This window comes from Durio zibethinus, chromosome 17 (genome assembly GCF_047325235.1).
Source record: "Durio zibethinus cultivar Kanyao isolate XHJ-2024 chromosome 17, ASM4732523v1, whole genome shotgun sequence".
Classification (NCBI taxonomy): Eukaryota; Viridiplantae; Streptophyta; class Magnoliopsida; order Malvales; family Malvaceae; genus Durio; species Durio zibethinus.
In genome coordinates, this window is record NC_143178.1 from 9,936,648 (window position 1) to 10,007,500 (window position 70,853).

A 70,853-nucleotide genomic window follows, 5' to 3' on the forward strand; every position below is an offset into this window, starting at 1 on the left:
TTAAAAATAAAATAAAATAAAATAATATTTCTTGTAAAAAAAATGAAATAAAAAAATGAATTGAAAAAGCCAAAATTATTAAAAAAAAAAGGAGTTAAGAAAATTATTTTTAAATATCACAATTACGACTATTTTTTACAAGATTAAAGGATAACATGTAAATATTTACAAAGTCTACATTGAAAAATGCAAGAAAAACTTCATATTCTGCAAACCATTTCAACATTTTAGTATAAAACATACTTCCAAAGAGATTAGCAGTTTTCAATTCTAGAGCAAATAATAGTGCATCATAGTTTTCTATTATAACTTCTTGACTTTTTTGTAAATATGAACAATTAATAATGATGAGTATAAAGTGAAATATATGTACAAATTTAGTGCCAAATCACAAAGGTGAAAAATGAATTCATTTACAATAAACTGTCAATTACACCAAATGCATTCTCATGCTCTCTACATTTATTATTGATTGAATATCTCAATTACACTATTATAAAAAAAAAAATATCATGCATGACTTTCACTTATAGTGCCTTGATCTATTCAAAATAGTTTTATTTAACCTTGAGAGTCTATTATTTCTTACTCCATTAATACTAACACCATTATCATATGCATGGTTAACAATTTAGCATTGTTCAAAAGATAATCTCTATTTCAGACAGTATTTAAGCATGCCCTTGACGTATTTATCATTAAGTCTTTCAAGTCTCCTAATCATATTTTTCCTTAATTAACAAATAAGATTTATCATACACAAAAGTTATATCTAAAAACTTAATAAAAAAGAGCTAACATAATGATCTATATAAAATCTTTGGAAAACTTCAATTATTAAAAAATCCTCACTACATTTTTAAGTAACAACAATGTAATAACATTTTCATGGACAAATGGAAAGTATAAGTAATAATATGCTAAAAATAAAAAAATTTAAAACAAAAACAAATCCAAGCATTTATTGATAATTCTATTAAATGAATTCAACATTACGCTTCATGTTTTAGTGCAACAATCATTCAAGATGATAATATATGAATGCAATGTTATTGACAATATGGAATTCTCAACTAAATAGATCACCAATATTTGAAGAACCATGAAGATAGTAACATTAACTAAGCTTTTAATATTAATTTTGTAAATAAACATCATTTGTCATACAATAAACTTATAGTCATAAATATATCATAAATATATGTCAGAGCAATCTTATATAAATATATAAAAACCAAAACTTTTGGCAAAAAATGAAAATTTCCTATGCAGATGGATTAAAAGTTTGATATGTGGACAGTCTTAAAAATCATCACGTGACATCTAACAAATGCATTTTATTTTATTTAATACATTTTTAATTTAAAAATAGTTTAAAAAACTAAATTGATTATATTTATGGTTTTATTATTAACTTTAAATTGCTTTCAATTAAATTCATATTAAAAGTATTAAAATTTTGATTGTCATTATTAATAATTTCAAAATCTTTATCTTTTCATTTTTCCAAAACACATTAAATACATATTATATTTGACCATTCTAATTGTCAATCATAACTTACTCTCAATTTAAAATACTATTATACTTAGTTTGATTCTCATTTGATTCTAATTAATTATCAATTATTAATATTTCATTATCAACCAACCAGTAAATCTTTTTTTAATTTGACAAATTAAATCAATCAATATATGGTGCGATGCAGATATGTATAAAAGTTTAATTATACCCATGCTATGCATACAAACTAAAAAATTAATTGAATAGTATGGGACAATGCATATGTTGTTATTAATTTGATTCTATACATGGTCACAGCTACTATTCCCAATACATGGTGTAACACACATTATATAATATAATAAAATTTGACAAATTTTAATAACTATACACATAAATATATATAATTATACATATAAATATATAGTATTTATATTTCAATCCCATTTAAGATCAATTATCAATTAGTATTTAATTCAAATATAAAAATACAAATATTTTTAATTTGATAAAAAGTTTATTAATAACTCCATTATTAATATTTCAGTCTCAACAAAAAATTTAAAATAAATCTTTTCTCAATTTGACAAATTAAATCAATCAATATATAGATGTCATAGCTAAATTAAATTTTTACTTAATTTTATAACTGATTCAAAGAATTAATAAACACTATAATTATGGTCATAAAAGATTTTGTTTAATGATTTAATAATTTCTAAAGAAATATAATTAATAAATTAATAAATACTACAATTACAATTATAAAAGAGTTAATATCAAATCCATTATTTGATACATTTACATTTGATTAAATATAGTATCCATTTGAATGCTTGATGTATTTCATATGTAAATATAGAAATCAAATATATTAAATTAATTCTCTATAATTAAATTAATGGAATAAAATATTTTATTAATTTATATTTGATTGATACGTTTATATTTGATTAAATATAGTATTCATTTGAGTAATTGATTTATAGAAAGCAAATACATCAAATTAATTCTCCATAATTAAATTAATGAAATAAAATATTTTAATCACAATCAACCAGCCATTATTTATGTCTTGTAGGTTCATTTTATGTTTCGTATAATAATTATGGTCATAAAATATTATTATGGTCATAGAATATGGTTTCCATTACTTTATGTTTTGTAGATTCTTGGTATTAACATCTAAAAGATTTGTCTATTTCGAAAAAGTTTTATAATTTTTTATACTTAATAATTGTAATTTATTGTTTAAATTCTTATTTCATTTATTTTCATTTGTAATAATTAAAATTTAATTTGTTTTATTACTTGTTAGAATTATTCAATCAATACTTATGTATTTTTTTTATTAAATTAATACTTTTTTTTCCTTTTTAATTTTTTTAAAGACAATAAAATTTAAATTTTTATTCTTCAAAAAATTTAAAATCTTTAATATAAATTTCTTTTAAGATCAATCTAAATATAATGTGTCAAATCACATGTGACACGTGATACAAAGTCTAATGCATGTAAATAGGTAAAATGGGATTGGAGAAAAGTTGTGAATAGGAAATAAGAGGATATAATCACATTCCAAATTAAGGGATCTCTAAATGTTAATAAAAAAATAAAATATTTCAATATCAATCAATTTGTCATTGTTAGACCATCATTCACTTATAATTTTTCTTATTTCAATATTAACTTTCATAATTTAAAATTATTTTATTAAGTAACCTACAACACACCTTTTGTATAGTAGCTCTAGGTTAAGTAATGCGTCTTTGATAACTTTTCACTAATTTTATATCTTTTAATCACAACTCAACCCCACTTCAATTTTTTCTCTAATTTTCACTTTGCATGGTTTATTGGTTTGTGTTGCTCAAAGGTTATTTTATTTTTATACTTATATTTTATATTTCTTTAACTATGATATTAGCTTTCTTTTTTTAATTTTTTTGTTGTTTCTTAAATATCATTTTGCCTTTATTGCAAAATTATAATTGGTTTTATTTGATCTATTTCATATATATATATATATATATATGTTACATAAAAATTTTTTTTGCTGGATTTATATGGTTTGTTTAATAAAGTATTTGTAGTTTATTGGTACTAAATAAGGTTTATATATGTAGTATTGACACAAGATTAAATAGACAAAGGAAAAGAGCAATTTTAACACAAAAGCAACATTCACAACATATTACGCTATGTACACATATTGACAAGAGATTTTCAAGGTCAAATTCTACCATGGATGTTGGAAGTTACTCTAAATATCAATCAAGAAATACTCAAGCAACACAAAACATCAAAAACATTTTAGGCAACAATTCTATTCTCATGATAGAGAACATTCACCCAATTTATAATCCTTACCCGCAAAGCAATATAATCAATACAAGTGGCCATTCTCAAAATCGAACCCAACTCAGCAAATTTCTATTTACTCTTATTTGAAACGGTTCTATTAGCATAGGGACAAATTCTGACAAGGTTCTTCCGTAATATGCATCAAACCTTGCAAATAATATAACTTTACATTCATTGTTGTCCCCTCAAGAGATGAGAAGTCAAACAATTGATAATAATTCTATGAGTAGGCATTTATTCGACAGTCATACTTTTGAAGGTACATTTTCATGAGTAGGCATTTATTCGATAGTCATACTTTTGAAGGTACATTTTATATTATTAGTGTATTATTATTCTTTTATTACATATATATTAACCATATTAACCTTCAAATTTTCAATTAAATAGATTGAAGATACCAAATAATCATATGGGACAAAAACTATTGAATCAATTGTTAGAAAAAATGCCTACAAAAGTAAGTTATATTTTTTGAATTACTATTTAATCAAAAGATATGTTAATACATTAATTTTGATGCCAATCTTATTTTATTTTTGAAGTATGGGATTTTGCAAATCCAACTGAAGTGTACACTTAGTGTGGTGCAATATTTTGGTATGAAGAATGTACAGTAAAATAAAAAAAAAAAGCCATGACAACCTAAATTCTCACTATGCTGTTCTCAAGAAAAGGTTAAATTGCTACTTTTAGAAGAGACTCCTCCCTTTTTAAACGAATTGTTGGACTATAAAGGAGGTCGACATTCAAAGCAATTTAGAGAGAATATTCCGGCATATAAATCTATATTTGTTGTCACTTCAATTGGAGGCATTGTAGACAATGAAGTTAATGATGGAAATGGACCTTATGTCTATCACATCAATGGTCAAAACCACCATAAAATTGGATCTTTGATGCAATTATTTATTTATCTTTCTTACACAATTATGAAATCTAATAAAATCATCATACTCGCACAGTTAAATGGTTTAGTGCCCGAAAAAGTTATAGTTTCATAGAATGCATTTAGTAGCGAGCTAGCAAAAAATTTGTTTGTATTTATACACCCAACCATATAAATATATATTATCTTATTTAATCCATATATATTAGTTAAATTAATTTTTTGCCCTCTATTTTTACAAGAATTTATAAAATTGAGTTTTAGAAGAGAGGTTTGCCACATGCACATATACTTTTGTTTCTCAAACCTGAGGATAAGCGGCATGAACCATCAGCAATAGATCAAATCATTTCTGCAGAACTTCCAGATAAATATATTGATCTTGTTGGATATAATGCAGTTGTCCAGCACATGATCCATGGTCTATGCGGTGCTTACAACAAGAATGCTTCATGAATGGACAAAGACAAATGTACTAAGCATTATCCCTAGAGTTTTTTTATCACAAACAATTGTAAATAAAGATGGATTTCCTATATATAAGAGAAGAGCTGACGGGCAAACTGCTTTGAAAAATGGTGTAAAGGTAGACAATAGATGGGTAGTGCCGTACAATGTTGACTTGGTAGTTAAATATGATGCCCATATTAATGTTGAGCATTGCAACCAAGGCCGTTCAATCAAGTATTTATTCAAGTATATTAACAAGGGTCATGATAGAGCGACATTCAAAATTGAGGAAAGTGCATCAACCAATAATGAAACCGGTGTGCCATCATTGACAGAAGTTGACGAGATGAAAAAAGATATTTGGATTGTCTCTATGTTTCAGCATTAGAAGCTTGTTGGAGGATATTTAAATTTGATATCCAATATCATGATCCTATTGTGGAAAGATAGTCTTTCCATCTTCCTGGTGAGCATAATGTTTTTTTTTTGGTGATAATGATTCATTGGTTGATGCTGTTAATTGAGCAGGTGTAGAGAAAACTATATTCACTGAATGGATGCGAGCTAACCAATTATTTCAAGATGCAAGGCTTTTAACATATGCAGAGTTCCTGACAAAATGGACATGTAAGAAAGATTTGAAAAAATGGAAAAGAAGAGGAAATGGTATATGCATTGGAAGGATTTACTTTGCATATCTCGCTTCAGGAGAAAGGTATTATCTTCAACTAATACTTAACATTGTTAGAGGACCAACATGCTTCAAAGATATAAGAACCATTGATGGGATTCTGTACCCAACTTTCAAAGAAGCATGTGCTGCAATGGGGTTACTAGATAATGATGATGAATGGTATGAAGCTATAAAAGAAGCATCACAGTGGGCTTCTGGACATCAACTTAGACAGTTGTTTGTCACACTAATACTATTTTGTGAGGTTACAGACCAATTCACTTTGTGGATTAGAAATTGGGAAATTCTATCATAAGACATTTTACATTGATAGAAGTGTTCTCTTGGTAACTCAGCTTTTTCTTTTATCTTCATACTAGTTCCAAAATCATGCCCTGCATGAGATAGAAAAGTTATGAATAAGAATGGTCGACCGCTGCGACAGTTCAAGTCACTTCCTTTTCGTGATATAAGCTTGATCAATGTATGTAGAAATATATTAATTATGGATGAGTTGAGATATGATCGAGATTTTCTAAAAAATGAACATGCTTCTTTGTATTCGGGTCTTAATATAGAGCAAAAGGTTGTATACAATGCAATATTGGAAGCAGTTTATTCTGATAATGGCAGGTTCTTTTTTGTTTATGGTAGTGGGGGTACAAGAAAGACTTATTTGTGGAGAACCATTATTGCTCGATTGCGTTCTGAAGGTAAAATTGTATTAGATGTGGCATCTTCTGGAATTACAGTACTTTTATTGCTTTGAGGTAGAACTGCCCATTCTAGATTTAATCTTCCGCTTAGGCTTCATGAAAGCTCATTTTGTGATATTAACCAAGGGACTCAGTTGGTAGAACTAATACGCAAATCAAGTTTTATTATATAGGATGAAGCTCCTATGGCTCTTCGTAATGCTTTTACAGCACTTGATCATAGCATGCAAGATATTTTACACTTCAATGTGCCAAATTCCACAAACCATTTGGAGGTAAGACAGTGGTATTGGGTGGTGACAGATATTACCAGTTGTACCTTGAGGTGGTAGGGAAGAAACAGTTGCTGCTTCGATTAGTGAGTCAACTTTATGGCATCAATTTAAGGTTTACAAACTCACAATTAACATGCGACTTTGAGACCCTTGAATGGACTTTAATGCTATTCAATCAATGTTTGAATTTAGTAAATGGGTTTTGGACCTTGGAGATGTGAAATTACACTGCCAGACATTTAACTGTGATGCAGAGTCGAGTTGGATAAAAATCCCAGAAGATCTTTTTGTACTCCCAAGCAAAGAAGCAATTAGCCAGATTGTTTCATGGACATATCCAGACTTTATGGTAAACTACAGTGATCTGACTTATTTGAAAGATAGAGCCATTTTGTCTCCCACCAATGAAGATGTTGATAAGGTCAATGATTATATTCTATCAAAACTTCATGGAGAGTCCAAAAAGTACTTGAGTTTTGATAAATTATATCCTGATTCAAATTCCGTTGATGAACAGTCTATTCTATTTCCAACTGAATTTTTGAACATCTTAAAATTTCTTGGAATTCTTAATCATGAGTTAGAGTTGAAAGTGGGTGTTCCTGTTATTCTGTTGCGAAATATAAACCAGTGTGAAGGCCGATGCAATGGCACGAGATTGATAATTACAAAGTTGGGAACAATGATCATTGAAGCTGAAGTTATGACTGAAAGCAATAATAGTAAACTATTTTTTATCCACCAATAGTCATGTCCCCCAACTGACACAAAATGACCTTTTACTCTGATGCGTAGGAAATTCCCGTAGAAATTGTGCTTTGCAATGACTATCAATAAAAGTCAAGGTCAGACGTTTAAACATGTTGGTCTTTATCTACCAAAACTAGTGTTCAGTCATGGGCAGTTGTATGTGGCTGTCTAGGGTTACTTCTCACTTAGGCTTAAAAGATATTAGTCCAAGAATCTAAAAATGAACATCAAGGATACACAAAAAAATATAGTATATCATGAAATTTTTAGCAAATTATTAAAAGGTAAGAATAGCATAAATTTAAATACTTTAAAAAATTAATTTAAATAACCTTATATGTTTGTTATATTGTCTTATGTTTTTTATACATGTTTTAATTTTTTATTCATTTTATACATATACATGTAATATTTTTACATTAGATAACTTAAAAACTTCAAAAATCTAATTTTTTATATAAAATTGTATTCTAGATTAATGATGCAGGGACACCATTACTTAAGACAAATATCTCCAACCAGAGATCAATGGAGATTGAAGGTTAGAATTACAAGGATATGAGATGCTATCAACTCCAAGATTGGAACCTTGATCGGTTTAGGAATAAATGAACAGGTTTTGTCTCTAACTTTGACTATTACTTTTATACTTTCATATATCAATATTACAAAGTTCATTACTATTTCTTTCTATTCTATTTTAAATTAATGTCAACATGTTTATCTATATTATATATTTTAGAATCTTGCTTGACATGATTTTTCAAGTTTCCAATTTCATAGATAGGTTTTTGAGCTTTAGGTATTTGTATTAGCATTTTTCTATTTATAATAAATACAATGCCTATCAAAAGTAATGCTTTTTTTTAGTTTTAATTTTTTCCTTGAAGTATATTATAAATAAAACTTTGTATAATATGTTTCTATTTAGTTTACTAAAGGTAGGGTGATCACATGCATGCTATGGTGTTAAGAAATTTGGTATCCAAATTCAAACCTCTTTTGAAGGAAGGATCAATTTATTCTATTAGAAATGTGCAAGTTTGTTCTTACACAGAAACATATAAGGTTGTTCGAGAAGATTTCATGTTTGTTTTTTCATTCTCAACTGTTGTTGAAGAGATCACTCAAGAAGATCATGTCATTGGGAAACACCAATTCGAGTTTGTTAAGTTCAATGACATTTCAAAACAACCTAGACATAACAAATATCTATTAGGTAATTAAAATTTATTATTTGACATCATTTATATTTATTTTAATTATTTATGCATCCTATACAAGGGAATAATAATTTGATATAAATAAATAAAAATTATATATTTCCTTTTTAGATGTTGTTGGAAGATTAAAAAGCATAACTCCAATTAATGATCAAGCTTTTAATAAGTCTAGGCAAAAGAAAAGAATAATAGAGCTTCAAGATGAAATGTTTGTTTTTTTTAAATCTTTAATTTCATTATATTATCAATTTCTTATGTTCATATTAGTATTTAATATTACTTTATCCTTTTAATTTAAATAAGATATTAATATTATTATTTTTTTAGTGGTCAAACATTAGAGATAGCTCTTTGGGGTGACCTTATTAATCAAATTATTGATAATGTCTTGAACTTAATACAATTTTCCATAGTGTTGGGTATTATTTCTAATTCAATCAAAAAGTTCAAAGGTACTTTCAAAATTGTTTTAAAATTATTTTATAGTTTTTATTAAATTCCATAAATATTTCTATTTTTTTTTTCAAATTTGTAGACAATTACAATTTATGTTCAACGAATGGAACAAAGATTTATATCAATCTAGATATTCTTGAAGTCTCAATAAGTTTACAAAGGTATAATAGCTTAGACAACTTCTTTTTAAATTAATGCTTTTCTGACAAATTAATATTTTATTTTACTTATTCTGGTATTTAGTTTGCGTAAGAAAGATTCTAGCATAGAACTTTATCACACATCACATAAAAGACTACCTTCAAATGAGGTTTTAATGTTTAGAAATAGAAAGCCTTTGTCAAAGATTAAAGCAATAATCACAAAGCCAATGTGCAAGGTACTTAAGTAACTTTTTGTTTTTTTGTTTTTTTTTTTTGGAGCAACATAACTTTTAAGATGATTGATTTTAGATGTATGTATATTTTTATTGATTATTTTAGAATTAGGTATATATGGGGGAAGTTTTTCACTAGTAGAGTCACTATCATGTAAGTTGATACCACTTTTGGTTGGTACTTTATGTCATGTAGGTGTAAAAAGAAACTATTTGAAGTTGATGGAAAATTTTAATGTTATTCCTACAATGTTGATGTCCCTAATCTAACTCTAAGGTAATTAGTATTTATATTTTTTGATATTTAATACATAAAAAAACTATTATTCATGATGATAATAAAAATATTTTAAATTATTATATTATATTCATAATTGTAGAATTTTGCATATCTTGTATGTACAAGTTGAATTATAATATGAGGACACCTAGGATGTGGATTAGAGTGTTGAGGAATTTTATCCAACAATGCTTTAACTTTTGCCATCATGGTTAGATCGCCTTGAATTATATAAACTTGCTTTATTAAATTGAAAAAGAACATATCGGATATTATCTAGGTTTTTATTGATAGTAGATAAATTCAGTCCATACAACATTTTTTTTAATCTCCCAGATTTGATATGGTTGAACAAATTTTTCTCTATGAAAATGTCCAAGTAAACTTGTTAAAGTTGCATGGATATATGACAAATAGTCATCATTTTTAACAAATTCAAAAATTTTTTATTTGTTAAAGGCAAGAAAATTTTGTATCAAATGAAAAGATAAATTTTGTATTGTAATCATTCCAACAAATCCCTTTTTGATACTAGTTATATCATGAGGATCATGATCAAGTCTAAACTTGATTTTAGGAAAGGTTTTTGAGATACATTATTTTCTAAATATATAGAATGAACATATTCAAAAAAAATTTCATGAAGTGATTTTACTATTTCATCACTGATTGAGTATATAATTCTATGAAAAATATCATCTAGTAAAACTATTTTGGCCTTTTCATATAAAAGAACTCTTCAAGTTTTGCCAAGATAAAGGAATTGGTTTGTTCCTCTTTAAGAAAATCACAAAGTTCTAAGAGATTGTTTATCTCTTTAAGAAAGTATTCTTTTTCATCTAGCACAAAAATTTATGGTTCCTCCCAATCTCTTAAAAATAAACTATTTAAAATAAGATTTTGAAAGTTTTGAAAATGTTTAACCTCGTTGGTTAATCTTTTTGCTAATTTGGTCATGCTTCTTCTAAAGGATGCTTTTTCCCCTTAAAGCTAAGATTTCCAGACTTCATTTACAATATTATATAACTTAAGATGTAATTTTGGGTTATAAAAATCTTTTATGTCTAGAGTGTTCTATTATGGTTTAAGCAAATTCTTAGTTTGCTAGATGATTTGAGAAAAAGACATATCAGTCCATTGGTTTGGATCCTATGAGAATTGAGAAAATTGATAGGGTTTTATTACTTGTTGTGGTGGAATCCCTGGCATTTCCATAAATGGATAAGGATAAAAGAAATATCTTGAATTAGAATATAGGATTAATGGTTGTGCGGGAGATTAAAATTTTAATCCTTGGTTAAAATTAACTAATTTGTTAGAAGAACCTTATTTAGGTTGCTTCTTTTTTATATTAGTCTATTCTCCTATTTGCTCTAGAGGTTTTTTACTTGATCCATTAAGCCTGTTCAAGAAATCAACAAGAACATTGTTAGTTTCTTTAATAAACACAATAAAAAAATTATATTGACTTAAGAAATTATACCATCTGATTCTTCTAGGGTTAGTTTCTAATTTCTTATTGTTAAGAAATCTTTGACTGTCTGATTATCAGTTCTAACGATAAAATTTTTTGGTGCTAAATAAATATGAAACCTAGTTACTGTAATTTTTAAGGCAAATACTTCTTTTTCAAATATAATATATTTTAATTTGTTTGATTTAAATTTTTCTAAGTTATATCCATAAATTAATTCTTAATTATTTATCTTTGATTTAAGTGCACATATCCAGTGTTGATCTAAGATGTCTATTTCAAGAATAAGTAATTCTCTTAGTTTAGCAAGATATACCTTAGGTATAAATTTAAGATAATGATTTTATTTGTTTAATAATGTCATAATCATCTTTTGTCCAAGAAAAAGGTATATCCCTTTTTTAGTTTTTCTTATAAAATTTTCTCTTTTTAAGAGAGATTTTTAATGAATTGTTTTCCATAATTGACGAGACCTAGAAAATTTTGAAGTTGTTTTTTTATCTTCTAATTGTTTTGGAAATTCATTAATGTTTACTATAATATGGTCTTGTAAAGTAAAACCTTCTGGGGATAAATTTAAGCCTAAGAATTCTATATTGGCTTTTTCAAGTTCTATCTTTTTGGGGCTTAATGTTATACCATGTTTAATAAACTCTTGAACTATTAGATTTACGTGTTTTTTTATACTCATTTAATATTTTAGAAAATATAAGTATATTAAGTATATCATCATATATACAACACAAAAGTCTTTATATTTTTCAAAGATTGTGTCCATTCATCTTTGAAAGATCTATTACGCATTGCAAAATCCAAAGGGCATGACTTTCCATTGATAATGGCCATTTCGTGCACTAAAAGCTATCAATGGTTTTGACTTTTCAGTTAGTATTATTTGCCAAAGCCTAATTTGCAATTAAATTTACTAAAATATTTAGCATTTTTTGCTAAATTTATTAATATATCTTTTCTACGAATAAAATAAACATCAAATACTAAATTTTGGTTAACCTGTTTATAGTTTATTACCATTCTGGCTTTTTCTCTTTTTCTCTTTTTTGCTCAACATGATTTCTTAGAATAAATGCTAGTTTTAAATGTGGACTTGTAGTTGGTTCTATAAGTCTTTTTTGTAAAAGCTCATTAAGTTGTATATCAAATTCATGTATATCTTGTTCTGTACCTTGTTTAATATATATATATATATATAATTAGTTTGACTCTAATTATTTACTTAGAATCTAGAATTTTTAAACTACAAAATCGAGGACTTCTAAACCATAATTAGAATAGTTCTTTGCTAAAGTTTTCTTTTAATATTTTATATAACCAATGTGATTCATTGATTAATTTTATTTTGATTCACTTGGCTTTAGGTTAGAAACTAAAATTACATATATGTTTATAAGTTTTTAATAATGGTATTTCTATAGATTCTTTATTCATAGTAAAAACTATATCAGTTGGATTTAAGTAAAAAGGTAAATAATTATATATAAAATTATTTCCTAATAACATATCTCCATGTATAAAAGGAAAACATAAAATTTTTGGAATTTTGAATTTTTTATTCATAAAATAAATAGAAACATTCTTTGCTTTATATCCTATTATAGTTTATTTACCTATAATTGCTATTGGATGTTTCATTGGTTCCCACTTTTCTAATGGTAATACATTACTTCTACAACTATATATGGTCGCTCTAGTATCTACTAAAACATTTTAAAAGTATACTTTATACTTATTAAAAAATCTAATAACTTCATCATTACCAATTTTGTATTAGGTGTCATAACGTCCAGATCCCCGGATCTGTCATTAGACATTGACTTAAAGGAGTCGCCACCAATCTTTTTTATCTAAGTGCGATTGGTCACCTAAGGAATCTATCTTTTCAAGGAACACCTAAGCTTAAGGGTCCCTAAAAGAATAGGTTCAGGTCTACTAACCAAAACAGGATTCGAGAATTCGGTTACATGTGAGGAAGGTTATAGCACCCTCACAACGCCCATCGAAAGATTGTACCAGTTTAATTTTGTGTTATCCAATAAGCCTTAAAAATTTTTCAAGTAATTAATTATTGGAAATTATTCTCAATTGGCTCTAATACTTTTAGCAAAAAATTGAAAAAATTCTCTCGCCTCAAGAGATGCAAGAAAATTACTGTTTCACTTACAGAAGCTCCATCGTCGAATTTTTTAACATTAAAGAAAATTCAAGAAAATAAAAAGGAAAAAAATTATTGCTTTTGTACAGGAAAAATTGATACTTTCAACTTTTTCCCAAAATATTTTTTAGAAACTTTAATTTCAAGGAGAATTGATACTTTCAACTTTTCCTCGAAAATATTTTTTAGAAACTTTAATTTCGAGAAAAATTGATACTTTTAACTTTTCCTCAAAAAAACATTTTTTGAAAACTTATTTTTAAGGAAAATTGATACTTTCAACTTTTCCTTAAACATTTGAAAAAAATTTTCAAGGGAAATTGATACTTTTAACTTTCCCTAAACTGTTTGTTTTTTTTCTTTCTTGTTTACTTCTCTCTTTCTTAGACTTGCAGTTAGGGCACTTTTTTCCTTGCTTTTACCCACCAGCTGGTGACTCTACACGATGGTTTACTGCATGTTGCTGCTCTAAACACAAGCTATGCCAATTTTTCTATTTCACTACGAATTTTCTTACATGTTTCTGATATTTAGATTTTTTTTTTTTTGCGATTCCTTTTTGATCTCTCTGTTCTGTTATCATTCCCATGTTGCTGTTGCTCACGTATTTGCAGTCAGGAGAGACAGTTCCTATAAAATGTTGACAGATATACTGATACAATCTTCAAGCATCGCTTCCAAGAATATCCTCGGTTGTTGGTCGTATTAGAGTTATAGGAGGATGATCACCAGCATCTGTCCCTAAGTGTGGTTTATGATAACCTTCAGCAAGCAATCTTTGGACATAGTCACTCCACAATGGATTGTTTACTAATACCTTAAGTGTGCTTTTGAAATCAAACGATGAAAGATATGCTGTACTTTCGATTCGTGGATAGCTTATGAAACCTTGTGTATATAAGCGTTTAGCAATTTGCATGGCCATCCGAGGTCCAAAGCCTAATGCACTTGAAGCAACCTTCAAAAGATTCACTGTGTTGAGAGCAGAAGGTCAACCTTAGCTTTCTCATTTTTCTGATACGCCAATTACTCCAAGAATTTCATCTTCTGTCACTAACTTTTGAAACATTGTTGCAACATCTAAGTCAAACAACTTTTGACATTTTCATTCTAGATGAAGCTCATAACCATTCTGAATAATGTAGGGACGTAATGCCCAAAACTTTTCAGGCCTAAAAGTATTAATTTGCAAATATTGTTGCATACAAAACCCAAGTGTAGGGGTTTGACATGGTCTACAAGAGATAACCCTGGAGTTAAGATTCCCATTTTTTCCTTGAAAATAACTAGTTTAAAATCAGGTAAATACAACACCAGCTTTCAAATCTATCTCTTACCGAGCATCCAAAGCCAGTGCTTCATGTCTGTTTGGTTCCACTAGATTGTCCATAGCCTTCAAGATGTCTTTCTCGATCACAGAAGAAAACCTAGCACGATAAACCATTTTCTTTGCCTTATTCACATGAAATCTCGTAAACTCAATGACTTCAAAACAAATGTTTTCTCCTTCACGATCACATTCCAACCATAATACCAAATGACCACAACCACGAGCCTTTTGACTTAAACGTCTAGAAATATGGGCCTTTGGGTTTGATTCTATCTTAATAATTGATGCTTGAAATAGGTCTAGAGGATTAGTGGCATTCCATTCTTGATAAGAAGCTGGAAAATCTACACTGAATACATGTCCAATAACTGAAGTCACTTTGAAATGAGCATGAAAGCCAAGAAAAAGCCCGTTAAACTCATGGACATCTGTACTGCCCTTCATTATCGTCATTTGGCCATGAGAGAGTACAAAAGCAATGGAGAGAGCGATGCTAGGCTTCGTCACAACCATGAGAACTTTGGAAGGATGAGACATTTTTCCAATTTCAAGTTCCACTTTTCTTTCTTAGGTTTTGGCTTATTGCTTCTGTTTTTTGTGTTTATTCCCTTTTTCGTTTCGGTTGCTTTGTTGCTGTTTATAGGACCAGATCATAAGAATTTTTGATTAGATCAAAGTCCTCATTCGACTGGGTTATCCAAAACTTAAGACTCATCCTACCTCATATTAAAACCTATAAGAACTCTACAACCTCCAATTTAGGACCAAAGATATAATTTTTTTATTTTTTATCACTAAATCTTGTTAAACTATTATAAATCTAATAAAACAGATAAATCAACTAAAAAAATCAAAGAAAAATAATAAAATAAAATAAAAAGTCAATTGGGCCTACTAGTTGGATCTAAACCGGGTCCAATGGGCTTAGACTCAAACCCTATTGGACCAGACCCAATGGGCTTGGGTCCAGACTAAATAGAGTGCCTACAGCTGCCCCTCTTTGCACATTTTCTATGAAGTAAGAATTGTGCAAAGACGTAGACACACATTCAAGACTCAACCTGACACTTTTTTTGTTTTTATTTTTATTTTTTTTATTTTTTGTTTGTTAAAATTTTGATCAAAACTCCTCTAAGCAGAGGCTTAACGACTTTGAGAAACATAAATAAAGCTCCTTTAATCGGAGGCTCAACGATTTTTGAAAAATAAATGGCTCCTCTAATCAGAGGCACAACGACTTTAGAAAAATAAATTACTCCTCTAAACAGATATAACTATGACTTTGAAAAAATAAATGGCTCTTCAAATCAGAGGCACCACAACTTTCTCCTCTAAATAGAGGCACCACAACTTTGAAAAGTAAATTGCTTCTTTGAAAAGTAGATTTTATTTATAGTTTTATTTATATTAATTTGCATTTTAATAAAAAATTTTAAGTTAATATAAAATATTTACCTTCACTAACCATAAATTCTAGATTTGTCCCTGTATATAGAGATACCATTTCTTACAAGGGCATTGAATCTTAAATTCGTTTCTTTCCTTCTTTTCCTCTCTAATTTCTCTCACATTCCATCACTACTATAATTTTGGAAAGGCATATGATAATTCTAAAATGGTGATGTTCGTACTATTCAATATAAAAACTAAGGATTTAATTAATAATTATATTGACGATCTTTATGAAATATTTGTTAAGATATTGAGTAAAAAATTATTTTAATATTATTTAATATTCAAGTTAATTGAATGATATATTTATAATTATGATTTAAGAATATGGAGATTATAAAATCTAAGAGATATTTGAAGATCTCAAAAGTAAAATTTATGTGTTCAAGATGAGGATAACCAAGTATAATATTAAAACAAGTAGTACCAAACTTACAGTGAATAAGTTGTATAATTTTGATCATAAGCTTAAATGTCAAAAATTATTGACAGAAATATGTATAAGCTTATTATAATGATTATGCTTGTTATAAAGTTATATAATCTAGATTATAACTGAAACTTTAATCAAGTTTCAATTACTATTTTATTTATTTATTAACTTCCATCAATAAAATTTATTGATTCATCAAGTAAAATAACACATACTTCAAAGATAGAAAGAAATACTGAAGAATCAATTATTGCATCTTTGCTTTAACAATGATTTATGGAAGAATTTCTTATGAAAAAAGTTTGTATATGTGATTGATTTTAAAATGGTGAAATTTTTAATTTCTTGAAATAAAAAATATTATTATCTTTTGTTTAGAAATTATTTTGATCAATAAATTACATTTGAGTTTTCTTTAGATGTAATGAGAATTGCATAAATATATTCAATATGTAATTAATTTATTTTGTTATATTAAAAAATATATATAAATTTAAATAAAAAATAATTATATAAGTTATGAGTTTTTCATAAACTTTATAACTTATATTATCATTAAAAAAAAAACTTATATTTATATAAGATTTATTGATATATAAATATTTTTAGTGCGATGCACAAATTTAAAACTAATTTGAATTTATAAAGTCCAAAATAAATTTTAGAAAGCTTAGCAAACAGAATATCTAGCTACAATTTATTTCTTGTAGTTGCTTGCATTTATCTATAAAAGTTAAAAAAGACTAAAAGTTGAATTAATTAGTTATTATCAAAAAGGGTCTTCAACTTTGTTTACTTAGCTTTAACAATAAAAACGGAAGAAATAAAAGAAATTTACAAATAAAACTAAATCAGAGTACCACAAACGATGAGAGATCGTACCGAAATTACGACTTACTAAAACAAGCCCTCAAAATAATAATGCTGCAAATATTAAAAAAATTGAAGAATCAAAAGACAAAATTACATAACAAAAAAAAAAAAAAAAGAAAGGAAAGAACCCACCTAATTAGCACCAGATTTTTTTTTTTCAAATTTTTTCTTTTTCTTCGTTCCTTTCTAACTTCTTTTTTCTAGTGGAATCTCTCTAGCCAACACAATTGATTTCCGCTCTTTACCTTCTTCGTCTTTCCGCCTTTCCCTTCTCTCTTTTTAATCTCTAGTCTCTAGATCCTTTTATATTCCTTTCTTTGGGTCTTTATCTTCTTCCTTTCTCTATATTTTTTCTTTCATTTCTTTTTCTTATTACCTTTTTTCCTTTCTAGTCTTCCAATCCCCAAAACTCTGGATTCTTCCTCTGCTTTTTTAACTCTTTTATTTTTTTTACTTTTTCAAACCCTTTTATTTTTTGTTTTTTCCGTTTGTCTTATTAAGTTTTCTTTAACTATTTTAATCAATTAAAAATTGCCGAACCGTCAAATAAACAATCCATTAGGGGATTGCTTTCAATATATAGTATAGATTTTCTATTGTGATTTTAAAGTGTATCTCTGGTGGACGATATGTGTAACGTTAGTATCTTGCTGCTAGTTTTGCTTGTCCACGCTAGGTTGGTTAAATGGAGAATGGGCAGTGTTTTTGCTTTTGGAGAAGGTTGTTGGATGAGGAGGTTTTTGGCTGTATCCTACGAGAAGGGACCGAAGGCCGGTGTTTTGCTTGCTGGAATTGTTAATGAATTGTATTAGATGCGACCTTTTTTGCATGGAAGTAATCGGCTTTGATCTATAAGTGTTGATCATCGGATCAATAGCAATAAATTCTGTTTGAAAAAGCTCATAAACGAAACGTCTCAAAAAAATAATTAGGACAAAAAATTCAATTAATCGAGATTTAAAAGTTGAAATGTCATCCCGACCCCTCTTGTATTTGTCGTTATGGTGATTTATGACTAATGTTGGTAGCTAGAAATATGTTAGGTCTTAGGATCCTTTCCATAGGGATTCAATTTTTTGTAATCCTTTATGCTTTTTAATGAATTTTAAATATTGGTTAGAAAAAAATTTTATTGAGTTAAAGTTTCCTGTGCCTAGATAAGACTGTTTGAACAAGTTCATTGAATGCATATTTATGGCCCTGACAAGAAGTAGAGGAGCGATGTAATCAAAGACTAAAGAGACAGAAAAGGATATTTTCAGAAGTGGCAGAAGGGATAAGGGAAAGGACGGGTTTTGGATTTGGTTGACGAGGAAAAAGGCTCTCATAATACAAAATGCAATTATTTTGCTTGCATTCCAGTGCCGTTTGATTGGTCTGAATAATCACTCGCGCTTTTGGGATTGTTCTCCACTACTAAAATTGCTCCAACCACTCAACGACAAATATTTCCCCCATATCCCTAGCTTTTGCCACACAGAATTTTAGCGTTTCTTTTCCTCCATTGATGATGGAACTTCAAGCTTCTACTGCCCCCACTTCAATTTCAAATACTGTTTCTTTTTTCTCTCTCTTAGGGTTTTGCGAGAAGTGGGGTGATGAATCAGACTTCCTCTCTCTCATTGGCATATTCGAAGTTTCTTTCTCTGTCTAGTTAGGGTTTGCTTGGATGATGATTCTTGGATTTATCACTTTCACAAACCCAGAAGTTGGAGATTTCGGGAATTCCATTTTTGTTTCATTTACGTTGATTTTGAATTTAGTAGGATCTTTATGCTTGATTTTTGTGTCTTCTTTTTACAATGAGCACCTAGAAACACTGGAAGCATATGAATTTATAAATGCACAAAACCCAATCTTTAAAAAAATGGCATCTAAAAAATCGGTGCTCAGCCTTATGCCTTAGCTAGAAAGGGAAAAACAGCATACCTAGGGTTCTTTTTTTCAATCTTGGTAAAATTAGACTTTCAGTTTCTTGGTGGCTGATCTGTGTTTCGAGTTTGAGATTATGGACATAGCAGTTTTAGGGTTTGTTGCCTTAGGTTTCCTTTTTCTCTGTTACTCGGGTTGGCAAGTTGGGGGGATCCGCCTTCCAGCATTTGGGCAAAGTTTCATATATATTTGCTCTATTTTACTGAAGAATTTAACAGATCTGCAGGGATCCAGCTGGATCCCCAAGTACCTATTTTTGTCTCCCTTTGAATAATAGAGCCATTATAGAGAGAGAGAGAGAGAGAGAGAGAGAGATGTGAATGGTCCAAAAAATGGGAATGATGAATTTGAGGACAAATTTTAACTGCTTTGCTTAAAAGAGATGGAAGAAATGAAAACGAATGAACATGAAAGACTTTTAGAGTCAAGAACTGTATAAAATTTGTCATCTTTCAATCAACTCTTTCTGTTCATTTTACTTTTTTGGATGGGGGCAGTGTCAGATAGTGTTGTATTCTTCTCTCAGTTACTTCACATGGGTAGATCCAGTTCTCTGAGTCCAACCATTTTATTCTTTTTCTTCATTGAAGAAATCATTGGGAAAAAGCAAAACACTATTAACACTGAAGTTTGTACTTAATTCTGTACAGCAGCCCCTTGGCCTTTGGATCTAAATGGAGGTTTTTTCCACTTTCTCTGCTATAGCCTGTAGGGCATATATAGCCAAGCACGCAGAACATTTTGATTAGGCTTTACTCTATGGAAGCTTTCTAGCCATTTTATGTAGGTCTGGATATAAATATAATCACTAACAGACATTTGCTTTTCTGGATATAAATTAATCAAGTTTCAAATGCTGAGATAATAAAATAAGAAAAAAGAAATCCAAATTTAAACCTGGAATATTAATTTTCAGCTTTGTAGGAATTAAAGTGGACAAATTTTATAAGGTCTCTTTGTATTTGCAGGAAATCCCCATTTTTTTCTTTGATTTCTTATACAAATGCCTAGTGACTTTGCTGTTATCAAGGGCAAAATATATTCCTCCCATTTGTTATTTAGCCCATCTCAATAGTCAACTAGAGTTCGTCCCATACATTTCCCATTTCGCGAACTGTAACTTTCGTCGGGAAACCAGCTTACCCTCTAGACAGGACCAAACCATCAACCGTCGGTACAATTTAATTTAAAGTTTTCAATCATGATTTAAGCAAATCAATAATTAATTATTATGGACGATATTTGACAAATTAATCTCCTAAAAATCTTGTAATAGAATCGTATTTGTCCTTTTTTAATTATTAAGTTTCTTCTTTGTTTTTTTTTTTAAATTTATTTATTATCCAATATCAGTTATCGTATTCTTTATGTAATTGATTGAAAATAACATTTTATTTTTTTGTCCCTTTTTTTTTAAGATGCTAAAAATGCAATTCCTTTCAAACATATAAAGGGGATGGCTAGTATAAAGGCTATGCACTAAATTAATTCTCACATTGTGTTGACATTGTTGGATTTGTATAATTTCTTTTTCTTTTATTTAAGCGGTAAAATTTTAATGAAGAGAGGTAGGGTATGTTTGTTACTTAATGAATTATGAAAGGCTAGTAGCTTAGTATGTGCTGAGATGTTATTTTTGGAAATTCTTCCTATAATCAACAGTATTAACCAACTAGAGGGTCACTTGAGCTTATGCCATCAATTCAGAACGTTTCCAAAATTTTTTTCCTTTGATGGAAAAATTGATGATATTTTTCTTTGATGTAATTTAATATAATAACTTATCATATAAATTTTATTTTGTATTAACAATTAAGTGTTAATGTGCCATTTGAACATTGATACAATAATAAATTTTATATTTCTTACGTCAAAAAATAAAATTTAAATTATTCAATCTTTGATATAAAAAACAAGTAGGTGTTAACGAAAATTATTAATAATTGAACATACAAAATTAATACCGAAATAAAACTTGTTTAACCAGGAGCTTTTCTAAGAAGGGTCTTTTTTTTTTTTCCTCTTACGTACTTCCATTCCACCCCCTTTTATTTGGAAAAGCATAGAACTAATGTGATTCACATACACCTATTTATATACTGATTTAACAAAGGGAGAAGAAGGAATGCTATCAACAATCAGGGCGTATCTCTATGAAAACCACTAAACGTTTTCTTTTCTTGATAACTGAGGGAATTATACGATTTAAATTTAGGAATATACATTTTTTTTCTTGATAAATGAAGGAATTATAAGATTCAAATTTAGGATTTTCACCAAAATTTTCGCTATTCAATGTATGGTAACAATGGCTCGGAGATGTCAGTTCTAAGAAATATGCTTGAAACCGTAACGTGACATCATCTATCACAAGAAAATAGAAATACTAAAACACACATCTTATATATATCTATATATATATATATATTTATTTATATATATAGCTTGTTACCCTTTTCTCCTTACAATGAAACGTATGCATATGAATTAATATCTGAAATAAAAACTCTTATAAAATATGACTTAGAGAAAAGTAACCTTCAGTATGATGTCTTTTCATCTTTGGAACACCCGTTGCTACACTTCAAACTTAAAACCTATGAAGCATATTTTGCACATGGTTACACTAAAAATAATGGCCTTTTCTCTTGGAACCAAAAAGGTTCGGTCTCTATGCCTCAGAATTCATATTACTAAAATATTCACCAAATTCGACTGCAAGTGCGAACCTGTTGAAGATCTTTTTTATTTATTTTAAAATCTTCCCAGCTGATACATGTATAGTGCAACTACATATTGAAGATGGTGGGATCAACTTCCGCTTGATTTTTGTTTTGCCATCATGACTGGAAGACCTCAATCTTACATGTATGGCCTATCAGTACCGGATAGAGGTCGGCTTCCTTAATTTTTTCTAAAAGTTGTTGAAAATAAATACATTTTTTGGAAACTATAAGCATTCAGCTTATATGATAACGTAGAGCAATTAATTGGAAGTTTGATATTATTGAATTTGATTTCTACTCATAACTGATAACTTTTAATTGAATTTTTTTTTAATAATATAGCCTATATACTTCACCTTATTCAGTAGGATGATTATCTTTCCGTAATTTCTTCGCCTTCATCCAGTGAATTTATATAAATAGTAGATAAATTTGATGTAGGAAACGTTGAACTTTTTTTTTCCTTAAATAGATTTTTAAGAGTAAATTAGTCTTTAATATTTGGGTAATAAACTTTTTTCATCCATGATTAAAAAAATAAATTTTTATCCACGATCCTTTGAATATGTTACAAATTCATCTATCCGTCAATATTTCATTAAAAGCCTAAATAAACTAGTCCTTCTGTGGGCAATTATTTTGGGAACTATATATTAAGCTTTTCTGATGAGTTGTGTGAAGAACATGGATTTAACTTCCCATCAAATTGTTGATCTTAGTCATTTAACCGAAGTTCTTCGGTTATGATGTATGCTTCCAATAGGTTTCTCCAACATTCATTAATAGTTATTACATTTCCGGTGACGTGTCAGTTAGGAAACTACAGAAAACCATAAAATGTAGGCCATGAAATGCCCAACATTGTATTGTTTTTCTTATCGCTTGAAGTTGTAGGCCTTGAAATGCCTAAAACATTGTATTGCTTTTCATATCGTTTGTATTGTAGGAAAGTTTTCTTGTCTGTTTTTTGTTCATTCACTTTTCTGAACATTCCAATAGAGGCATAAACTTGTGCTAAACTACAAATAGTAGAAAATCAATATTAAATTCAGCCTTAAATTAAAATGCCAATTCCTTAGCAAAGCTTTTAGCCTAGGCTAATCGCATAATATAGAAGGTCCGAGTAAACTGTAGAAATATAAATGCTATCTATTCCTCACAAAATGTTTCATCATATTATAAATAGGGCTCCATCGCAAGGTTTTTGCTAATTCAGAAACTGAGACATTGGCTGTCAATCTATGATTTGGTTTTGCTAATAGACAAATTTCTTCTACAAAGTAACAGTGAGTTAAATCTTTCACTATTTAAATTCAATAGCATTACCAAGGAGCTGTTAGCTTAATAGTACTAGAGTCGGCTTCAGATTGGAGATCTTAAGTCCATACCTCAATCGTAACCCGAAAAACAAAAAATTATAGCTAACCTACCAGATTTGCCATGAACCCAAAAGAGTAAATAACAGAAATGCAAAAGCAAGCTTTCTCTATCTACTTAATCTCTATAACTGTCACCTTTATTCATGAACTCATCAGCTTGTTAAGATATCCTGTGAACTATTACTGTCTCCTGTGTTATTTCTTTCTTTCAAGAGTTAATTAATTTTTAAAATTTATAGAGGATGCAAGTTGATAGTAATAGACTAATTCAAAGTGAATATGCAGTTCAAAATATAGTGAATAACTGACACTTACAATCTTAGTTAAAGGCTTCATCAGCTGTTTATATTTTTCATTCTTCAATTAGAAATTTTGATGCGTTGCTTTCCTAATAATGAGGATTATGCCAGCAATCAAGCAATACTGCCATATCACAAATATCTGACACAATAATATTAAAGCATGCTTCTAGGCTTCTAATCAAAACGGGCAAGAAAATATGAACTTATAGCTACATATTAGCTAAATTTATGTAATTAAAAGTGTTTCTCTTGCATGCTTTTTGAGAAATAAATCGATGCAAGGAATTCAGAAAGTTTAGCATGTTTGAATGTTTATGATGCAGATCATAACAAGGCAAGCCATAAACCTAACCAATTAGCTACAACTGCTAGGGAAATTATGACAAGAAAAAATTTCATAATTCTTCTATAAGGTAAACAATTTCACCTAATATGTACAGAAACTTGTAAGTGTTTACTCCAGTAGAATCCAAAGTACATATCTTTTATGTTACCTTCTAAGCAGAAAAGAATGTCCATAGAAGTTCAAACTCTAAATTGTGAAGTCTTCAAATCATTTCAGTTTCTATTATTTCAAAGCATGAATTGATGTTACGCAATTCTTTTACTTAATTTTATGAACATTGAGTGGCTCCAATTATCTTAAGCCATCATATCCACTCCAAGATATGAAATATGTATATTTTATTCTATTATATATGCTTACCTACAATCCCTATAATTTCTATCTTGCTTGTGCAGTTTATCTAACGTATATATAGTAGCATCAAAAGCTACGAGAACATGATCGATATGTTGAAATATATCCAAGTTGATTTAGACAGTCATTTTTAAGATATGGCATTCAATAAGTTTGAGATTCAAAATTTAACACCTGCAATAGCCTCCTCTACTTCAGATTGTAGCCTCCTTTGTACCAAAAAATATATATCCTCTTAGGTATGTGTAAACTTTGAAAAAAATTACTTGATAGTGGAAAAGCATTAGTTAACAAGGGAGAGTGGGTCATCCATGCATCTACTCAATCATCTCCTAAAAGTTAAGCTGAATTCTTTTGTTGGGATGCAGCAGCCTACTGGAGAGAGCAAAATAAACAGAAGGCAATAAACAACTCTTAGGAGACAGAGAAAGCTTTACATAAATTGGCTGAAAAGGAAAAATAGCATGGAAACATATTAACTAGAATCCAGATATAGAAACTAGAAGGCAATTATTTTCACATATATACAGGGGGATGATGAGAAACATAAATTGATATTGCAGCCTTCTTCTCGCATGTTAATTTATAGGGGCACAAAGCAGATTAGCTATCAGAAAATGATTAAATTTATAATTGTTATCAACCCTTTAAGCTGTTGACTTTATTGTTTTAATTGACGTTACAATGAATCTAAGATACTATATTTAAATACCTAGAACAGAAACAAGGAAAGCATAACATCATATCTACTGATAATTACACACAACAATCATTGACAATAGATAGTCCACAAGAAAATTCCAAATAGATTTAAAAAAAAAAAGAGAGAAAAAGCACGTCCATATTGCATTCCATACAGAAATTAAGAAAGTAAACATAGCATGCCTCTAATATTTATCCACAGGACACATTAAAGAACTGAAGAAGTAAGAGAAAAACCACGTTATCACAGATTTCTGTTGTTGTAGGCATCCAATGGTTTGCCAAAGGACAAAAACCCTGTGAGCTGATGCTGCAAACAAATATATGGATTGGTCAGAATTTTGATTCAGCTACTTCATCTTGGACACATATTGTTGATATATTTATCATAGTTTTAATTAAGGCTTGAGTCTAGAATTACCAAATAGCAACATTTTTGGCTATAAATTAAGAAACTTTGCAAGGTAACTTACCTCTTGGTTAATTCCAGAGTTTTGCAGACAATTGAAAATCGAATTCGGGTTCCACTTATTCATAATTGCCACAGATTCATCAACCATATCCTCACGAATCCTTATGTGCTCACCGTCACGAGAGCTAAGCTCTTTAACCTCAGGTACCGCGGCCGCCAAAGAAGGGTTGTTCCTGTTGTGATCTGGAATACCAGATTTTTCACCAGTCTCAAAGGAACTCCAAGAACTGAATTTATTCAGATCATTGTTTCTGGTATCATCACATAACTTTGATTCATCAAGCCTTCGAGTGCACATGATCTTTTCTTTTGTCCTTGCCTTTGCCCTTGCCCTGGCCTTTTCTCTCAAATCCCTTGCAAGAGGGCGGAAAGTGGTTTTTCGTGGCTGTCTAACCTTTTTCTCTTTTGAGGAAGGTTTCCCATTAGATATGCTTCCTTGTATAGCAGCCTTGTCAATTTCAGATGCCACCTCAGCCTCAGAAGTTGAAGATGGACTCTTTGCAGCTGCAACGCTGCAGCTGTTATTCATCTGGGAAAGCTGGCTTCTAGCTAGGTTATTGATTTCCGGCTTTGCCCGTATGAGTAGCCATTCAACAGTTCTGCTGGCCTTATTATAGCCCAGCATGTCTTGCAGACCAAAGAAATCTCGAGCAACATCAAGAGACAGTCTCACTCTCCGATCTCTTGGTCCGTTAGCTGTATTAATCTTGCTGTGCCGATCTCTCTTGGAAGATGATCTCTTTCGCGGTATCTGCTGATCGGTGGCATTATGGCTTTTTTTGGTGCAGTCTATGGTTGACTCCTCGTTTTTGCTGGATACAGGCATGTTAATGATAGTCTCCGAAACTGAATTATTCGACATCAAGGTTTGCTGATGAAGTAAGAGATCATGGCGTTGGTGGAGGAAAACATCATGGTCTTCGAGTTCTAACTCACATTGATTATAATAGGGAGAGGGGAAATGATAAACGGAAAGAGGGAGGTCTTCCTGTTTGGAATATGGGGTGATGTCAGTAGAAAATTGCCTGTGGAAAATTGAATGGTCAAAATGAGCGATTGGGTCATTGTTTCCATTGCTGTTTGAAGGAAACATTTGAGAGCTTTGCAATTGCACTGAACAAACCTAGCATCAGGAGCTAGATGGTGGGACTAGGAACTTGAGAATGACACTTGCATCATTTATCTCTAAAGTCTAAGGCGTAATTCCGTTGAAAATAAGTCCGCCACTTCCATGTTTCTGATCAGTTCCTTTTCTGCAGGCAAAAACTCAATATTTGTTAGAAATTAAACCAACCCATTTTTGTTTTACTTTTTTTTTTTTTTTTTTCTTTCTTAGAGCTAGCTAGCTTGCATTTAAAAAGGCATCCAATCTCAGTTTTTGTCTTAGAAAGGGCGAAAGGGAGTTTGTCTATTTACCCTTCCCAATCAAGGACGGCTACAGCTTGAGAAAGACAGCGAGCTGATGTACTCAACGTCTATGAGGGCCGTCTGATCTGTAGCAAGAGAGAGAGAGAGGGATTCTTTTTTCTGTCTCTGTAAGAAGAGAGAGAGGGAATTGAATAACAATTGTGAGGTGCTAAAGAACCCCAAAGAGGGGAATTTATGGCAGACAAAAGAACCATCTTTTTCTTAATTTTATTATTATTACTTGTTAGAGAGAGTGTTTGCTTACTGTTTGGACCATGATAAAATGGAAGTAAGAGGGAATAACAGGCAGCGATATCATGGGAAGTAACTGGATAGTAAACAGTTAACACTTAGTATTGTGCCACTTCACATGGCATCAGGTGGGTGATTGACAGAACTCATTTATGTTCCCTCTTTTTTTTTTGTTTTTTTTACTCAAACTAACTTGGCTAGCTAAAAAGTGGAACTTGCATTTGTACGGTCTCCATCAATAAGAATATTTCACAAGCCATTGAGTAAATTTTGTTGTTGTGGCTTAAAGTATTGGTTCAATCCTCACTTTGCTTTTGCTGCAACTTATTGTAGCAAGATTCACAGCACAACTAGGGGCGAAAAAAAATTAAGAAAAATCAAAAATCAATTTTAAATTGTAATTTTCATTTAGTTTGAAATAATTTTTTTTATTTGATTTCAATTAAAATTGAATATTTGATGTATATATTAAATTTAAATAAAATTTTAAATTAAGATAAAAAATAAAAAAATTCAAATTTAATCTAATTTGATATTTTTATTATTTTAATTAATTTTTATATATTTTAAAATTTTTATAAAATAAAAATAATTATTTTATATGTAAATTTATTTTTTAAAAATAAATTAATTAAATCAATAAAATTTAATTTTAATTAAACTAATTTTAAAAAAATATTTATATTTAAATCAAAATTAAAAATTATAATATTATATATTATAAAAAATTAAATTAAATTCGATCGAATCGTTATTATTATTAAATATAATAAAAAAATTGGTATATATAATATTAGAAAAAATATATATATTTATATATGAACACGTGGTTCATGGTCGTAAGAGGTAATCTTTGGAAAATAACGATAATTATTTCACCCGAAAAAAAAAAAAAAAGAAAGAAAAACTGCTAGGCATGCCATGAAAGGGCAGTGCTCCTTTGACTGGCAATCTCTGAGCAAGGTCGCTTTCCACAAAAAGGACGAAGACCCCATTTTTCTCTCTCTCTCTCTCTCTCTTTCCTTAACTTTCTCCTCATCAAGTCTAGGTGAGAATGTTGTTAGTCTCCCTCTTCCATGCGTTCTTATCTGTTTTGCTTTCGTTTCAGATATGCATCAGTCAATATATATTATTATATATTGAAATAAAGACCGTGAAATTACTTTAGTCAAGAAAGAGTTGCTTGTGCTTGTACTATCATTGCTTGCTGCCGACAAGACCCTTTCCTGAAAACCCTAGCCAATGAGAAATTGCCATAACTACAAAATCGGTCTCGTACTATAGAAATAGTCTTGTCCACTATTAATGAAAAGTGAAAACTTCTCCTTAATCTCTCTCAGTCTGCGTATCCCTTTCTTTTGGCACTCCCTTTGTCACATTTTTCTTTCCATTATCCTGCCGTACGTTGTTTCCACTTGGATAAACTCATTACTCTCTTTATTTCTTTTTCTAGCTCCCTGATTGAGCGAGGCTGGCAGCATTAGGAGGACCACATAGATGGGAGAGATGAGTTTGGTTGTTCCTAGGTTGCATTCAAAGATGCGATAACTATGACAAAAAAAGTTAAAAAGATGTACAATCAAATGTGTACCATTTTGAAATGGGTGATAATGAGAGCATAAAACCCTAGAAGTTTATGCCCTAGAAGTCCCTTTCCCTTGTGCTAGCTTCCTCCTCAAAGTCCACATATCTTTGGTTTAAATATAACTCACCCCGCCCCCCTCCATTCACAGCTACCCCCATGACTTTAGATTCATCTGGACTTGAGTCTTTTCCATTAGGGGATGAACCGTTTTCCATTCCAATCTAAACATTTTGATAACTTGTGTGACAATAACTCTCCACACTAAATAAATCTGCTAACTTTGCACTATCATCAAACTATGCCCCTTCAGACTTGTATTATATATGCAACGAATGAAGACCTTTTACTCTTAATCCTTGTTATTATTATTAGTTAATTTTATGTTTCATTAAATTTTCCTACCATTATTACTTATAAAGCTAGTGATGCATGATGTGATGGGAAAGAAAGTTTATATACGGCGGCTTTTGTCTTTATGGTGTTTCATCAAAAATATCTTCTCGTTTATGATTTCCAACTGGGCATTGTTTGGAGGAACAGCATGGACCTATCATCACATTTGATGTATGGCTTTATAATGTGAGCTAGCTATCGGAAAATTATGGTTAAGCATCCCCAACCAGAAAAGGTCCCCGGCCTCGATAACCAACAAAAAGGAATGAAAGAAACCTTGAAAAAGCGGAATTATACTCTTTGGGTTTAAATTAAATACTAATTCAACTCCTATATTACCTGACAATTTTTTTTTTAAAAAAAAAGTCTATTCTTTTATCATTTTCAAATATATTTTTATGGTTAATATTAAAAAAAATCATCGAATTTCATTGAAAAATAAAAATAAAAATTTAATATTTTATTATATGAAATTAAAATTATGAGTTTTTATTTTATTATAATGACAATTTTTACATTAAAAAATATTTTATATTTCATTAAAACTTTTTTTATTGGTTGATGTGATTTATTTAAAATATTTATATAGATAGATTTGTTTGAATAAATACTAAATACTTAAGGAAATGTTATTTCAATAAAATATGGAAAAGGTTATTTTCAGTTTATGGTAAATTCGAAGCTTATTTGAATATTATTACGGGAACCCTTATTTTAGTGCAATAATTTTTATTCAGTATAAATGTTGATGAAAGAATATCATGTGATAAACATGAACTTTAGCCTAACACTAACCTCCTTAGGAGGTGAATTTCTATAAAACTAAAATTTAATCATTAGCACTTCAAAATTTTCTTTTCTAATTTTTCTTAGGCTTTAACCTCTTTTATATTAAAGAAAAAAAATATCATCCAACACAGTTGACTGACTTTAATATTTCATGTCCAATTGGCATCAAAGCTACCAAAATCGCTAATCGATTTGGTTCTTGAAACAGGTACAAAATAAAAATTGATCCACCCTAAATACGATACTATTACTTTATATTTAATTAAGATAAATACAACTGAATGCATGAGATAAATAAAATTAATTTAATTTTAAATTTTAAATCGATAAGATTTCCAAACTAAAAGATGTTCCTAAAAATTCATAAAACAATTAAATAAAAAATTGTTTAGAAATTTAGGATGTCTTATAGTAGAATTTAGGAATCAGGACTGGACAGCTACAAATTTTATTCCATCTATGTACTAGGCATTTAAAAAATAAAAAACAAATAGTTTAAAGTTTAAAACCCCTAAATTTTTTTTTATGAAATTATAAATACAAGAAAATTTATAATAATAATTAATTATTATATTCATATATAATATATCATTAAATAATCAAATAATAAACAAAGTCAAACCTACACATAATAAAATTTAAATCTAAAATCTTAAAATTCTAAAATTTTTTTATCACTAAATCAAGACCTTATTTACAAAACCCATTTACTTCACCGTTGTGGTCTTCAATTCGTGTTTATTCTTGTTGGATTGTAAACTCAATTATATTGGGTTAGTTACTTGTTTATTATTTTTTTAGTATCCTATTTATTTTATATTTTAAGTTGGATCTTTGTCTGTTCTATAGTTAGGCACGTTATAATATAAATGAAGTAAAAAGATATACAAAGGCTATGAATATAGGGGCTAAAAATAGTGTAGAGAAAGAGAGAAGGCTAGGGTAGTAACATGAAAAAGGAAGAAAATGTGCCTTGTGAAAAAAATGCAAACTTTGGTGTAAGTTTTTTCTTACTCTACTAAAATGAATATTTTTTATGCATTTTGAAGTGAAGAAAATGTTATTTTGTTTGTTATTTACAAACTTGAAAGTTAGTTGTGCTTGATAGTTGGTTATATGGTTATTTTGAATTTTGACCTTGTTTGATTAGAGATAATTTTTTGTGTGAAACTTGTGCTTAAAATTTGTGAATGATTGAGGTTAAAAGTTATTGGTGTGGTGATTTGTAGTGGGTTTTGGTGAACTTGGCATTGTGATGGCTAACAACTTTGTGCAACCCTAATTATGATAATTGGAATATCTAGACATCCCAAAAAAGAGAAAAAAAAGAGTTGTCGTGCACGATACCAGCACCAATCAACCTTACCCTAGTAGCCCTCTTACAACCTTCTAGCATTCTCTACCCTTGTAGAGCCACCTTACAAGCTGCCATGGTAGTTGAATTTCAACTACCAAATGATTGCATTTTATCATATCTTTTTAGTTCAATTTCTAATGAATATTTGCTTGTTTCTTAAGAAATTATGGCAAAAACACTCCTAATTACTTAAATATTTAATGTGTAGGTAAAAAAATGGAAAAAGAGGGAAAAAAGCAATTTTGGACTCATTTTGGATGCATTTTGGTGTAAAAAGCTTTGTTTAGCCAAAAAAAAATGTGAATTTGCTTCAATGCCATGATTGGGAGATTTTTCCTACCTTATTTTCCATTACTTCTTTTGCTTATTTGAGTTTTAATGAACTTCAATTCAAGCTTAAGTCCTTATATCTTCTTTGTTACAATATCCTTTTTAGCTTATTAGTGTTTTGTCATTCTTGTAGTAAAGTTGCATGAGCTAGGATTGATTCAATGCATAGGTGCGATTTATGAGCCATAATTGGAGTTGGAAATTTCTAGAATTTTACAAGGCTAAGTTGACAATTAAATGGCTCTCATTTGGCTGGAATTTTATGAAGAATTGGATCTACAATTGGCATCTAAATTGAAGACAAGGAACCAAGCTCAACCGCTAAATGTATTTAGTAATGATCAAGTGGAAATGGCACCACTTCTTGGATTCAAAAGGAAGACTAATGGGCAGCTACTTAGTTGGCAATTTGAAGGCTTTTAATTGGTTATAATTATGACTTTTTGGAGCTCACAAGATGCAAAGAAGAGAGCTTGAAGTGCAATGAAGTGAAGAAAAGTAAACTAGGAAGTTTATAAAGAAAGATTGGATGACATGAAAATATCTTGTAATATGGCATCCTAGGTGGCTTTTTTTTGTAATTTAATTGATTGGAACACGTCATCCTTGGCCTATAAATAGGAAGGATAGCCGGCCAGTGGGAGAGCTTTTGGTATTTTTAGATTATTTTCATTTCTTGCATGTTCTTTTATAAGGCTATTGGGAGAAAATTCTTTTTATTTTTTAGCAAAATTTACTTGCCTTTATTTTACATTCATTTTAAGGTTCAATCAATAAAAGTTAATTTCCTTTAAGTTTTCTTAATCAATTTCATGCCTTTTCATTGATTACTCAAATCTGTTTGGCAAAATTTTCCATTAAAGTAGTTATAGTTTTTGCATTATATCTCTTTTCAATTTTTGTGAGTTTGATTCAAGTTTTTTTTTTTTTTTATGAACTCTCAATTCATATTCTACAAATCTAAAAAATTTTACATTCAAATTCATTCCATAAAATTTTATAAAAATTTGAAATTTTTGATTGAAAATTTAATAGCAAAGTAGGAGATCAAGTGGTGACGACACTTGAGGATTCATCTCTCTTCGTAGGTGATTGGTCTATTCTTTTTCAACTTTTCTCTTGTTAATTCATGTGTGTACTTGTTTAAATTCAATTCTTTTCTTTTAATCCAATGTTTTTCAAGTTTGTTTTGCTGATTTTCTCTTAAGTGCCCTATTTTTCTCTTTACTAGACTCGATTTTTGTTTACATTCATTAAGCTTGTTTTTATAATGTTTTTCTTTATTGAATCTTGTAGTAATCTTATAGATCTAAATTGTTTTAGCTCAGTTTTAGTTCATTTGTTTTGTAGGATTGTAGATCTAAGTTTTACTTTCCATTCGGTTACACTTCTAGAATTGGTAGTTAGTTTCGATTTGTTCATTTCTTATTTCTTTTACGATTTTTCTTCAGTTATTTCATTTCAATTATGTTTTGATTTATGTTTACTTACTGTTTCACACTTAAGAAACTGTTTGGATAAATTTTAGGTAGTTTTAAGATCATATTTTACTTGGAAGTTAGAAATTAGTTACATTTGGTTAGAGTTAGTTATTTTTGGTTATACATTCAACTTCATGTTTCAATCTTTTAGTTGCTGTTTGGTTATTACTTTAGCTTTCTAATTCATGTTCTTAGCTTAGATTTACTTTACAATCATGTTAGATTTAATTCAAAGCAATTTAGCTACTATTTTACTAAGTTTTTCAAGTATGCTTTCATTATATTTAGTGGATATGCTTTCGGTTAGTTGTATTTCTTACTTATGGCTTTCAATTCTTGTTGACATTGGCTTAATGTTGTCTATTCTAATTACTTGAATTAACTTCAGATTGAGTGAGAAGATAATAGGTACTTAGTGTAGGCTTTTTAACTACTCTTTGTGGGAACTATATCTTCACTTAGGTCGCTATTATTATTTGAACTATCTATGCGATTAAAAAAATCTTCAATCAAGTTTTTAAAGTCGTTATGAGGGATTAGGAGTCAAGAGCTTCAGCCTAATATCATACTTTAACATGATCTTCTAAAAATGAATTCACCATTAGTGTACATATGCTAAGCTAGTTACTAACGTGCCTTGATTTTGTTTTCTTAAAGTGCACACAAGCTAACTTTCCTTGTTGTTTCATTCCATTAGTTGTACATAGATTCTTCCTTTAGAAGCCTTCCATTGGATCTAGTTGTCTTTATAGCCAATTTATGCACTTAATGAGGAGTCGTGAGTTGATCTTTCTAGATCCCAAGATAAAAACACACTTATGAGATGTAGAAGGGAAAGATAAGCTGATCTTACCACAATGGCCGAACAAGCTAACACTAAAGCCCTTAGAGACTATGCTATGCTCAATCTTAATGGTTTCCAACCTAGCATTAAAAGGCCTTCCATTCAAGCCAATAACTTGGAGATTAAACCTGCAATCATCTAGATGATTCAAAATTCAGTGCAATTTAGTGGTCATACCAGTGAAGTCTCCAGTGCTCACCTATGGGATTTTTTGGAGATATGTGATACATTTAAGCATAATGGTGTTACTAAGAATGCCATTAAGCTTAGGTTATTTCTTTTTTCCCTTAAAGATAAAGTAAATAGTTAGTTAGCCTCTATGCCAATAGATTCTATTACTATCTGAGATAGTAAAAAAGTTTATGGCCAAGTTTTTTCCTCTAACCAAGATGGCGAATTTGAAAAATGACATTACCACATTTGCCTAGCATAACTAAAAGACCTTGTATGAGGCATGGGAAAGATACAAGGAGCTCTTGAGGATGTGTCAACACCATCGATTACCTAAATGGCCAGAGATCCAGATTTTTTACAATGGGTTGATACTTGCCAATAGGATTATTCTAGATGCTATCGCAAGAGGTACCTTAATGAGTAAGACTTCTGATTCTGCATATGATTTGATTGAGGACATGGCCACCAATAATTGTCAGCGGTCTAATGAGATACAGTATCCTGGGAAAGCCTCAGGAATGTATTAACTTACTGAGTTTAAAGCTTTAAGTGCTAAGATAGATTCCCTATCCAAATCCATTAATACCTTAAATTTTAAGGTTACATTTCTCGAGCCTAATCCTAGTTAGTCAAGGTCTACCTATAGTTAAGTTACATGTTGTGAAGTTTGTGGGATAAGTTATAGGTGATTCATGTGAAGGGAATCAAGTATTAATAATTAGAGTTAAAGCAACAAAAATTTAAAATTTTTAATTCCCTAAAGCTAAGATTAATCAACAAGATCATACAAACACACAATATATATAAGCTATATGGGTTTTGGTTGTGGTTGTTATCTTGAATGCCAAAACTCTTTGGGTTCAAGTTGGTGACCTTCCAAATAGTTTCTCAAGCTAAAAGGTTATCCAAGTGTTCAACCTTTGATGGTGATCCACACGAATAAGGTGAAATAACATTCTCCAAGGAATGAGAAGAACTCAAAATCGAAATCTCTAGCTAGTGAGAATTGTTGGTTGCCTTCTTTGTATTTTCTCTCAATTGTTCTCAATATATGAGATGTCTATTCTTTTAGAATGCTATAAGAGAGGGGGCGACTTAAGTTTTTTATATAAAGACAAGTGGTAAGTCAAAACCCTAGAGTATTAGGGTTTCATTATTCTTAATTCTATTCTTAATAGAATAAACCCTTAATTAAGTCCTATTTTCAATAGGATTACTTACTTAGCCGATCATACAATGTCCCATTTAGTATTAGACTTTTGTATGTTTCTTTATATCAAATTTTAATCCAATAAATTAAGTCTAACTTAATTTATCTCAATTTTAATCTTTCACAATATGTCCTATTATATGTGACCCATTAGGTTCATTGATAGCACCTAAATACATAGAGTTTTTACATGATAAAAATGGTGTTAATTTTTAAATTTTGGATGATTTTTAGTGCTTTTCATGTTGTTTTTATGATTTTAGGTTTTTAAGCTCATGGATATCATTTTAGGCAACCCATGCATGCAAGCATGCAAGGAACAATTTTAGCCTAATATTAGAAGCTCATAGTTGAACCACATTGATCTATAAGATAGAGTTCTACTTACAGAAGAACACTCCATCATGTTTTGTCAAAAGAGACCTAAGCCTAAAGTCCTTCCTTTGCTTAACCATGAAGAAATTAAGTGTGCATAAAGACTCTACATTTAACTAGATCACTTCTAAAAGAAAATCAATTACACATGTGATGTTTGAAGAGTTTCAAGATATCATAGACTTCAGCAAGATTGGCCAAAAGATTTTTTCTTATGAAGAACTCTATCCATTTAGCCATGCAAGCACCATCCTATTCGACGAAGACTCCATCCAATAAAGCTCTTGCAATTTTACCACAACAAAGGCTAGCTACATTCAGCCAAGAAGCATTTGAAACTCACCATGGGACTTGTTGCTTAGCCTTAAAGATTTTGACTTAGTGTAGGATTTTATCCATTTAAATTTCAAGAATTGGATAAAAATCAACTTACTCTTAAATTTTCAAGCCTTAGCCGAACCCAAGAGAGGAGAATTATTATGATTTAATCAATATTCAAACAAAAGCCAAGATTATGTCATCAATACCCTATTCGGCCAAGCATGCTCAAGCTTGAAGAAGTTATATTCAACTATAACTCTTTATAAGATGAAGATCAAGCTTATCACTTAAAGTTTGAATTTGAAAACAACTCTTGTAAATCTTACCCCTTGGTTGAACCTTCCATTATAAATAGAGAGGCCATTCACTCATTTTCATCATCCCACTCCTTACTTCTCTTCTATCTTTTAGTTATTATTTCTTTTAGTTTTATAGTTTAGTTATTAGCTTAGGTGACATATTTGCCAATAACCACAAAGCTTTTGCTTCTTTAAGTTCTTTTATTTCAATCAAAGAAGTATTATTTTTCAAGATCCCTTTTACATTACTTTTAGATTTCAATTCTTGATTTTACAATCTTTATTTTGACAAAAGCATTCTTTTTCTTTCAAGATTGATTCAAGCTATCTTTTACTTTTTACAAGATTTGGCCACCATTTTCTTTATTGTTCTACAAGTTATTTTCATGCAATCTTTATTCCAAGTTTGCTACAAGCAATTGGCATTCTCAAGTTTTCTTTATTTTTAAAGCTTTCAATTATTGTTTTCTTAGATCGAGTTTTTGGAAATCTTCTTTTACTTCTCATATGACATTTGGTGAAGCCAAGATCTTCGCCTACACATCATTTTTAGTCTTTACTTTTCTTTGCAACCAAACCTTGAATTCTAATTGTTTAGATATAAGATCTTAAGGTTTCACCAGTGGTACTTAAAGAGCAACCTAACATTGCATTCTATAATCTTTGAGGAGACGATACTGGAATACTTATTTTTATTACTTGATCTTTGTACTTACAAACTATATGAAAAACAGCAATTAAGTTTTTAGCACCATTGTCAGGGAATATAGTGATGTTCTATATATCAATAAAGAATTCTTTATTTCTTATAATATAAACCTCTTTTTTTTTATTTAATTACTTTTTTTTTTGCTTTTCTTTAATCATTTCTTGTTTGCATGCACAGATTTATAAGTGTAGACCTAGCTCCTGTTGATCAAGAAATTGAAAAAACCTTTAGAAGAAGAAGAAAAAAGCAATCAGCATCTCTTACACCATCCATGGTTAATGCAAACAATGAAGGGTAAAGAACTTTGAGGAACTATGCAGTTCCCAATACAAATGGTTTTCAACCATCAATTATAAGGCTAGCTATTCAAGCTAACAACTTTGAGATAAAATCTTCAATTATACAAATAGTCCAAACTTCTGTGCAATTTGGAGGGTTACCAAGCAATGATCCAAATATCCACTTTTGTAATTTTCTTGAATTATATGATACTTTTCACTATAGTGGTGTTTTTAATGAAACAATTAAACTAAGATTATTTTTTTTTCTCTCAAGGATAAGGTGAAAAGTTGGTTGTCATCACTACCATTTGGTTCAACCACAGAAGGGGATGATTTAGTCTAAAAGATTCTAGCAAAGTTTTTCCCGCTAGTAAAAACAACAACTAGCTGGGCATGGAAAGAAAGTTTAGTAAAAAGTCTGCTAGTTTATTTGAGGTTGATCCAATTACTTTTATCAATTCCCAACAAACAGCCTTTACCAAAAAGATTACAGCGTTAGGAAACCAACCCCAAGCCAACCATGTAAATGCTATTCAAAATCTTTTTGTCTCTTGTGATATATGTGAAAGACCTCATTCCATTAAAAGATACTCGTTTAGAGTAGAACAAATTTAATACATCCAATAAACTAAGCCAAACAATAACCCCTGTAGCAATACCTACAACCCTGGATGATGAAACGACCCAAACTTTTCTTAAAACTAATCAAGCCACTAACCCACCAACAATCAAAACAACAAGTACCCCTCAATCCACCAACCTATAACCCACCCCAAGAAAAGAAACCCACTTTTGAAGACATGTTGACCCAATTGATGCAAGCCAACAATGCTAATATTCAAGGTCAAGTTACATCTATCAAAAACTTGAAAAACCAAATTGGTCAACTCGTCCAGGCCATAGCTAATCGCCCCATAGGTTCCTGACCTAGCAATACTGAATCCAACCCTAAAAGATAAGGCAATAAGGGATGTAATGCAATTCATTTTTTGAGTGATGTTAGTATGGAGGTATATGATAAGAAGGATGATTTCATCAGTGAACTTATAGTAGTAAACCTTTCCAATTTTGTAAGATAATCTGAAGTAGATTTTATAAGAAAAAAGGACATAGTTGAAGATGATGAACTTTTGAGATTTGGTAAGGAAATTTTACAAGGGTTTGACCCTATGACATTAGAAACCTTTAAAGACATTGAGACCTATGAGAAAGACTCTGAGGAGGAAAACATGTAGATAGATTATGGAGAAAATATTGAAGCATACATTGAAAGGTCTATTGAAGAAAGGCAAATGCTATTGCAAGTAAGAAGTGTACTACTAAAAAGTATTCAGCTTGAGCCTGAAGAAACAATCCAAGAGGAAATAGTTCAAGAAGGGGCAAAAAAGAAAAAGACCTATAAGAAGAAGATCAACACGAAAAAAAAAGAAAGTTAAAGAAAGAGTACAACCAAGGCCAATGATGACTACCAAAATGTATAGGCAATATTTTAACATAGCACCACATTTCTCAAAATCTGTTCAAAAGAAGTTATTCAAAGAATTGAAGTTACATTTTTAGAATATTGTAGCCTTAAACTTTAACAACTCTTGTCCAAAAAATAAAAAGATCCAGGGAGTTTTACTATTTTTTGAAAAATTAGACATTTAAAATTTTTTTTTACTCCTTGTAATCATGGTTCTAGTAAAAATCTAATGCCTATGAATATTTTTATACAGCTAAGGTATGGAGAGTTGAAGCCTGCCCAATTTAACATTAAATTTGTTGATCAATATGCTAAATTACCCCAAAGGTGTTAAAAAATATACAAGTGAAAGTTAGTAAATATGTTTTCCTTGTGGATTTTGCTATTTTAGATATGGAGGATGATAAGGCCCCCTTATTATTAGAAAGACGTTTCTTATTTACTACTAAGGCCTTAATAGATGTTTTTTATGCTAGCCTTACTTTTAAATTTAAAAATAAGAAGCTGTAGTTTGTATCTAGGGGGTTTGGTGTACTTAAAGATATATAAAATGTTAGTTCAATTAAGGTAAAAGAAAACCTTAAAGAGTCTGACCTAATAAATAAACCTTTTGATCCTTTGAATCATTTGGCAACCCTTAGCTCTAGCCATCTCAACCTTATAAGAAACTCAAGCTTTATTTATATTATGCCTACTATGAGAGCTAGTACACCTTCTAAGACAAAGTTTGTTTATGTTATTTTGTAAAGAAAGAGACAGCTAGGTAAACTCTTTTCAAAGAAGTAATGTGATATTCTTAGATTTAGGGATCGTTAAGCTTGACCAAAACTGACGTTGCTTGTTATTTTGTAAAGAAAGAGATAGCTAGGTAAACTTTTTTCAAAGAAGTAATGTGATATTCTTAGATTTAAGGATCGTCAAGCTTGACCAAAACTGACGTTGCTTAACCCAAGTTCCATTTTAATCGTTATGTCTTTTATTTTTTTAATTTTTCTTTTTAGAATAGGTATGTTTTTAATGTTTTGTTTGTGCTATTTTTATAAGAAAAAAGTAACACAAGGATGATACCAAAATGTTGATTTGGCCTCACAATGAATTTGGGGAGTATTTCTTTTTTTATAATAACTTTTAAAATTTGGATGATTTTTTGTGCTTTTCATGTTGGTTTCATGATTTTAGGTTTTCAAGCTCATGGATATCATTTTCATGTAAGCTATGTTGGCAACCATACAAGGAGTAATTTAGCCCATTATTGAAAGTTTATAGTTGAACCACATTGATCCACAAGATAGAGTTTTACTTGCACAAGGACACTTCATCATGTTTGGCCTAAAAAGACCTAATCCTGGAGTGCTTCCTTTGCTTAACCATGAAGAAATTAAGTTTACATAAGGACTCTACATTCAGTTAAATCATTTTTATAAGGGAATCGATTACACATGTGATGGTTGAAGAGTTTCAAGATATCATAGACCTCACTATGATCGGTTAAAGGAGTTTATCTTATGAAAAATTCTATCCATTTTGCCATGCAAAGTAGAAGATTAATTTGTAAAAGCATGGACTTTATGAGCACCATCCTTTGAACAACTAGACCAAATGGAAAGCTTATCAAAGAAGAATCTATGTACAACTAATGGAATGAAAGAGAAGATTTTGATTTTTGCTTTTACAATCTTTGTTTTGATAAAAGCATTATTTTACTTTTGAGATTAATTCAAGCTTTCTTTACTTTTTTTATAAGATTTGGCCACCATTTTCTTTATTTTTCTACAAGTTATTTTCATGTAATCTTTATTCCAAGTTTACTACAAGCAATCGGCATTCTCAAGTTTTCTTCTTTTTTTTTTCAAGCTTTCAATTCTTATTTTCCTAGATTTAGTCTTTAACAATCTTTTTTTACTTCCTAAGTGATAGATGATGAAGTCAAGATCTCTACTTATACATCACTTTTAATTTTTACTTTTCTTTGCAAGCAAACCCTGAATTCCAATTGTTTAGATATAAGATCTTAAAGTTTCACAATTGGTACTTAAAAAGCAACCCAATTTTACATTCTATAATTCTTTAGGAGACAATACTAGAATACTTTTTTTTGTTACTTGATTTGAGCACTTACAGGCTATACAAAAAACAACAATCACATTTTTGGTGCCATTGCTAAGGATTATTGCAGTGTTGTGAATATCAATAAAGAATTCTTAATTTCTTATAATCTAAACCTTTTTTCTTTTGCTTTTATTTTTTATCTTTTCTTGTTTGTATGCACAGATCCAAAAGTGCTAACTTAGCTTTTATTGATCAAAAAATTGAAAAAACCTTTTGAAAAAGAAGAAAAAAGCAATAAGCACCACCTATACCAACACCAATGCCTAATGTAAACAATGAAAGGAAAAAAATCTTAAGGGACTATGCAGTTCCCAATGCAAATGGTTTTCAACCATTCATTAGAAGGCAATTATTCAGGTTAACAAGTTTGAGATAAAGCCCTTAATTATACAAATGGTCCAAACTTCTATGCAATTTAGAAGGTTACCAATCGATGATCCCAATCTTTACCTTTCTAACTTTCTAGAATTATGTGATGTTTTTCGTTATAATAGTGTTTTTGATGAAGTAATTAGACTAAGATTATTTCTTTTTTCTTTCAGGGACAAGGTAAAAAGTTGGTTGTCATCACTACTATCTAGTTCAATCACAACATGGGATGATTTGGTCCAAAAGTTTTTAGCAAAGTTTTTCCCACCAAGAAACACAGCAAAGCTAAGGAATGAGATTACCTATTTTCTACAAACAGATGGTGAAACACTATATGATGGATGGGAACGATTTAAAGCGCTTTTAACAAAATGCCCACACTATGGATTACCCCAATGGTTTCAAATCTAGATTTTTTATAATGATCTCACACCACCTATGAGAACCACTTTAGATTCAATTGCTGAATAGGCAATTATGAGCAAGACTCTTAAAGAAACAAATGAGCTTATTAAATATCTGGCTGTTGACAAATTACCAGTGAGGTATGAAAAGAAAAGTTGGTAAAAAGTCTACTAATTTATTTGAGGTTGATGCTATTACTTCTATCAATTCCCAACTAGTTACCCTTACCAAAAAGATTGAAGCCTTAGGAAACCAACCCTAATTCAACCTTGTGAATGCTATACAAAATATTTTTGTCTCTTATGATATCTATGAAAGACCTTATTCCATTAAAAGATACCAGTTTAAAGTAAAACTAGTTCAATACATCCAACAAGTCAAGTTAAACAACAACCTCTATAGTAATACCTATAACCTTGGATGGTAAAATCACCTAAACATTTTTTGGAACCAATCAAACCACCAACCCATCGACAGTCAAAACAACAATTACCACCCCAATCCACCAACTTATAACTGACCCCAAGAAAAGAAACCCTTTTTTGAAGACATATTGACCCAGTTGATGCAAGCCAACAATGTTAATATTTAAAGTCAAGCTACATCTATCAAGAACTTAGAAAAAAAATAGGTCAACTCACCTAAGCCATAGCTAACCACAAAATAGGTACTTTGTCAGCAATATTGAATCCAACATTAAAAGACAAAGCAATGAGAGATGTAATGCAATTTATTCTTTGGGAAATGTTAGTATGAAAGAATCTAATAAGAATGATGATTTCATAGATAAACCTATAATAGTAAACCTCATCAGTTTTGTAAGACAACTTGAAGTAGATTTTATGGGAAAAAAATACATATTAGAAAATGATGAGCTTTTGAGATTTGGTAAAAAAATTTTACAAGGGTTTGATTCCATAGCATTAGAAGCCTCTAAAGATATTAAAACCTATAAATAAGACCCTAAGGAGGAAAATATTGAGATGGACTTGAAAAAGGTCTTGAAGACTACATTGAAAGGGTCTGTTAAAGAAGGGTAAATGCTATTATAAGTAAGGAGAGCACTACTAGAAAGCATTTAGCTTAAGCCTAAAGAAATAGTCTAAGAAGAGACAGTTTAAGAAGGGACAATCTAAAAAGAAGACTTACAAAAGAAAAATCTACAAAGAAGAAGAATAAGACATTAAAAAAAAGTACAACTAAGGCAAATGATGACTACCATAATGTATGAGATTTGCATGAGATTTAATAATATGTATAAATGTTCTAGAATTCACCTACTCAACCCTTGAGGTGATATCCTATACTATATTTGACTCAAAAGATTATGTAGATAGTTTTTTGGATCGTTTAAGCTTTTTTCAAGCTCATTTTGTTATGATGCATCTTTAGTACCCTATTTTGAACATTTATATTAATCATTTTCTTTATTTACTTTAGCCACATAATAAGCCAATAAGTCTTTATTATTATTATTATTATCTTTTCTTTTGTTTTACATAACCTATTGTGCTTACTTATGTATGGACATGCTTATGATTTTGAAAGGAAAGAAGATATAAGAAAAGAATGAATAAAAAAAAGAAAACATCAAAAGCAAAGGCAAAGCCTAATAAAAGTAAAAAATGGCTAAATTTCAAAAAATAAATGCCATTAATAAAAGAAAAAAAATAAAATGATTCCTCACAAGTCAAAGTTTTAAAAAGAACTCTTAATTGTTCAAAGTCTAAGAAGCTAAAAGAAAGTAAGTTTATGGTTTTTGAGTCTAAAATATTTTTTTTCTTACCTTGACCAAAGCCTTCCATTACAATACTAAAAAACCTTTTAATCTTTAGTTAAATATTTAGGTCTAACATTAGTGGAAAAGGATGGAGAAAGTGAACATATGAAGATTATTTTATGTTTGAATTAAAATGTGATGAAGTATTTTGTATTCTTTTATTTAAGTTATATGCATGAATTAGAGATTGAGTAGATGTATAATGTAATAAGCATAAGATATTGAGAGCTTGTTTTTAAAGAAATTTCTTGTAACTCTATCTTTATATTTAGCTTTGTATTTTCAATAGTACATCATAGAAACTTTTTGTAGTTTTTGACCTTGTAAGTATGATTATTGATATTTAATTTTGTTGATTTGAGGTTTTACTTAAGGAAAAGCAAAGATTTGTGTGCATGGGTGTGATAGCACCTAAATATATAGAGTTTTTACATGCTAAAAATGGTGCTAATTTTTAAATTTTGTATGATTTTTGGTGTTTTTCATGTTGTTTTCATTATTTTAGGTTTTCAAGCTCACGAATATCATTTCCATTCAAGGAGTAATTTTAACCCTACTGAACCACATTGATCCACAAGATAGAGTTTTATATGCATAAGGGCACTTCATCATGTTCCGTCAAAAAAGACTTGATCCTAGGGTGCTTTTTTTATTTAACCATAAAGAAAAAAAGTTTGCATAAAGACTCTACATTTGGCTAGATCTCTTCTAAAAGGGAATCAATTACACATGTGATGTTTGAAGAGTTTCAAGATATCATAGACCTTAGCTTGATCAGCCGAAGGAGTTTATCTCATTAAAAACTATATCCAAGGAAGTTGATATTTGTTTTGATTCTTAGTTATTGAATTGGATAGGAAAAGCCAAAAGAAAGTTTTATTTCATGGATTTCTCAACTACTAGTAATTCTAGTTCTACTTCTCAACCTTCTAGTTCTAGATCTTTTTTTAGCTTGTCTTATCCTCATTCTCCTATACTTAAGAAATCTTCTTCTTCTAAGTTAAAATTTTTTTATAAAGTATATTATATTTCAGAAGAAAAGAAAACCCAACAAACGGTTCTTTTCTCTTGTAAATCCCTATCTAGCTTTCTCTAGTTCTTCCACTTCCCTTATCAGATCTATAAAAACCCTTCTGAAACTAAAATATCAAGCTCTAAAAGAATATGTTCAAGCCACAAACTTTGATCAATTTATTCTTTTAGTAGGAACTCAAGAGCACTTTGTCACCCTTCAGATCCCAGAAGAATTTTTTCACCGATGGTTAAAACATGGATACACTCACATCTATTTTGGTGCTATCATAATAGCTTTAACATTCCATTGTAGAAATGGTATTCCTGTGTGTACTAGGATAGCCTTATTGGACACAAGATTCAAAGAATACAAGCATATAGTACTTAGCATAGTTAAGACAATGCTCAATGTAAGAACTGACTTCTTTATAATCTTTTCAAATTATAATATGTCTCTTCATGATCTAACGCTATTAGATGCTTTAAAAGTTCAAGTACAGATTGTAGGCACTGAGATGAAAGGACTCCAGGCAACCCTCCACTACTAGATGGCATATAAAATTCAAAATCATGTCATTAACTTACCTATTCCTCACTCTGGTGATGCTATCTTTGTCAAAATGGAAGCAACAAATAAAAATCTTAGACATGTTCACATTCCAAAATAGATCTGTAATGAAGAACTTGCCACACTTCTCCCAAAGTCATGGACAACAAGTTATCAAAAGATTTGAAAGCAAGATAAACCCATTCAACACTTTAATCTAATCTACAAGACAAATTAGGATGGCACTATGACAATTGAGTTTGATCACAGCAAAAGAAAAAATGTTCCTCCTCTAACGATTTTTCAAACATAGTTCATGATGCAAAGATGTCAAACTGAGCTTAATGTTCCAGTTACACACTTCCAGTCTAATGAAAAACCTATTTATGCATACAAATCTTGACAAGGACATTGTTATTGGGATATTAATTATAGATGCAAAAGATGTCAAAAGGACACATACAGAAGCTTCTTTGATGATAATGATGATGATACTCTAAAGAAGCAGAAGAAAAAGTCCTCCCAGCAAAAGGTCAAAGAAAGGTATGAGAATGAAAACCCTAAAGTTGATCTCTTTGGTAAACCCTTAGGAAAGTTTGACTACTATGTCATCTATCCTAAGAAAGAAAAACAATTTCCCAAACCCTGCAAACTCCAAGCTTCACAAAAACCAAATTAACACCAACCTTTACCCCAAATATGTATGATGCAACCAGGCTACCAAGATAGTCTTACAACTCATATTTCCCTCTTTTCCAAGAATTCCACAAAGAAAGATATGAACACATCCCAAAAATCCCTAACCCTATTGACAAAGATGAATATGGAAATCGAAAAAGTGTTTTTCAGGCAAAAGCAGTTTTAAACTGGTAGACTGAAAATTCTCACTAGCAGAATGCATACTTACACAAAATTGAAAATAAGTTAGACCAAGTCAATCATCACTTTGATCAGAGCCTTGTTCATCTTCAGAATATTATTCTTGAAATTCAATGAAGGATAATAACCTTAAATCAAGAACTAAGATACATGGCCAAAACCAACAGTGAATTCACTTATGCTTTCACTGAAAGAGAGAAAGAAATGAAAAGCTTAAAGATTCAACTTACAAATCTTCAAAACCAGCTCCGTTAAAAACAACAATAACAACAACAACAAACTACCTTCAGTTATAATATCTTCACCCCTTTAAACACTGAAATGGATGACACCCCTTTATCAAGCCTATATCCCTCATCCTTACCAACCATACAATCTTTTAACCTCACCCTCAAAACCTTTTTTCACTTTGTTTTAGTATAAACCACCTCCCATATCCATACCAACATCCTCACAACCAAAACAATATTTCATTACCATATCAACCAACTAGAACAACCCCATTTTGGTATAATTGAGAAATTGATTCATAGATTTAGAGAAAAATAACCAGTTGATCCAAAACCCGAAAGAGTTACAAAACAAACACTTTTACAACCTTCAAAATCAAAATCAAGCTCAAGTTTTATACCTTAAAACCTTTCATCCCAACCAGACCAAAAACTTGTACAACTCATGATTTATCCTACCTAAACCCTTCTAACAATGATTCATCAGATGGCACAAGAAAGCACCCCTTAATTTTCCATTAAAGATATCTTTCCCTTTGCTTTTGAGATAGATTCTCAGATAAAAACCATTGAGATTGATGATTTAGTTGATTCAGATGAGTAAGATTTTCATCAAATTTTTATGACAGAACCAATTGTTGAAGTTTTAGAAGATAATCCAAAAGTACACAACCCTGATGCAATGGATATTGAACAACACCCTCTTCCATAATAAATACATGTTCCTCCCTCTACATCAAAGTTTTCAGTCTTTACAATTAATGATATCCTTCCTTCAAAATGGCCCTTAAGGTTTCAAGAATTCTTAGCATGGAGATTAGTTGAATTAAACTCCAATCTCAATGTTATAATGAACACAATCTACTTTTCTAAATCTACTTTCTTAAAGCAATTTTATTAAAGTATCTTTATGTCAAGTCAGTTATTTGGTCATGAACTTTAATCATGACATAGTTACTATTTTTTTACTTTTTTAATGTATATATTGTCAACCTCTTTCTCCCAAAAAGAAAAAGTCTTACTTCTTCTTTCTCAAAAGTTCTCATTTGTAAGAAATTCTCTTATAAAATATGTTTGGCTAAAACTCTCTCCTCTTTTGGTAATTTCTTCTTCATTCTTTAATAATTAAGTTTAGATCAATATATCCTCCTTTCTATTCCATGGTTTGTTGTGATACAAGTTGAGTATACTCTACAGTTATCATAATATTATGGAGACTCTGCATCAAAAAACTCTAGTAAAATTATCAAGCAAATCATTGATCCATTTTTTCAATAAAAAAAAGTTACTGTACCAAGATTTTACAGAAATAAGCTACTATAGTGAAAGGCATGTTTCTACAAAAATCAGGCCACCAGTTCAACATTAAGCAAAAAAGGCATCAGAGTCTTAAACACCGACTAGAATACCTTGGTTGTATGTCTGATCTATAGACTACTTATGTTTGGTATTATCTTGATAGGACAACTGATCCTTTACTGTGTTGCAGTAGTTTTGTTAGGACTCCACCCCCCGAAGAGTCCAAAACTAAAAACTGTCAATTACGTGAGTCCAGGACATCTCTATCCTGTATTTTAGAGCAAGGTTTTTCTAATTTTTTAAAGTTTTTCACTAAGTTTTAAATGTATCTATGCTCTTTGCATATCTTTTCAAGGGCTTTCAGTATCACTTTGTAGGTATTCTACTTCTTTAGAGTATTATCATCATCATTAAGAAAGCTTCTGTATGTGTCTTTTTAACAACCTTATGGACTCTACAAGCACCATCCTATTCAGCTAAGACTTTATTAAATAAAACTCATACAATTTTCACCATAAGAAAGACTAGGTACATTCAACAAAAAAGCATTTAAAGCTCACCATAAGACTTGTTACTTAGCTTCTACTATGAAATTACTTATGATCTTAAGGCATTACTCAATTAGAGCATTCTTGATTAGAATTATAAGTAAAGTAAAGTCAAAGTATAACATTCATCATATAAAATCATAAGTAATTTCATGTCAAAGGATCACTTATACAACCATCACATGAGAATATAACTATAGACACTATGTGAACTACCATATCGGTCACCATATAACATATTCATCTCGAGTCATATTAAATGAACTTGTTCTTATAACAAGCACCCATATGTTAGCTCAAGTTTACCTAAACTTCAACTTATGAGATTGGTTGCTTATTTTATAAGCAAAGCATAACTATATGCCAATCTTAATAGCTCAATAGCTTTTATCAATGTCCTTTCTTGATAAAGTAATGACTAAGAACAATTTAAGAATAATGTTTTAATGTAATGATGATCTCATAATTATAATCTCATTGTAATTCCCTTGTAAAGCATATTTATTCTATAGATTTTATCTATAAGAAGTAAGTAATATTAATTACATGTATACAATCTCATAGATAAAGAATGCCTTTGATAATAATAGAAATGTATAATATGACATGTATCTCATAGCCAATCTGATTGGTCTAGGGATATTACTAATATCATATACTAGTCAGATTGAAAGTGTCCATTACTTAGGTCAGAACACTAAGTAACCTACTAACCTATTTTTATATACAAAACTAGATAAAAGAATAACCTAGTTTTCTCATGGAATCAACAACAGGATCAAAATGTTATTCCTATTTAGTTTACACATGCTACTTAGTGGCTTCATTCTATCAAACCACAAAACCTTTTGATTTTCACCCTATTCTATATCAGTAGTAGAACTCACATCTATACACCTCTTAATACCAACTTTTTACCACCTTTTGAGAAGAAATCTTTAGTTGATGATCTTTTGAGTTCCTTAATGAAAGCCTAAAATTTTTTTATACAGACATAAAACACCATGTTTCATAACTAGACTAAATCCATTAAGAGCCTAAAGACACAGATAGGCCAGTTAGCTATTTTCTTTAGTATCCAACCGTAGGGCACTTTATCCAATAACATTGAACTTAACCTTAAAAGAGAAGAGAAAAAGCAATGCAAGGCAATCACCCTTAGAAATGTTAAACAAGTAACGAGTGACCTTATTCAAGCTATACCTATAGATGTAGTAAAGGAGTTTGCGAATGAGAAAGAAAAAGTTGTTCAAAAGGAAAAAAAAAAAGGTAAGAAGATTGATGAAATGGTTGTACTTACCCAAACATCTACCTAGATTTTAGTACCCAGTTCTTCTAAGCCTACTCCTCCTAGAGTTGAGCCATTTAGGCCTTATATTCTTTTTCTCATACATTTCAGAAGTAGAAAAAATAGAGGTAATTTTTTAAATTTTTAGAGGTGTTTAAAAAACTTCACATTAACATCCTTTCTAAGGATGCATTATAGCATATGCCTGCCTATGCTAAGTTCATGAAAGATACTATCTCCCAAAAAAAAGATCAGAGGATTATGAGACAGTGGCACTCACCAATGAGTTTAATATACTAATTTAGAGAAGACTACTAACAAAGCTTAGAGACTCTAGTAGTTTTACCATTCCTTATACCATTTGTAGTATGTCCTTTGATAGGGCTTGTGTGATTTAGGTGCCAGTCAAATTTTAATAAGCTAGGCATGAAAAAAGTGACCCTATAGCACTTTACCCAATAACATTAAAGTTAACCTTAAGAGAAAGGAAAATAGCAATGTAAGGCAATAACCCTATTGGTAAGCAAATAGCTAGTGACCGTATTCAGGCTGTACCTATGGATGTAGTAGAAAAGTCTGAAGATGAGAAAGAGGAAGAGGAAGTCATTGTTCAAAATAAAAAAAAAAAGGTAAAAAGGTTGATTAGATGGTTGTACCTATCCAGGCACTTATCTTGATTTCAATATGTAGTTTTTCTAGTCTTGTTCCTTCCAGAGTTGAGCCACCTAGGCCTTATATCCTTTTCTTTAAAAATTTCAAAAGCAGAAAGAAAAATTTTTTTTTTTTAAGGTTTTAGATGTGTTTAAAAAACTTCATATTAACATCCATTTTGTAAATGCATGATAACATATGCCTACCTATACTAAGTTCATAAAGGACATTAACTCCAAAAAAAAAAAAAAGAGGGGATTGAAGGATTATAAGATAGTGACACTCACTAGTGAATGTAGTTCACTGATTCAAAGAGGACTAGTAACAAAGCTTATGCACCTTAGTAATTTTACCATTTTTTGTACCATTAGTAGTATGCCTTTTGATAGGGCTTTGTGTGATTTAGATGCAAGTATTAATTTGATGCCTTGGTCAATCTTTAAGAAGCTAGGCATAGAAGAAGTGAAAGCCAACTTTGTTGCTCTACAGTTGGCTGACCATTCACTAAAAAATCCTAGAAGGATAATAGAGGATGTATTGGTAAAGATAGAGAAATTCATTTTATGATCTTAGATACAAAGGTAGATCGTGAGATCCCAATCATTTTAGGAAGACATTTCTTAGCTATTTGTAAAGCTATCATAGATGTGCAAAAAGGGTAGTTAACTATGAAAGTTTAGGATTAAGAAGTTGGATTTAATGTTTTAAGGCTTTGAAGTATCCTAATAATTTTGATGAGTGTTCTAGGATAGAGGTGCTTAGTAACCTAGTGGATAATATTTTTCAAACAGAGCACTCGATTTCTCATATCAAGGAACCCTTTAAGATTAATGATGTAGTAAACATGGATTTAGATGATAATGATGAAGATATATTTATGGTCTTTACATTTTAATTTACACCGATAAATGTTGAGCCTTTAGATGTTTCTAAGTCTTTCTCTAAAGTGATGAAGCCTTTCATGATAGAGCCACCAATTTTAAAGCTTAAACCATTAGCCTTACATCTTAACTATAGCTACTTAAGAGATGATGATACTTTGCCTATGATCATTTTAGCATCATTTACTAATGATCAAGAGGCTTGAGTTATATATGTGCTTAAAGATCATAAGTTTGCTTTTGGATGGTTTATAGCTAATATTAAAGGAATTAGTCCATTTTTTTACACACATAAGATTTTGATCGAAGATGGATATAAACCGACCATAAAGCTTCAGCATCGTCTGAACCTAACCATAAAAGAAGTTGTTAAAAAAGAAATCATAAAATGGCTTGACACTAGAATCATATATTCAATTTTAGATAACTTATGGGCCAGTCTAACCAATGAATGTTGAAAAAAGGTAGGGTGACTATAGTGTCAAACAAAAACAATAAGTTGACACCTATTAAGATTATGACCGGTTGGATGAAAAGACATATTTTATGATGATAACTTAAACTTGTGACCATATTTTATAATGAAAAGCCAAAGCCTATAAAGGAAAGACCAATTTTATTTTCTAGGGTAGTAGTAACATTTACATTCCGAATTCATTCCTTTACCAAATTGACAAAATAGTCCTGTAGAAGTACAACTGCAATGTTGTGGTCCAAGGATCTAGTGCCAGTACCACCCTATAAAATCCAAGCATAGATAATGCAACAAATATAGCAAGAATACTAAAAATGACTAAGAGTGGTTATTGTTATACTCCGAAGGCATTGAAATGAGCTAGAAAAGGGAAAACTAAGAAGTGAGAAGAGAATGTAAAAAGAGGCAAAAGAACCCAGCTTGTAGTAAGTCCAAAAGTGCAAATAAAAAAGCTTACGAGTTCTTTAAGATCATCAAGTACAGCGAGTATAATGTCATTGACTAGTTGAACAAGATGCCTGCTCGTATCTCTTTGTTATTGCTACTATTAAGTTCTAAGTTACATCAATATGCTCTGTTAGAAGTGTTAAATCATACTTATGTTGAACATGACATTCCATTGAAAATGTAAACCCTATTGTTAGAAACATAGTGGTTTTAAACTTCATTGCTTTCAATAATGATGAAATACCACCTAAAGGATAAAATAGTGTTAAGGCTTTCAATATCACTATCAAATGTAAAACCCATACTATGGCTAAGGTACTTGTAGACACTCCATTTTGCCTAAAAAAATTTTTGAGAATGAAATGGGCTTTTAACTATAAATTGGTCCTCGATTGGAAAACTTTAAGCCCAAAGGGATAAAAGCCCACAATTTTAATTTTAATGTTGATTATTATTTAAATTTAAATTTTAATTTCATGTCTAATTTTGGATTTTAATTTTAATTTTAATTGTGATTTTATTTATTAATTTTGATCAAACGCAAAAAGAAAAAGAAAAAAATGTGTTCAAAATTGGTTTGAATTTTAGGGAAATCATGATAATATATTGGCATTAATCCCAGAACTCAAATCGAGGCAAATGAAAACTATATCATGGGAATTTTATAAGAGAAAGTCAATTGTAGATTGAATAATTTTAGGATTTCTTTGATCCTAATTTTCATGAAAAAAGGAAAGTTACAATAAATTGAATCACCAAAAATCATATCACATTCATTCAGTTGATTTAATTTTTTTCCAAATTGAAAGGGATTGAATCCATATATAAAGCATTCCACCATAGAAAGGAAATATGAAAATCAGATGGGGCAAAATGTAGAAGCAAAAAGAAAATTCCAACTATTAGAGTACTAAAAATTTTTTTAGGTTTTGGCTTTAGCTTTGAAATATTGGCTTTTCAAAATAATTTGGATTCTGGGAGTTTTTAGGTTTTTTTTGTTTAGGAAGTTTTAATATCTTGTTTTGGTTTAATTCTAATCTTGGGAATTTGGATTTCTGAAGATTTGATTTAGATTATTAGGATTTAGGTTGAATTTTCTTGGTTTTGGGATTTCTGAAATTGGGTTTCGATTTAGTTTTATTATGAGATTTCTTTAAATTTTTGGGAAAATTTTGATTTTTCTAGGTTTGTGTTGTTTTTCTAGAAATTTTATGTCTTTCTGGATTTAGGTTTGAATTTTCCAATGAAGTTTAATATTTCGATGAGGTTCACGGTAGTCTGAGGGTTTTTGTAGAGACCAAATTTTGGGTTTTTAGGTTTTGGTTGAACTTCATGGCAATCAATTGAATTTTTCAACATTGGTTTCTAGAATTTGGTTGGCCAGTTGAATTTTTTGATTAAAGATTTAAGAAAGGATAGAGAATTATTTTGTTAGAGAGAGAAGTAACAAAGAGAGTCTAAGGAAAAGGACTAAAAAGTGCTATTTACACTGAGCTAAAACGATGCCATTTTGAAAAGTCCCTGACCTGTGTGAACTCGATTACGACTCACGCGCCTACCTATTTCTAACCTAACCCATAGTGTTGGTTTCTTCTTTTCTTTTACCTTTGTCTTTTTTCCTTTTTCCTTTTGCTTTTATTTTATTTTATTTTTTGGTTTTATTTTAGATATTTTGGGTTTTTTTCTTTTTATTACTATTTTCTATTTATTATTTTAAATTGTTGATTGATTTAATGATAAAAAAAAATTTGAAGAATTTTCATAGATTTAGAAATTTATGAATTCTATCAAACGATTGGAGAATTTCATAATAAAATTTTGTAAAAAAACAAATTGTTTTTAAATCCTACCAAACTATTGGGGGATTTAAATCTCGAGTTGAATCTTACTAAACTATTGAAAGATTTAACATATTTTTTTAAAGACAAAGCAATAAAAAAATTTTCAAATAAAAATCCTAGTAAACTATTAGGGGATGTGCATCGAAATAAAGTTCTACCAATATATTGAAGGATAATCTTTGACAAAAAATCTTACCAACATATATTTTTAAATTGTTTTTTATAAAAACTAAATTTTGAATATCTAATAATAGAATTACTAAGAACATTACAAATAGTAATCTCTATGTAAATTCTTAGGTGGGAAAATCTTTTCTAAATTTTACCAACATAGAGGAGAATTTAGATAAGAATTTTCGATACCAAGGTTCTAAATCTAATTATCACAAATAAAAGTTTTTTACAATGATTAAATGAGTCCGATGATGAAGCCTCTTTAGAATAGGATACTAGTCTCCATAAATACTCCTGAGTTGAGAAAATTATCTTAAACTACTACTAAACTATTAGAGTAATTTAAAGATCAATTTCTAATAATTAAATTATTTGATAAACTATAAAGATATTTTAAGGCTTGGATAACTTGAAATCAAATTGGTACCATATTTTGAATAGGCGTTATGAGGGTGTTATAATCTTCCTGACATGTAACCGCAATCCCAAACCTAAATCTGGTTTCATAAACTAGAATCTACTATTTAAAGATACCTAAGTCAAGTTTAGAATTTTTCTTTAAAACGAAACAGATTTAGTTAAGTGGCCAATTACATCTAAACAAAAAATGATTGGTGGTAACTCCTTAAATCTATGTCTAGAGATAAGTCTAATGATCTATATGTTCTTACAGTTTGATAACTCTATTGACAACAACCGAGACTCAAGCCTATAAATGATTTCTTGTTATTTAAATCTCACTTAATAAATGTCAAAAAAATTTTCTTCTTGTATGTGTTATCTATTTATTTATTATTATTATTATTATCCATTTGCATGTGCATAACATGAGCTCTACACTTAGCTCTGTCTTTAAGAAAGGAGCAAAATACTTATGCCTTCATGAGATTTCATATCTTCGCATGGGCAAGCGAAATACTCTCACTCAAATTGAACATGTTTTGCTTGTAGCCTATGATGGGTGAGGATTGAGTTACTTTACTAGTCTATAATGGACAATGATATAAAGAACAATTTAAAAGCCCTTAGATTAGCAAACCTTTGTAAACCTTTGTACCTAGCATTTAAATAAACCTTAAGGGTTCGAACCTAAGTTAGAGTCTGCCTTCATTTGTGTTAGAAAAGCCTAAATAAGACAGATGAAGGAATATTTATTCTACTTGTATATTTATATATTGTTCTTTGTATATATTATTTGCATACTAACCCTTTATGTTATTTTTTTGTATATATTATGTTGTTCTTTGCATATATTATATGTATACTAATTCTCTTCTTTTATTATGCATGCATTTACATCATTAGATTTTATCATAAAGAGAGATTGCCACAAAATAATTTTAACAAGAAGAATCTTAGTTACATCTATGAAGAGCTTAGCAAAGTCTTTTACTGGCATGAAAAGAAAGCTTGAAAAGTTGAAACTCATAAACAAAAGGCTAAAAAAGAAAGTTTAAGCACTCAAACAATAAACAGATGAATGAAAAAGTCTGGTCACTAGCCTTAACACAACACAGTCATCCATTACGCGAAAATTGGCCCAACTTTTAAAAGAAAATTGACAGTTGCAAGCAAAGTTGTAAAAAAGCGATGAGGCACTCTCTGAGGCACATAGGCTGAATAAGGTTGTAGTTGAAATTGGAACATAAATGAGGACTGTGAATGAAGAATGTGAGTAAGTAAAGGAGGCATATGTAAGAAAATATGAGCAGTTGGAGTCCCTACTTGACCAAATCACTATGGCTACTTACAAAACCAAAGACATGGTAGAAAAGGTTAAAAAATGAAAAACAAGGGTGCCACCAGTAGGAGCATATGGCTAAGAACGACCAGATTTCCTTAATGAAATGCAAAGCCAATATTGACAAATTATAGATTTCTTTTCTCAATAAATTCTAGACTTTTCATAGATGTAAGATTGGATTTGGTTAGCAATAACTTTTAATTCAATAAAAATTTTCTTTGTTAACAATTGTTACGTGTTAAATCCTCCTTATTGCATTCATTCTCATGCATAATTAGATGGTTTCATAAACATCACTCTAAATATGCATTCTAATTATGGTACATTAGGTTCAAAGATAGATCACTAGTATAACGCCTAAGCTCAAGCTAGAAAAATGGAGCAAAAGAACTTAAACCAATTTAAGAAAATCAAAAGGGCCTAAGAAGAGATCAAGAGAGAGTTAAATAAAATTCTTGAAGCACTAGGCAAGCTAAACAAAAGAAAAATAGTACAGAAAGATGCTAGCTCTAAAGACCATCCGTCGCAGAATGTTGTTGACCCTCTGTATCCTTTTGGCTATAACTTGTACTAAGCCCAATCCACCCAAAGCATTCCACCATAAAAGTTCATATTCCCTATTGGATATGCTTACTTAAAAATGCCATTTACACCAAGCCAAGGAAACATCCAAAGCCATATAAACCTTGGTTTCACTAAAAAGGTAGTAGAGTCAATCCAAGTTCCTAATTTAGAAGATCTAAAAGAAAATTTGAAACTAAAAATGGTTGAGTCTTTAGAGAACTCAAAAACAGATTAAAAGATGAATATACTCGATGAGAGATTACAAGCTATAAAATGAATTGATTTCTACAGTTTTATAGATGTAATTGGGCTTTTTTTAGTTTCAAATATGGTTATACCTTTAAAATTTAAGGTGGTAGAGTTCAAAAAATACAATGGTACTAAGTGTCCGATCACATATGTCACCATATATTGTTAGAAGATGGTCACCTACATTAGTAATAATAAATTGGTAATCCATATGTTTCATGACAACCTCATTGGTTCAGCTATAAGATGGTACATACAGCTAAATCGAGTCCATATCCACTCTTAAGAGAAGCTCGCTCAGGCATTTATTAATTAGTACCACCACATCATTGACTTGGCCTCTGATCGCCTTTCTTTATAAAGCATGAAAAAAAAAGTAATATAATTCTTCAAAAAATATGTCTAACGATAGAGGGATATGACTGCTTAAGTTCAACTTCTTTTGACTTAGAACGACACTACAATATTGTTTGTTAGTACCCTATTATAAGAAAATGATAGGGAACACAATAAAAAATTTTACTGATATAGTAATCTCAGAGGATATTATTGAAAATACCATCAAGAGTGGCAAGCTTAAGGAAAGAGAGACAAGCAACACAAAGAAATGAGGGATGCCCAAAAAGAAAAAAGCTAAAACCTAAGCTATGAGTTTTAAGAGGCAACAATTCAAAAGTTATGCTTCATATCCATAACCTTTACCACCCTCTTCCATAATTAGCTTATCCACCCACTTACCAATCAACCTTTCAAACACCTATATATGGGCCTAGTCCTATCACTACACCAGTTTCAAGGCCTAACAATCAAGCAAGTAGTTTGAAAAAATCAAGGAACAACTAAGAGAAAGTTTGCTTTGATCTTATACCCATAACCTATATACTAAGCTATTCCCATAATTGGTTAAAAGCAACTTTGTATCTCAAGTTCATTTCAAACCATTGAAGCCACCTTATCCCAAATGATACAATTTTAATGCCACATGTGATTACCATAATGGAAACGTGGGTTACTCTATAGAAACTTGCCTTGGTTTCAATCACAAAATGCAAAGTTTGATCTGACAAAACTCAATTAGCTTTAACAAATTAGAAAAATTGAATGTCAATAAAAACCCTTTACCTGATCATCCAAGGGTACAATTTTTGGAAAGATACAAAAAAGCTTATTGAAACTGCTTGTCATTTTAGGATTTCTTTAAAATAATGATATCTTTTATGTACTAGGATTCCATTTTAATTTTTAGCATTTTAATAAAAGTGGCAAATATGATACATTTTTAAGTCATTTTCTCTTTCCTATGAATCACTATTATATTCTTTTATTTTTTCATATCTTTTCCCATATCCATTCTTAAATTTCAAGTAATAAATGTTCAGACAATCATGACAGCCATTCAAGATTTGATTTTAAAAACATCATTCATGTTGATATGATTAATTAGTTGAGACTGTTAATCTATTGAAATTATTAAATAAAAAAAGATAAAGCTGGCAAAGAATTTCACTCATAGAAAGATGAAACTAATGCAGTATGTGAAATTTATTTTTGGTCACTAAATATTCTTCATTGAGAGTATTTATGTTTAAGATGAGAAATCACTATCTTTTTTCTACTTTTCATATAAAAAGTAAAATTAACCTTTACTACCCCATTTAAGCCTATTGAAATATTCTTTCAAGAAACCTTAACTAAAGATCACCCTTACATTGGGGGTAAATTTTGATAAGCTTATTCACAAAAAAGAAAGTGAAAATCCTTAATGATTTCAGGGGTAAAGCCCTTTTGTGCTTAGATCTTTCTTAAAAAATAATGAAAAGTACAAAAAAAAGAAAAAAAAAAAGAAGAAATCAATTGGGCAAATTGTCAAGGTGCTCTCAATGAAAAGAAATAATTGTTAGTTTTTTTACCTTTCAAATACATTTTGGGCCTATTTTATCCATTTCTTTCATAACCTGTCACCCTAGCTTACATTACGTACCTTAAAATTTTCATTTTAATCATGTGAATGCTCGAATTGGAGAATCATGAATTAAACTAAGGCAAGTTTACAATTGAATTGTTTAAGATTTTGATTGAAATGTCATGAATGGATCAATGAGAAAGAGAAATGAGAAAAAGATGTGTAAGTAAAAAAATAAAGCAAAAAAAAAAAAAAAGAGAAAAGAAAAGAATAAAAAAAGAAAAAAGAAAAACTTAAACTAAAAACTCAAAAGGGTGATTTAAGTAAAATTAGAGAAATAGTTGCATTTGAGGATCCTAAGGATATGGATCAAGAATATTAATGGAATGTGTTTTGAGAGAGACTTCTGAGTTAGATTTCAAAATTATCTAAGCAATCATTATTCTAGATGTTGATATCTCATTTAAACAGTCACGGCATTTTGCTTTTATTCATCTTTGATTTGTTCTTGACTAGACTTCCTTTTGGTAATGAATACCCATTTTTCTTATTCTTTACCAAGTGTACATCTTCTGAATTAATTAAGAAAATGTATAATTGAATCATATTTGTCATGAATTAGGTAAATGATAATAACCATAAAAAATTCTTTCATTCCTTTGAAAGAAATCCAAGATGACATGAGTAAAAAGAAAATGAAAGAAGTTTGAGAAGATGATTGGAAAAGGGCAAATGAGGTGACCTAGTGATGGATACAAAGTTGGATTGGTCAATATAACTTGTGAGTTGTGACCAGATGAGAAAAATAATTTGAATCAATTAATAAAATTTGTTCTGAGATTGTTAGTGTTGAGAAACTAAGATGGAATATATAAGATGGTGAAGTATTAAAAACCTTATTATCACAATTGAAATTTCATGGCATTGAGTTTGCATTGTTGTTTAAACAAGTACATTTACATAATTTTGTGAATATTTGAATCCTTGTTTTGATAATTATTTTGCATTGTGGTTGGGGTATGTATTTGCATCATATAGTGAACATTTACATCATGGTATGGCAACTGCATTATTGTTTAGGACATGCATTTGCATCATTTAGTGAGAATCTAGATTGTTGCATTCACATCATTTAGAAGGCACTTGAATCATTTAACTTTGGTTCCTCAAAAGAGAAAAATCTTTCATGTTGAGAATTTGTTGGATAAGGAAAACATTCTAAACTTTTAAACTTATAGAGCCTTTGTTTAAAAGAGCTTTCTTCAAAAAAATAGTCACGATTTACAAAGACCTTCGGGCATAATCATTACAGTGTTTTGAATATGAATCTTTAAAATTTTGATTGTGAATCTTTAAAATTTATTGAATGTGAATCTTTGAAATTTTGGATATAAAACCCTAAAATTTTTTTAATAAGAACCTTTGAAATCCTGAATGTGAACATAAAGTTTTTTCGAATATGTTTTGGATGTGAATCCCTAAGTTTTTGAATGAAAGTTTTTAACTTTTGGGTGTAAGTCTCTAAAATTTTCAAACAAAAATCTTTTAATTATGGATATGAGCCTTGAAATCTTTGATGTGAATCCATGAAATTTTCAAATGTGAAACTTTAAGTATTGGATGTGAATCACTAACAAAAATATTTTGAATACGAATTTTTGAATCTTGTTTGTGAACTTAAAAATTTTGTATTTGGATTCCTAAAAATTACAATTGTGAATCTTTACAATGATGAAGTTGAAATTCTTACAAATCTGAAAGTCTCGAGAATCTAAATTCTGGCGAATCTAAAATTCTTACAAATTTGAGTTCTTATGAATTTGAGTTTTTTAAAAATATAAAATTCTTGCAAACCTAAAATTTTTGCTAATCTAAAAGTCTTGTGAACTTGAATTTCTTACGAATCTGAAATTCATATGAATCTAAAAGTCTTGCGAATCTTTGAATTCTTACAAACCTGAAATTCTTATGAATTTAAAATTCTTGCAAATCTGAAATCTTTACGAATCTAAAATCTTTGAGAATCTTAGAACCATTGTGAATCTTAAAACCTTTACGAATCTTGGAATCTTTGTGAATTTTAAACTTTTGGAATCGTTGCAAAACTTGGAACTTTTATGAACTTGGAATCTTTACGAATCTTGAAATCTTTGTGAATTTTGAAGTCTTTGCAAATTTGGGATCTTTGAGAATCTTCAAATCTTTGCGAATCTAGAAACCTTAACGAGCCTTAGAATCTTTGAGAATCTTGAATTTTGGAACCTTTACAAACCTTTGTGAATCTTGAAACCTTTACAAACCTTTTTGAATTGTGCCACCTTTGTGAAAATTGAATAATTTGGTGAATTTTTTAATCTCTATATCTTTGCGAATCTTAAGTATTTTGAGAATTTTGTGAGCATTTTACAAAATTTTGAATCTTTTGTGAATCTTGAAGTCATGAAATCTTTCAATTGTTGTTATGGAACCTTGTGAATCTTTTAAGTTTTGTGAATCTTTGAATTTAATAACAGACCCTTGAATTTCCAAATTCTGAATCTTTGAATTTCAATTTAAGAAAATGTTAATTTTCAATTTTTCTGTGCCCCGAATAAAATGAATGGTTTTTTTTTTATTTTTGTACAATTCCTGTTTCAAAAAAAATATATAAAAAGGGGCAATTGTAGATATCCCATTTTATCCAAAAAAATTTCCAAAATCAAAATGAGCATTTAACTATAAATTGAGCCTCAATTGGAAAACTTCAAGCCCAAAGGGATAAAAGCCCAGAATTTTAATTTTAATTTTAGTGTTGATTTTGATTTGAATTTGAATTTTAATTTCAAGTCTAATTTTGGATTTTGGATTTTGGATTTTGGATTTTTGATTTTAATTTTAATTGTGTTTTTATTTTTTAAATTTTGGTCAAAGGTGAAAAAGAAAAGGAAAAAATTGCTTAAAATTGGGGGAAATCATGAGAACATATTGGCATTAATCTTAAAAATCAAATCAAGGCAAAATGGAAACTAAATCATGGGATTTTAAATAAAAAAAAAAAGTCAATGTCAGATTGAATGATTTTGGGATTTCTTTCTCCTAGTTTTCATGAAAAAGAAAAGTTACAAGAAATCAAATCACCAGATATCAAATCACATTCATAAGGTTGAATTACTTTTTCCCAAATTGAAAGGGATTGAATCCCTGTATAACCATTCCAACACAAAATGGAAATACAAAAATCATATGAGGAAAAATGCAAAAGCAAAAAAAAAATTCCAATTATTAAAGTATTAAAAATTCCTTTAGGTTTCGATTTTAACTTGGGAATATTGGGTTTTTGAAATAGTTTGGATTCTATGAGTTTTTAAGTTTTTTCTGCTTTACAACGTTTCAATCTCTAGGTTTTGGTTTAATTCTAATTTTAGGAATTTGGGTTTATAGGGATTTGGTTTAAATTATTGGGATTTAGGTCAAATTTTTTTGGTTTTGGGATTTCTGAAATTGGGTTTTGATATGGTTTGATTATAAGATTTCTTTAAATTTTTGGAATTTTTTTTTATTTTTTTGGGTTTGGGTTGTTTTTTGGAAATTTTTTAAGTTTTCTAAGTTTAGGTTTGAATTTTTCTGTGAAGTTTAAATAATCCGATGAGATTCACGACAGCCAAATTTTAGGTTTTCTAGGTTTCTGAGTTTTGATTGAATTTCATAGCAACCGTTGAATTTTTCAACATCAATTTTTGGAATTGGTTAGCCAGTTGAATTTTCTAGTTGAAGGTTTAGAGAAAGGTTAGAGAATTTTCTTGTTAGAGAGAGAAGTAGTAAGGAGAATCTAAGGTCAAGGGCTAAAAATTGCCTTTTATATTAAGCCAAAAATAACCTTGTTTTGAAAAGCCCTTGACCCGCGTGAACCTAAGTGCAACTCTTGTGCTTGCCTGCTTGTGACCTGACCCACAGCACAAGTTTTTTTTTTCTTTTTCCTTTTATTTTTTATTTTTTATTTTATTTTATTTTTTGGATTTATTTTAGATTTATTTTGGGTTTTTTTCTTTTTATTATCGTGTTTTTTCATTTATTATTTTAAATTGTTGGATGATTTAATGATAAAAAAAATTTTGGAGAATTTTCATGAATTTAGAAATTTATGAATTCTATTAAACAATTAGAGAATTTATAATAAAATTTTGTTTAAAAATTTTTTTTTCAATTTTACCAAACTATTAAAAGATTTAATGTATTTTTTTAAAGACAAAGCCATAAATAAATTTTCAAATAAAAATCCCACTAAACTATTGGGGGATACGTATCGAAATAAAATTTTACCAACATATTAGACGACAGACTTTGATAAAAAATCTTACCAACATATTTTTTTTAATTATTTTTTTATAAAAATTAGAATTTGAATATTCGATGATGGAATTACTAAAAGCATTGCAAATAGCAATCTCTATGTAAATTCTTAGTTGAGAAAATCTTTTTTAAATTTTACCAACATATTGGAAATTTTGTATAAGAATTTTTTATACTAAGGTTCTAAATCTAATTATTACAAATAAAAGTTTCTTACAAGGATTAAATGAATCCAATGATTGAACCTCTTCAAAGAGGGATAATAGCCTCTATGAATATTCTCGATGTGAGAAAATTATTTTAAATTACTATCAAAATATTAGAGTAATTTTAAAATCAATTTTCAATAATTAAATTATTTGGTATACTATAAAGATATTTTAAGGCTTGGATAACTTGAAATCAAACTGGTACCATCATTTGGATAAGCACTGTAAGGGTGCTATAATCTTTTTCACATGTAACTATACTCCCAAACCTAAATCTAGTTTCATAAACTAGAGTTTACTATTTAAAGATACCTAAGTTAAGTTTAGGACTCTTCTTTAAAATGAGACAGATTTAGTTAAGTGACTAGTCGCACCTAAACCAAAAAGATTGTTAACAACTCCTTAAATCTATGTCTAGCAATAGGTCCACAGATCTATATATTATGACAATACTAATTGAAAATGGGTCGTCAATTAATATCATGCCTATGACTAGTTTGGCAAGACTACTTGTCAACCCATCTCGCATGAGAAATAGCCTTTTGATTAATCATTGAAGGAAATATTAGGGGATATTGAGATCCCGCTATAGATAGGCTCATGCACTTTCAATGTAGAATTCCAAGTAATGGATATATCACCATCGTATAGCTACTTGTTTCATAAGACAAGTTTGTTTGGCTAGAGAAAAAGATTTGCTAATAACTAAAACATTGACCACTCCTTAAATGTTAAGGCTACATAAAAAGCGCTTTAATGCTTAATCAAAGCCAATGCCACCTATGTGGGTAAAGGATCAAAGATCCCCATTCCACATCTATCAAATACCACATAAAGGGTGATTAAACAAACGATTGGAAAAAAAAGGTGGCAACTTGGAATCAAACTAGGCAAAACTTTGCAAGGAATGAAATAGATGCCCAATGTTCTTGAAAATAAAGGTTTGGTCTAGGTTATAAGTGAACCATTACAAACAAAAGGAGAATGATGTTAGAGAAAAGAGAAAGGAAATGGCTCGCTTTAAGGGGTAAGAATTGGATAGGGATAGAATGGTGATCCCTTACCACTGTGACACATTCCACTTAGGTGGATATGTCACCCTAGGTCATCAGAGGTGGAAGTTGGAAAACCAACGAAAAATTTAATGGCGGCCTTATTTAGGATATAGATAAAGAGAGATGAAAAAAAAAAAAAACATATGGAAATCCAAGAAAATGCAATCACATATCTTTTTTACTGCATATTTTAGAGATCAATAGAGGATGCAATCTATTTTGTTTTTTTATCCTTGATCCTTGCTAATGTAATAAAATAAAACCCCCAACTGCCTCTGCCACAAGCATATGGAAAATCTTTGTTGGTGTATATTTCGTTATCATTAATAAAATGACAAGTGCAATGCATTCTTCATTTCACATTTTGTCCATTTTTCATTTTTTTGTCCTTTCTTAGTGTATATTTTTTTCTTTTCTTTATTTCTGCCAATATATCCACCTACGTGTTTGTGATACCTCCTGCTTTCAAGTTTATAAATAATGAATATTATGGATGATAACAACAATAATTTTGGGTTTGATTTTAAAACTCTATTCACATTAATGAGCTTGATAATGATAAAGATTCAATAGGTTATACCTTGCCTCTTGATTTGTTGAGATTGATGAAGTAAGAAAAAAATTAATAGAACCCCATCAAAAGTCCACAGACACGGTCAAGTTAGGTGTTGAAGAAAATAAAAAAGAAGTTAGGGTTCGTATCTCACTTTCACTTGTCGTAAAGCAAAAGTTAGAGGATTTACTTTGAGAATATATAAAATTATTGGAATGGTCATATCAGGATATGCTAGAACTCAACACAAATATCATAGAACATAGGCTACCTTTGAAGACGGAGTGCACACTAGTACAAAGAAGTTGAGGCACATGAACTGGAAATTCTATTGAAAATCAAAGAAAAGATAAAAAATTAGTTTGATGCTAGCTTGCCAAAAGTAGCAAACTACCCTGAATGGGTAGCCAATATGGTTACTATCCCAAAAAAGAATGGAAAAGTAAGGATGTGTGTATGGAGCTAGCCTAGTTAGAAAAGTAGGCATACTATTGGGACTTGAATAGAGCTAGCCCAAAAGAAAATTTTTATTTGCCTCATATCGACACTAATTTTTATTTGCCTCATATCGACACCCTTGTAGATAAAACTACAGAACACTCCATGTTATTATTCATGGATGGCTTTTCTAGTTATAACCAGATTAAAAATCTTAAGATGATATAAAAAAAACCACATTTATGATAATATAGAGAACCTTTTGATACAAAGTTATGCCTTTTGGGCTTAAAACACTAGTACTACGTATCAAAGAGCGATGGTTACTATTTTTACTTGATATGATACATAAAAAGATAGGTGTATATTGACAATATAATAGCAAAATCTCATAAAAGAGAATATCATGTTGCAAACTTCATAACAGCTTTTCGAAAGGTTATAGAAGTATCAGCTCGAGCTTAATCCAACTAAATGTACATTTGAGGTCAATTCAAGAAAATTGTTAAGTTTTATAATCAGCAAAAAAAGAAGAAGAAGGAGACCATGTTGCTAACTTTAGAAAGCTTTTTGAAAGGTTACAAAAATACCAAATCAAGCTTAATCCAGTTGAATGTACATTTAGGGTCAAGTTAGGAAAATTATTGGAATTTATAATCAACTAAAAAGGAATTAAAGTGAATTTAGATAAGATTTGTGCCATTGAAAGCTTGTCTTTTCCACAAAAACAGAAAAATGTGAGAAATTTTTTGGGAATGCTAAATTATATATCCCATTTTATCTCCAAACTCACCTCAAAATGTAATCCCATTTTTAAGCTATTTCGAAAAATAACCCAAGTGAATGGCATGAAGAATGCCAAAATGCCTTTGAAAGCATTAAGAAGTACTTGTCAAGTCTAGTAGTGTTTGTACCACTTATTGTAGGAAAACCCTTGATTTTGTATTTAACAATTCACAAGAATTCCATGAGATGTGTACTAGGGCAAAGATATTAAACTGGCAAAAAGGAGTAAGCCATTTACTATCTAAAAAGGAAGTTCACTAATCACAAAGCCAACTATTTCTAATTAGAAAAAATGTGTTGTGTGTTGGTGCGGACTACTCGTAAGCTCAACCAATATATGCTTTATCACATGACCTAGCTTGTATCAAAGTTGGATCACCTCAAGTACATTTTCCAAAAACCATATTTGTTAAGAAAAATAACAAGATGGTAAGTTATGCCATTCAAATATGATATTGTATAAGTAACACAGAAGGCCATTAAATGAAGTGTGATAATTAATTTTCTCATAGATTGCACTGTTGACAACTATGAGCCCATAAAGTTTAAGTTTTTAGATGAAGATTTAATAGCTAGTCTTGTAAGATAAGGCTGAAAAATTTGCATGTGAATCATGAAAGATAGTTTTTGATAGTGCATCCAACATTATGAGACATGGCGTTGGACAATACAGATATCTTTAGATGAAGATTACTATCTCAGCACAACAATGTTGGATTTTAACTGTACCAATAATGTGGCAGATTATAAAACCTATGTCCTGGGCCTGTAATAGCCATTGAAAAGAAATTAAAACACTAAAGGCATATGGGGATTTGGCTTTAGTTATTTACCAGTTGCAAGGTGCATGAGAGATGAGAGATCTAAAATTGGTCTTATACTAAAAGTATATAATTGCTTTAGTCAACATTGAAAAGTGACTATATTAACTATGCCAAAAACACCACAAGTGTTGGATTTATGCAGAAAAGATTCACACCTCTATAGTTTCATTACATATCTTTGGGCTTCCATGGTCGTTTTCTATATGAGGGATGGATAGACCAATTACACCAAAAACTTTGAAAAGAAATCATTTCATCTTTGTAATATCGACTCCCCATAAATGCCACTATCACAAGAGAAGTGGTATGTAAGTTCATCAAGAATAAGATAAACTCCTAGAAAGGATTATATCCAGTAATGCCAAAAACTTGAATAATAAAGAAAGTTTATGCATAGTTCAAGATAAAGCACCATAATTCAACACTATATTACCCTAAAATGAATGGTGTAGTACAAACAACTACAAAAATATCAAGAAGATATTGAATAAGATAACTAACACTTATAAAGATTGGCATGAAAAGTTACCTTTTACGATATATGCATAAAGACTACTGGAGCCTCATTTTCTTTTGTATATAGAAGCCATGTTGCCTATAGAAATGGAAATCCCTTTGTTGAAAGTTTTAATGGAAGTAAAATTAGAAGAAGCATAATGGGTCTACAATCACTTTGAACAATTAAGCCTCATTGAGAAAAAAAAGGCTTAAGACACTCTACCATGGTCAGATGTACCAAAATAGGATGATACGGGCACATAACAAGAAGATGCAACGCAACAACTTTTATAAGGGTGAATCAATACTAAAAAGGATCTTGTCATGCTAACATAATAACAGGAGAAAATTGACACCTAATTGGAAAAGTTCATATGTGGTGAAAAAGCTTTTTTAGGTGAAGCTCTAAGTTTAACGAAAATGGATAAAGATGAATTACCAAATTTAGTGAACTCAAACACTATAAAGAAAAATTTTGCTTAAAACTAAGGAAAAAAAAAGAATGAAAGAAAAAAAAAATAAAACAAAAAAAAAGAGATTGAAAAAAGAAGGAATCATATTGAAAACCCAAAAAAGGCAATCTAAGTAAAAAAAAAAGAGACATTTGATCTTAAAACCTAAAAAATAACCTAAGTGTAAGAAGGAAGCGAGAAGAATACATTGGAGTTGAAAACCTAAAAAAATGGCTTAGATGTGAAAAGGATTAGCATTGAGAGTGGTCTAAAACAAAAAGAAAATCCACATCAATCTTAGATTATGGGGTTAAAGTTAAGCTTAATAAACTTAGAAAAATTAAAATTGCTTATAAAATGGGTTTTTTACAAAAAAATCCAAGTTGATTTGGTCTGAATTGTCTGAATGTTCATTTTTTAGGGAACTAATAGTTGATTCCATGATTTTTATCTTGTTATTTACTTTTTTTCTTTGTATTTCAAAAGCTTATGCTTTCTTTTGATACTTTTAAAGAGAAAATTTAAATCTACTTTCTCCTTAATAGCAATAGATATCTTTTTTTCTCTTTGATCGAAACCTTCTTACCCATATTTTATTATGAATTCATTGTATTTGTCATAGAATTAGGATAATGATCGACAATATTCATAACAAGCCCATATAATACTTTGGAAAGATTTGATGATAACAAAAAATAAAAGGAAAATGAAAATGAAAAGAAGAATAAAGAATAAAGAAAAAAATGAATGAGAAAAGAAGAAATAAAAATCAAGGGAGGCATAATTATTTAAGGTTTTCAAGTAGAAGGAGAGCAATCCAAAACAAATAGATGTTTGTGGGACTCATGATTTGTAAGTTAATTCTGCAATTACCCAAAATTATAAAAGAAATGAAAAAACAAAAAGAACAATAAATGAGAAAAAAAAAAGTTTTGAAGAGAGACTTCATATGAATAAGAACGATTAGAGTTTTGTCTAGAATTTGAAAGATCAAGTTGGTTATGAGGACCTAGTTGCTATAATTTTGAATGCATGGTATGAATTGAATAGTTACATGATTTTTTGCATTCGTCATATCCATTGCATGCATATTTTAGCAATACAAGAAATAAAAAATCAAACTTGGTCATGAGAGATTGAGCATACTAAAACAAGGTAGGAATGTTTTCAAATAGAATCCAGGTATGATGGGTCAAGTTGCAGTTAACAGAAAACCTTCGAATCTTCTAACATAATTTGCAAAAAACTTTTTTTCTTTAGATGTTTAAAGTTATTAAGTCTTTGTTTAAATGAGCTTTTTTCAAGATGAGGTTTTTTAAAGTTGTTGAGCTTTTGTTTAAAGGAGACTTTTTTAAAATGAGATTTTAAAAATCGTTAAGCCTTTACTTAAAAGAGTCTTTCATAAGATGAGATTTTTAAAATTGTTAAGTCTTTATTTAAATAAGTCTTTTTTCAAAATGAGATTTTTAAAATTGTTAAGCTTTTGTTTAAAGGAGCATTTTTTAAAATGAGATTTTTAAAGTTATTTAGCTTTTATTTAAAAAAAAAAAAACCCTTTTCAAGATGAAATTTTTAAAAATTATAGTGTTTTTGTTTAAAAAAAATATTTTAAGATAAGATTTTTAAATTTGTGAATCCTTTGGTAAAAGTAGTTTTTGTTTCAATTTATTTTCAAAAAGTTTGTAGAACTTCTAGTGAAATAAGTTTTCGAAGTAATTTTTAAATTTAACACGTTAACGATCAATATTGTAAAAAAAAATCAAAAACCAAAATACAAAAAAGGAAGTAAAAAGATTTTAAAAAAACATTAAAAAAAAGGAGAAAATTAAAAATGTGTTTTAAACTGGACAAAATTATTATCTAAGTCATTACCTTATTGCTGATTTTCAACGTTGTACAAAAAATATCATATGTAAATACTTAATTTTGTTTGAAGTATTTAAAACAAGCTTCAATTCATATCTGTTCAGACATCTTATTTGGATTCGTCATTTAGGCTCGAGTAGGTTTGATTACAAAGATAAAATTCGAAAAAAAGATCCAAAGTCCAAATCAATTAGGTTAGAAAGCCTAAAGTTCAATTCAAAATTTGCATGGGTAGAATCCAATTTGATTTGGGCTTAAAAGCCCAAAGGTCCAAAGATGGGCCAGTTTAATTTAATGGCTCAAAATGTATAGGATCATTAAATTTTAATTAATTAAAACATCAGAAAATTTAAAAAAAAAAAAAAAAAAACCTATAAAGAGGTGCCGTGCACGGCACCACACCCATCACCCCTACCCTTGCAGGCCCTCATATAGTCGCTCAGCCTCCTCTACCCTTGCAAAGCCACCTTACAAGCCACCATGGCAGCTGAAATTCAACCGCCATGCAACCCGTCCTTACCTATCATCTTGCTCTCTTCTTTGGTCTTTCAAATAATCTCAATGAGTCAATAAAACTGAGCCAAAGAATCAAAAAAGGTTTTTTTTTTTGAGGGCAAAAACACTATAAAAAGAACCCTCGGCCACTACCAGCTCTCACCAACATACACTATAACTCGACACTGCTATCACCGAATCCCAACCACCATCACCAAAACCACATAATGTTCACCATTTTTATGGCTAGTATTCAACTTCATCCAAAAGCCATCAGAGCCAAAATGTGACCACCCGCACCCACCAACACTATCGACTATCCCAAAAAATTAAAACCAAACTTGTCAAGCAACCAAAACACCACAAGCACATCCTTTAGGAGGGGGAAGCAGCGTCGAAAACCCAAAAAAAAAACATAAAAAAAATAAAAAACAACACTAGTTGTTTTCTATAAGAGCTATTATGGTGTTTCTAGCCTCGAATTTTGGAGAAGAAAGAGCCTAGGACTAGGGGAAGGACATAGTTACAGGCGACGACAGTCGAAAAGCGTAAGAGGAGCTTTTAGAAGTTGAAGCCAATGGGTTTTAGGCTTAGATTTAGGGAATTTGAACTAGATTTTGAAGAAACTAACTTGAGAAAGGGAAAGAGGGGATCAAGAGGAGCTTCGGGGTGAAATTTGGGCTCAAACCCACATCAAAATGTGGTGGCTTATGGCGGAGTGTGGCGACCTATTCGACGAAATAGCTGTCGAAATCTAGGTCTCTTGGTCGTTGGTGTCC

The 70,853-nt window shown here is 29.8% G+C and overlaps 1 protein-coding gene, 2 non-coding genes and 1 pseudogene across 3 annotated transcripts; all 4 read right to left on the bottom strand.

Annotated features, from left to right (window-relative positions):
- Window positions 1–14,092: 14,092 nt before the first annotated feature.
- On the bottom strand, window positions 14,093–15,466 carry LOC111274524 (DNA topoisomerase 3-beta pseudogene; annotated as a pseudogene).
- A 9,895-nt stretch (window positions 15,467–25,361) lies between these two features.
- Window positions 25,362–27,475, bottom strand: LOC111288521 (uncharacterized). Its single transcript, XM_022879442.2, has 3 exons — window positions 27,317–27,475; window positions 25,902–27,153; window positions 25,362–25,738 (listed from the first exon to the last, which is right to left on the bottom strand). The coding sequence occupies exons 2-3, from the start codon at window positions 26,991–26,993 to the stop codon at window positions 25,673–25,675; spliced, it is 1,158 nt and encodes a 385-aa protein (XP_022735177.2). The 5' UTR covers window positions 26,994–27,153; window positions 27,317–27,475; the 3' UTR covers window positions 25,362–25,672.
- A 7,258-nt stretch (window positions 27,476–34,733) lies between these two features.
- On the bottom strand, window positions 34,734–34,840 carry LOC149514018 (small nucleolar RNA R71). Its single transcript, XR_016329469.1, has one exon. It is a non-coding gene; the product is annotated as a small nucleolar RNA R71 (small nucleolar RNA).
- Window positions 34,841–41,932: 7,092 nt separating this feature from the next.
- Window positions 41,933–42,039, bottom strand: LOC149514019 (small nucleolar RNA R71). Its single transcript, XR_016329450.1, has one exon. It is a non-coding gene; the product is annotated as a small nucleolar RNA R71 (small nucleolar RNA).
- Between the last annotated feature and the right edge of the window lie 28,814 nt (window positions 42,040–70,853).

Coding starts and splice junctions, on each gene's coding strand:
- LOC111288521 (XM_022879442.2), bottom strand. CDS start 26,993: ATGTTTCCTTCAAACAGCAATGGAAACAATGACCCAATCGCTCATTTT. Junction 25,739..25,901: donor ACTCTGGAATTAACCAAGAG/GTAAGTTACCTT, acceptor ATTTGTTTGCAG/CATCAGCTCACAGGGTTTTT.